The 72,089-nt window shown below is 37.4% G+C and overlaps 1 protein-coding gene across 1 annotated transcript; it reads left to right on the top strand.

Annotated features, from left to right (window-relative positions):
* The first annotated feature begins 14,137 nt into the window (after window positions 1-14,137).
* TRAF4 (TNF receptor associated factor 4) lies at window positions 14,138-58,980 on the top strand. Its single transcript, XM_053706188.1, has 7 exons — window positions 14,138-14,710; window positions 50,804-50,855; window positions 52,375-52,479; window positions 53,122-53,283; window positions 53,880-54,041; window positions 54,690-54,845; window positions 55,354-58,980. Exons 1-7 carry the CDS (start codon window positions 14,568-14,570, stop codon window positions 55,984-55,986), a joined length of 1,413 nt encoding a protein of 470 aa, XP_053562163.1. The 5' UTR covers window positions 14,138-14,567; the 3' UTR covers window positions 55,987-58,980.
* The last annotated feature ends 13,109 nt before the right edge of the window (window positions 58,981-72,089 follow it).

Here is a 72,089-nt window from a genome sequence, read left to right as displayed (position 1 = left end):
GTATGTGTGTGTGCGTGTGTATGTATGTAAGTGTGTGTATGTATGTTTGTCTGTGTGTATGTATGCATATATGTGTGTATGTATGTATGCATATGTATGTTTGTGTGTGTGTGTGTGTGTGTGTGTATGTATGTGTGCGTGAGTGTATGTATATTTTTGTGTGTATGCATATGTATGTATGCGTATGTATGTATGCATGTGTGTTTTTGTAATTGTGTATATGTGTGTGTGTGTATGTAAGTATATTTTTGTACATGTGTGTAAGTGTGTGAGTGTATATGTATGTAAGCATATGTGTGTGTATGTGTGTATATGTATGTAGGCATGTGTGAGTGTGTGTGTGCGTATGTATGTGTGTGTGTGTGTGTGTCTATGCATGCATGTATGTGTGGGTGTATGTATGTAATTGTGTGTGTATGTATGTGCATGTATGTATTTCTGTGTGTATGTATGTGTATGTATGTATTTCTGTGTGTAAGTGTGTGTGTGTATGTATGTTAATAACTGTGTGTGTATGTGCGTGTATGTATGTAAGTGTGTGTATGTATATAAATGTGTATGTAAGTGTGTGCGTATGTGTATGCATGTAAATGTGTGTATATGTACTTAAGTACCTGTGTGTATGTATGTAAGTGTGTGTATCCATGTGTGTTTGTATGTAAGTGGGTGTATGTACGTGTGTTTATGTATGCATGTGTGTATGTATGTATATGTATGTTTGTGTGTGAGTGTATGTATATTTATGTGTGTATGTAACTGTGTGTATGTATGTATGTATGTATGTGTGTGCATGTGTGTGTGTGAATGTGTGTATGTAACTGTGTGTATGTATGTATGTATGTGTGTGCATGTGTGTGTGTGAATGTATGTATGTGTCTGTATGTATGTGTGCATGTGTATGTTTATGTATGCATTTATGTGTGTGTTTTTGTAATTGTGTATATGTGTATGTAAGTATATGTGTGTGTGTGTTGCGTGCGTATGTATGCATACATGTGTGTGTGTTTTGCGTGTGTATGTGTTTACATGTCTGTGTGTCTGTTGCGTGCGTATGTATGTATGTATACATGTGTGTGTGACTGTGTTTGTAATTGTGTATGTGTGTGTATGTAAGTATATAGTTGTGCATGTATGTAAGTGTGTGTGTATGTATCTAAGCATGTGAGTGTGTGTATGTGTGTGCAGGGCCGGATTTACATCTCAGGTGCCTGTAGGCACAAAAACCTGAAGCGCCCCCCCCCACCCCCCCACCCCCCCTAGAAAAAAGTGGAAAAAATGAGGACTTTTTTTTATTATTATTTAGGACAACTAAAAATAAATATTAGATGTAAAATTACATTTTCCCTTTTATGGAGATACACAAATACACACACCAATTGCAATATTTGTTGTAATGGAAGCTACACCAAAAATCAATATTCACTTGACTCAAATGGCCATACAATTTCTATTATGTATAACAAAAACAAATCATGTTAAACTTTTAATGCAAAATATTCTAAAGAAAACCCTATTTAAAGGGACATCAAATGTGACAGTTTGCTGGGCATTTTATTATTCCACTAGTGCTTGCAGAGAAGTGTGTTAGCCTCTTGCAAAAGAGTTAAACACATAGTCAATGTCAGTTCTGAGACAGCAATACACATCTGTGCAGACCCAGATGGGCTCATAGGACATGTTTATTGACAAGCCATTAGTGTATTGCTTTTCTGGAGATGACTTTGACTATGTGCTTAACATTTTGTTGGAGTCAAACACAGTTTTGTGTAAACAATAGCAATATTAAAACTAGCAGCATGCAAGCTCATCACCATCAACAACCTGTGCAGCCAGTGGAAGAAAATATAAAATGTAGGGAAAAAAATCTTGTAAACTCTGATATTTTTGGTACAAACACACACAGATGTTACATTTATTTTGTTCTGAAATATAAATATCATATGATGTTGCTCTCAAAGGAAAACATGGAATGTTGTAGATTATATGTAATCCAGGGGTCAACAAATGTGTTTAAAATTAGAATTTAGAAATTCAATGGGAGGGGTTTAGTTTTAATCTTTGCCCCTCTCTCCTTCATGGCTCCCTCAACTGCTGTAACATATTCCCAATGAAACACTCGACTTTGTAGGCACCTGGCAGCACAATTCTTACTAAAATAAATGCCCTCATAAAAAAAAAAAAAAAAAAAAAAAAATTTTTTTTTTTTTTTTTTTTTTTTTTTTTTATTATTGACAGGCAGGCGCCCCTCACTGCAAGGCGCCTGTAGGCACATGCCTACTGTGCCTAATGGGAAATCCGGCCCTGTGTGTGTGCGCATATGTATGTAAGCATGTATGTATGTGTGTATATGTATGTAAGCATGTGTGTATGTGTGTGTACATGTATGTAAGTATGTGTGTATGTGTGTGTATGTAAGTATATGTTTGTGCATGTATGTAAGTGTCTGTGTATGTATCTAAGCATGTGAGTGTGTGTATGTGTATATGTATGTAAGTATGTGTGTATGTGTGTGTGTATATGTATGTAAGCATGTGTGTATGTGTGTGTACATGTATGTAAGCATGTGTGTATGTGTAAGTATATGTTTGTAAGTGGGTGTATGTATCTAAATATGTGAGTGTGTGTATGTGTGTGTGTATATGTATGTAAGCATGTGTGTATGTGTGTGTGTATATGTATGTAAGCATGTGTGTATGTAAGTATATGTTTGTGCATGTATGTGTGTGTATGTATCTAAGCATGTGAGTGTGTGTATGTGTGTATATGTATGTAAGCATGTGTGTATTTGTATATGTATGTAAGCATGAGTGTATGTAAGTATATGTTTGTGTGTGTATATTTATGTAAACATATGTGTGTGTATATATGTATGTAAGCATGTGTGTATGTGTACATGTATGTAAGCATGTGTGTATATGTGTGTGTGTATGTAAGTATATGTTTGTGCATGTATGTAAGTGTGTGTATGTATCTAAGCATGTGAGTGTGTGTATATGTATGTAAGCATGTGTGTATGTGTGTGTATATGTATGTAAGCGTGTGTGTGTGTGTATGTAAGTATATGTTTGTGCATGTATGTAAGTGTGTGTGTATGTATGTATGTATCTAAGCATGTGAGTGTGTGTGTATGTATGTATAGGTTTGTGCATGTATGTAAGTGTGTGTGTATGTATCTAAGCATGTGAGTGTGTGTATGTGTGTGTGTATATGTATGTAAGCATGTGTGTATATGTATGTAAACATGTGTGTGGGTGGGTGTACATGTATGTAAGCATGTGTGTGTACATGTATGTAAGCATGTGTGTACATGTATGTAAGCATGTGTGTGTACATGTATGTAAGCATGTGTGTGTGTATGTATGTGTGTGTATATGTATGTAAGCATGTGTGTGTGTGTGTTGTGTAGATAAATAAGATGCACTTGCTTTGGAGCATTACTGTTTTTATAATTTGTTTAAATAGGCGATCCAGCTCAGTATACACCAGCATACAAGTGTTGCATCCCACCAGATAAAAACTTAATAAACTGCCACTGCCAGACATTAGCATATAGGCAGCTTTAAAGGGACATTAAACACCTCTTCCTTTTGAGAAGTAAAAAAGAAAATTCTGTATCCTAAGTTTTCAAAATGCTGCAAATCAAGCAGATGTTGTGGCACCATTTTTAACTTTTATGCAAACATAAGAGGTGTTTTTAAATGTTTAAAGGGACACTGAACCCAAATTTTTTCTTACGTGATTCAGATAGGGCATGAAATTTTAAGCAACTTTCTAATTTACTCCTATTATCATTTTTCTTCGTTCTCTTGCTATCTTTATATGAAAAAGAAGGCATCTATGCTTTTTTGGGGGTTCAGCACTCTGGACAGCACTTTTTTATTGGTGGATGAATTTATCCATCAATCAGCAAGAACAACCCAGGTTGTTCACCAAAAATGGGCCGGCATCTTAACTTACATTCTTGATTTTCCAATAAAGATAATAAAAGAATGAAGAAAATTTGATAATAGGAGTAAATTAGAAAGTTGCTTAAAATGTCATGCTCTATCTGAATCACAAAAGAAAAAATTTAGGTTCAGTGTCCCTTTAAGTAGAAGTTCTTCTCTCCTGAGTAAACTAGTACCTTTTTATTGGGGACCAATACACTATAGTGTTATGTTTTCATTTGAAATACTTAGCTGGTTGATAGGGTTGCAATTTTGTAGCCTCTGATATCAGCCAATGGGTAACACAATTTTGTAATCTGCAGGATTTGTAACCTGGCTGAAATGCTGAGTGCAATTTTGTAGCCTCTGATATCAGCCAATGGGTAACACAATTTTGTAATCTGCAGGATTTGTAACCTGGCTGAAATGCTGAGTGCAATTTTTCAGCTTCTTAATTTACAAAACAAATTGCCATGTAGCCTTATGACTACTGTACAAATAACTAAACAGTAAATAAATACCAGAAATATCCAGTAGGTGTCTCCCCCTCCATCAGAAAAATATTTTGCAAATCGTGATAGGGTTTCTATGAGTTTTAACTATAAACATATTATGTACACATATAAAGTGCCCCTTAACCTTCTTCCTATTAATCTTTTATTGTGCTCTCTTCATATTAAAAAAGTATAGTAAATAGGCTCTGGGCTATGTTTTCTATTTGCTACATAATAAAAATGTTATGTTGTTTAAATTATGAAAAGGCGAATGGGCAGTCATATATAGTTTGACTTTGTAACTAATGTCAGTCCACTCAGACAGAGCATACTATGTCCAATATACTTCTATGGTCAAATTTGCTTCGTTCCCATGATATTCTGAGTTGAAGAGATACCTAGGTGGCATCTGGAGCGCCACATCATGGCAGGAAATAGTGCTGCTATCTAGGGCTTTTGCAAATGGATAACTGCTGTCACATAGTGCTTCAGAAATGGGCCAGCTTCTAAGTATATGTCCCTGCTTTTCAACAAAAGATACCAAAAAAACAAAGAAAATTTTATAATAGAACTAAATCAAAAAGTTGTCTAAAATTAAACATGAAAGAAAAATTTGGGGTTTTATATTCCTTTAACTATCTATAATAGTGCAATATAATATCCACACAGAACTTTCCACATTAACAATAACAATATTACAGAAAAGCTGATATTTAAAGGGTCAGCAAAGTCACTTCTGTTATCAAATCTGCTTTGTTCTCTTGGTATCCTTCATTGAATAGTAAATCTAGGTAGGCTCAGGAGCAGATATGCACTACTGGGAGCTAGCTGGTGATTGGTGGCTGCAGATATAACTTGTCTCATTGGCTCACCCAGTGTGTTCAGCAAGCTCCCAGTAGTGCTTTGCTGCTTCTGAGCCTACCTGGGTTTACTCTTCAACAAAGGCTATAAAAGAACAAAGCAAATTTGATCATAGAAGTAAATCTGAAAGTTGTTTATGATTGCATGAGCTATCTGAATCCTGAAAGTTTAATTTGAGCTTTACTGACGCTTTAAAATAGGTTGACTTCAAAGTGATATAAAAATGCTTACAGTGCAAGGAAGGAATACATTAGGAAGAAAGTATCTAAGAAAATAAAGTAGTTTACGTTTAAAAGCAAAAAATATTTTGTTTATGGAATGGCTATAGAGCCATGTATCCATAAATTAAAGGGGCGTGTCAATTTATACAACAGAATATGTTATTAACCACTGAAAGCCTGATCCTTTTATAGATTAATACATTAAAAAAAAATAAAGCAAATGTGTTAATCATCCAAAATAATTCTGAAATATACTTCCTTTTTTCTATTACTGGTTTGTGAACACTGAAATTAAGTTAGCATTTCTCACATATAGGTTCATTACATGATATAAAAATATAGATGTTCAGTACCTAATAATAAATATATAATGCTGAATTATAACTGTAAACTCATTGGCAGCCAAAAAGAGGCTCACCATATCTGTCCCTTGGCACATTGCTTATTTTTGGCAGATAGGGGGGTTGAAAAAGAGTTTTCTACATAAACTAGCTGCATATTTTCATGAAGATCCCACTCTATAGGGGGGTTAATATGATTACTCAAAGAGCAGTAATGATTCAGACATGATAGGGACAAGCCTACACCTGCTATTTTTACAAAGATAAAGATTAAGCTAGAAAGCTTAGCAGTCAGTCACTTTATTCATTATTAGAAGAACCATGTAAGTCTCGGTTACTTAGAGATTCAAGAAACATATGAACCATTTCAAAATACAAAGGAAACAGAGTCATTCATTTATAGATCACAGACTATACATCCTGTTGTGTTTTTGTCTTTAAAGTGAAATAGGTAAATGCTAATTTTTTTATACAGATGCATGTACTATAGCTAAATTCTACTCCAGGAGAACTTCCATCTAATAAGATCCCTCATAGAATGTGGATTTTTCTTAGTGATATAAGTAAATTCAGTGTGAAGACAAAGTAATGAGTAAGCTTTTGTGGAGGGTTCTGAGAGCAGTGCACGCATGTCCTAAGTGAGTAGCACCCCCATTATTAATGTAGTACTCCCAAATATCAAACGTGCCAACTGCCTTGAACTTGCAGTGAAGTCCCTTCTTTTTGTCATGTCCAGTACCCTACTGAGGACAAGGTGGGAGGTATATAAGGCAAATACATACAGTACAAGATCAGGTCAATCAGTACCACTATAGATACTAAGTTTTGTATTTACATCAGTTAGAGCAAAAAAAGTAAAAGATAAATAAATGATATAGCCTAGGGTGACTAACACAATTCTAAATCATTCAAAGGGATAATACCTGTCTTATGTTTCACTTAAAAGCGGCCATTTCAAATATATTATTTTTTTGCGATTTATTTTATTAAAGGGACACTGTACCCAAAAGTTTTCTTTCGTGATTCAGATTGAGCATGAAATTTTAAGCAACTTTCTAATTTACTCCTATTATCAAATTTTCTTCATTCTCTTGGAATCTTTATTTGAAATGCAAGAATGTAAGTTTAGATGCCGACCCATTTTTGGTGAACATCCTGGGTTGTCCTTGCTAATTGGTGGATAAATTCATCCACCAATAAAAAAGTGTTGTCCGGAGTTCTGAACCCAAAAAAAGCTTAGATGCCTTCTTTTTCAAATAAAGATAACAAGAGAACGAAGAAAAAAAATTTAATAATAGGAGTAAATTAGAAAGTTGCTTAAAATTGCACACTCTATCTGAATTACAAAATAAAATTTTTGGGTTCAGTGTCCCTTTAACTGCAAGCCCATGTCCTAAATAAGCCATTACTTTCTTTTGACACTTGCAGTGATGTGTGTCTGTTGTCCACTAGTGGACACGGGGGACATTGCTTGTATCTGGCAGTGAGCAGGATGCACACAACGAATATGGCAGCATTAGTTTTAAATTGAAACAGTTTATTCTTTACACATTTTTTTCAGGCAAAAAATATTTTTAATGTTGTCGATTTATATGCATGTTCGCATTTTATTACAAAGAACAATGCCCCTTTAATATAACAGGATGATTTACTACTTAATAGACATTATCATGTATGTGGTCGTGGTAGGGTTAAAAGGAGAAAATAATAGCATTTAAGCCTAGGGGGGCATCCAAGGTTAATCCTCATTTCTAATGTTAAAAGAGTATAGAAGTCATTTACAGGACAAATAATACTTAGGCTCTTTAAGTAAAGGATACCTATTCATTCAGTTGGCATTTTTGTGTTTTTTTCAAGAAAGCCACTGAATTATGTCTTGACACAGATAATTCTTATGAACCAAATTAGTCTTAACATAAAAATATATTTGAAATAACAAAAGCAAAATTTATAAACCAGATTAAATCTTGCTTTAAAAAAATATAACTTTGTGCCAGATAACTCTCAAGAATTTGTCATGTTAAATTCCGATTAGTGAATTAAAATGTAGTAACAATACAGCAAAATATAATGTCAAAATAGAAGTATCTATGTGTGCTGTGAACAAAAGGAGCATTTAGCACAATAGTTAAAGGGACAGTAAAGTCAAAATTAAACTTTTATGATTCAGAACGAGCATGCAATTTTAAATAACTTTTCAAATTATTTTATCAAATTTGTTTTGTTTTCTTAGTACATTTGTTGAAGAGTAGTTTTAGAAGCAGCAATGAACTACTGGCAGCTAGCTGAACACATATGGTGAGCCAAGGACAAGAGGCATATATGTGCAGCTACCAATCACTAGCTAGCTCCCACCTGTGCGTTTCTGCTCCTGAGCCTACCTAGGTATGATCTTCAATAAAAGATACCCAGTGAAGAAAGCAAATTTTAAAATAGAAGTAAACTGCTCTAGTTGTTTAAAATCACATGCTTTGACTTTACTGCCCCTTTAAACAAAACAGAACGTTACCACAATCTTGAAATTAAAACACACTGTTTTCATTATGTTCCTTATCAGAATGACATTTCTTACAAGTCCCAACAAGGATCACCTGACAGGCGCCTGTGTTTACTTCTGTGATTCTATTAAAATGAAAAAATACAGCAGCTGAAAAACCATTAACTTGTACATTTAACATTTACTTGAGAATGATTATTTAGTATCCCAAAACAATGTGCATGTTCCCTTCCAATAAAAAGTTGTTGCTATAATTTAATATAAGATTATAATTTAATTCAGGCTGGGACTAGACACATTCTTTATAGTAAAGTACATTTTTTTTTGTAGAAACATTTGCATAATTTTAGGATTTCTGCTCAATTAGTGCACCATATTGCAAAATGGCCCTTAATTCAATTAGATTTTTTTTTTTTAAATTTATAAACAGATGCGAGCTGAGACTCACACAGCTGAGACCTCCAATAATAACAAGCCTGTGCGGTTTCTAATTATGCAAAGATCACATAGGACTGCTTATCCCTTCAATATCAAGAGACGACTGTAAATGATTGCAAACCTTTGTGGTACCCGCCATACTGTGTCCTGAGTCAAACAAGGCCGTTATTCACCAATTAATACAGGTGTTGCATTGGTAATGAGTGAAGAGGACAACAAGATATGTCATGTATTTCAAAATAGTTTCCCATTTGTTAAGATAACAGAAAAGCCTGTATTTATTAAGCATATGGCCTTTCTCTGAGCCTGAAATAGACAGGATTATCTGTCTGCACTTTTGTGTTTTAAGCTCTTTCAACTGCTGAATTAAGTTTATTTATCATTGACAGGAAACAGCAGTTAACTACTTTTTTTCGGAAGTACAAAATGTGTAATTAGGGAGTTAATGCCCCAAGGTTTCTCTTATGTCATAATTGGTTTAGTGTTTTCTTGTGATATGGTAAATATTGTTCTTCTTAAATTACTATAATAAACGCACATCTCTGTACTAAACAACATTCCCTGCTACATAGAGTTTGCAGTTTTATTTGGGGTTGCAGCTTAAAAAAGTTTGTCACATATTAATGTTAGGATGGAGTTAGAAAATGTATCCCTTGATTCGTTTGATTATTTAAAGGGACAGTATACTGTAAAATAGTTTTTCCCTTAATGTGTTTACAATTGCTTTTTTTACCAACTGCAGAGTAAAAATGTATGAAAATTAGCTTTCTAATGTTTATTTGTGTATATTAAAGCTCTTATTTTGTGTTTTGAAGCCACAACCTAATAAAATGGGTTGAGCTTGTAGGTATAATCAGATCTCATTACTTTATCACATTGTGTACATATACCTGCTTCTTTATATTATATCTGTCCATAAAACAAACACCAGTACTTGGAGAGAACAATGGATAATCAACATTTTATTACCTTATCTCTGCTATATGCCACTGGGAGTGTAATCTCTTCTGCTGGCTGTGTTTACAAAGCTTATCTATAGCTTGGACCTGCGGCCACAAACTTTCAGAATAGGTGGGGATACCACATGCTAAATCAACTATTTCAAATGTCAATATAAGGGTAAAGGAGCTACTTGTAAACAATTGAATACACTCCAGCAGGTAAAGTGGATCACTGGGAACAAATTAAAGGGGAGATCATTTTTGAGTAAACTGTCCCTTTAAAGGGACTCTGAACCCAATTTTTTTCTTTCATTATTTAGATAGAGCATGCAATTTTAAGCAACTTTCTAATTTACTTCTATTATAATTTTTTCTTCGTTGTCATGCTATCTTTATTTGAAAAAGAAGGCATCTAAGCTAAGGAGACAGCAAATGTTTGGTTCAGAACCATGGACAGCACTTGTTTATTGGTGCTGTCCAATCAGCAAGGACAACTCAGGTTGTTCACCAAAAATGGGCCGGCATCTAAACTTGCATTCTTGCTTTTCAAATAAACATACCAAGCGAATGAAGACAATTTGATAATAGGAGTAAATTAGAAAGTTGCTTAAAATTGCATGCTCTATCTGAATCACGAAAGAAAAAATTTGGGTTCAATGTCCCTTTAATTAAAGCAACTCAATCACACCAGCTGTTTACACGGGGTCCTATGCCATCTCCAAGCTATCCCATTTTACAGATGCAAATATACAAATATTCCGAAATCCAAACCAGAGAGAGAGAGAAAAACCTTGTTGTGTAGCCCATTAACCCTTTCGTGTCAGGGCTAAAGTGCCTACATCGGAACAACTGTTCCGTTGTAGACAAATTGAAACCACGCGATCGTACACATGATCACGAGATTTCAATTATTGGATTGAGTCTGGGGGGCGTCCCTACAACCCTAGGAACGCCCTCCAGACTGCGATCAAATCCTGAAAGCACAGAAGGCTTCAGGACAGCCGTTAGCTGCGACGTTCTATTCCGTCATAACGGCTTTAAAGCCCAGTGTAATTATGACGGAATAGAACGGCATAACGGCTTTAAAAGGTTAACAAATCTGGACTAAGTCAGAAGACTTGTTTTTCCTCATAGAAAACATGTAGATAGGTTGTTTCCAATGCAACAAAGGATTCTGGGTACGACATGCAAAAGAGATTCACGTCTCACTTTTTTGCTTCAATCTGCTTTTAGGCAGATGCCCTTTAAATCATAGCATTGGATTTTAATCTCAGGAATTGATTTAGGTCTCTGTATCATACTACAAAAAAACAAAAACTTCAGGACTTACTTTTGCAATGTTCATGCGTTGTTAGTAACTCCCTTCTGATTCTTTAATAATTGTAGTCTGATCTAAGGCTGCCACCTCCGCCATGTTTTCCTGGACACATATGAGTTACACATGCTGTTGGGTGTACCTGGAGGAACATGCATTGTGCATCTGAACATTACATAATTAGTGCTGCTGGACAACACTATTCATATTCCTCCCTGCAACATGTGTAACTCATAACTGTCCAGTAAAACATGGCTGAGGTGGCAACCCTAGGCTGATCACTCCTTTTTTATTATTTTTTTTTTCTTTACCACTTTATACAATACAGGTTTAGCTTCTTCATAAAATAAAGTACCTCCTACTACATTTACTAAATGTAGTAATTATCCATTTACTGATAACAACATTGTTTTCTAAATAGGCATAAAGGGGGATTTGAAATTAACAAATGAAATAGATATGAAACAGTACTCCTTTAATAAAAAAATAAATAGCAAAGTTACCAGCACCCATGTGGGGTTGTGACATAAAGTAATGGACATTGTACAAATAACGTTTATAAAAATGAAAAGGTCAAATGCTTTTAAAATGATGAATAATTTAAGATTCGGCCTACAACAATAAATACTGTAATGCCACATAAATGTAAACATATGCAGGCCTTCTGTACCTGAGTGTCCATATAAGATTCTCTAATTTGTTTTATGTCTAATGTCCATGTCCTTGTAGTTAGTAATTGTTTAGATATAGAAGAAAATAATCAAACTGCACAAAAAAAAAAAAAAATGTAAATAGTATTTTGTGTCAAATGAGGCCTTGTCATGTTAATGATCTGGTATATGCAGGTGTGCATCTTATTTGTATATTGATGCAGGACATGTACAGACTAATTACCAAATCCCCACTCCTTAAACCAAAACTCATCAACATCATATATGTAGATGTTAATACATCATCTTCAGGGCATATATACTGTACTATATATGATTTGGAAGCTTGAGCTCTTTTATTGCCAACATATTACCTTAAATAAAAAAAAAATTCAACCAGCGTGGAGACATCCTGGGAAGTGGTAGCTTTTTTTGCACAGTTTTACACAGAATTAGGGCCTTAAAAAAAATCAGTTTGCCCAGCAGATATTAGTGAACATGATGTCTTAATCTTGAAAAGATTTTAGATTCCTCGTATTGTATGTTATTGTCTGTTTATAATTGTAGTTCACCACATGTTCAGTTTTACTTCAATGTATTATATCAGTGTAGTCCTTAGACACAAAGGAATGATACTCAGGGCAAAGGTGCCCCAGCATGTGTCAAGATTAAAATGTATTCTAAGTAAAAATTAAACATTAATGGTTCTGATGCAATTTAGGAGGGTTTTTTTCCAAAAAATTTCTGTTACCAAACCTACTTTGTTCTATTGATAGTCTTTGTTGAAAACCCTATTCAGATAGGTTCAGGAGCAGCAGTGCACTACTCATGGCTGGCTCTATAATTGGACCAGGTGGGACCACGGAACCCAGCACTTGTCAGGGGCAGCACATATGGGGAGAGCACATTCTACATAATAGGGCGCCCATCTACATGTTCTTATGTGGAATTTAAAGTGAAGGTCCATTTTGATGAATTAGTGCCCAGTTTTTAATAAACCTATTAAAAACAAGGGCACTTTAATTCATCAAAATTGACATTTCACTGTTTTCTTCAAAAATGTACCTTTTAATCCTGAATGCCGCTCCAGCGATTCCCCCGGCCTTCGGAAGCCTCTGCAGACGTCAGAAATGACGAATCAGGCTTCCTCCAATCACAGCTCCCCCCCCCCCCCGGGGGAATCTTGGCCTGATGCAACGCTGTGATTGGAGGAAGCCGGATTCGTCATTTTGGACCAGCGAAGACGGCTTGCAACGGGCGGAGGAAGTGCTGGAGCGGCTGCCAGGATTAAAAGGTAAGTTTTTGAAGAAAACAGTGAAATGTCAATTTTGATGAATTAAAGTGCCCTTGTTTTTAATAGGTTTATTAAAAACCGGGCACTAATTCATCAAAATGGACCTTCACTTTAAGTCTAAAGAAGTTTAACTCCTTAACGAAAACCGATGTACCTATAGCCAAATGCCTCCAGGAGTGAGGCAAAAAGTAATTTCGTGTCTCACCGCTGGGATAAGAACGCCCTTAATGGCATGCATAATTGCATAAGACATGGGGGCCCATTTATCAAAGGGCTTGCGGACCTGATCCGACACTGCGGATCAGGTCCGCAAGACCTCGCTAAATGCGGAGAGCAATACGCTCTCCACATTTAACATTGCACCAGCAGCTCACAAGAGCTGCTGGTGCAACGCCGCCCCCTGCTGACTCGCGGCCAATCGGCCGCCAGCAGGGAGCTGTCAATCAACCCGATCGTATTGATTTCCGGCGGTTCCTGTCCGCCTGCTCAGAGCAGGCGGACAGGGTTATGAAGCAGCGGTCTTTAGACCGCTGCTTCATAACTTGTGTTTCTGGCGAGTCTGAAGACTCGCCAGAAACACGGCCCTTCAAGCTCCATACGGAGCTTGATAAATGGGCCTGATGGTATTTTCTGGCTCTGGTCAGGGTCTGGGTGGAGTTGAGGGGGTGTAAATTTGATTATTGGACCCAGGCAGCACATAGTCTGAAGCCGACCCTGGCACTACTGGGAGCTAGCTGGTGATTAGCGGCTACACACATATGCCTCTCTATCATTGGCTCACCAGATGTGTTCACCAGTAGTGCATTGGTGCTCTGGAGCTGAATTTAGCTACATAATAAACCTCTTTCCATGGTTAAACAGATAGTTGTATGCAAATAATAGTGCAATAATAACAACACGTAGAGCTTTTGCGCTTTTGACAATATAAAATAAAGAAAAAAATATTTTAGAATATGCCTTTTTCCATAGGAGCATCTTTTTCTTTGTTTTTTTTTCCAGCGGTTTCGTTGGTGTGACGTAATTTTTACTATATTTGTTCCCCGTTTGACAGCAATTTGATAGCCAATCCCAACTGTTCTCCATGTGTTCTCTATTAGAACTCTCATTAAAATAGCAAGTAGGGCTGAGACAAAAAGCCCTATTGAAAGTAGACAATGTCAGACAAGACTTCGTTTTAAGGCACTTTTACACTAGAACAAGGCACCAGGCACAGGATTTACACGGTCTGGTAGCTTCTGCGAGCCGTACACATAAAGGAGGCGGAGTCTAGGGCCCGGTGCTGCCTCCGCCCTGGGCACACATAGGAGGGGCTGCAGCCATGTACCTTGAGCAGCTGAGCTGGAATAGACATAGACAGATCTGTGGCTGCACAGACAGCAGCAGGAAGAGCGGTGTCTGGGGGACAGGAATCAGGATTTGGACTCTGGGCTTTTGCACATAAGGTGTGATCAGTGCACGGATGTCATTGTATCGGGGTTGTTGCACAGTGACATAAGCGACCTTGGAGACCCAGTTTGCGTGAGCAGGCAGCTGCCTGTTTTCCCTGTCCCTAAGGTGCTGCTGTTGCTACTACCTGGATCGCTTTTAAGATGCCTGGCTATGATTACAAGTTCTTAGAGAAGCTCAGGCGCAAGTTTGTGTGTCCACTATGTGGCAAGGCAATGAGGGAACCTGTGCAAGTGTCTACTTGTGGCCATCGCTTTTGTGATACCTGTCTGCAAGAGTTTCTCAGGTAAGAAGAGTGAGGGCTGTCATTTGGGTTGCGTTGTAGCAAGTGATTTGTTTTTTTCTTTTGGCCAAACACTTTTATGTTACATCTAATTATTACAGTGACATGTTGTGGTGTCTTCTGTCCCCAGCTTGTGACAGTTCTGCCTTTGCAGTCAGGCTGATCCTTCTTGTGTGCTGCAGCTTGTTCCTGGTGTATCAATAAATGCTAACTAAAATGCCTATAGTATTTGCAGTTTAATCTATTTCCTGTGTATGCTTGTTCACGTATGTTTGTTTGTAAACTGTACTTGTAAACTACACCCTATCGGCTTCCAGCAATAATCATAATAGTTAAATGTATATGCAGTTATTGTATACTGTTCCATTGTTGTGGCTCTTCTAACGCATACAGTATTGTCCTTTGCCTATATATTCCTCTTCTTGACCCTTCCAATGTAGAGCACACCCCTTCCTCACCCTACACCTATTATGCACAGAGCTGCTCTTCTGGTTTAGGTATGGTGATGGCAGGTTTGAATGTCACCTGCATAACCAGGAAGACCTATCAATAGCACAGCAGGAGTTGCTTTGTGTTGCTTGTTACTGGGGCATGCAAACAAACAGCAGAATGCTTACTGGTGAAACAAACTGGGCTTATGGGGAAAGGGGAATTGGAGTGAATTCATAGGATATCTGATGGGGTCTGCCTGCCCTTCAATTTTATCCTTTGTTCAGTTCCCTGCTGCCTCATACAATTTATGTGGATTTACAGTGTCCTCAGCTCTTCTGGTGCTTGTAAAACTGCCAAAAACCTCATCTGGGTTACTTACAGACGTATTCCCCAGGCGCAGACTCAATCACATACATTTTAGTTACTGTAGGGATTTCCCAAGCTCACTGTGTGAAATGTGCATTGATTGTAAGCTCTTTTGAAATCCATATTTATGTATATGTGTATATATTTGTGTGTGTGTGTATATATATATATACTTACTCACACACTTATATCTGTTCAGAAAATTTGGCTATTTTTAGCTAAACATAATTGTACATTGGCCAAACTGTAATATTAAACAGTTTTGAGACTGAAAGCAACACACACTCCAGCACTTCAAACCTTTTGTAAAAATTCTCACTTTTTTGTTGTTGTTGTTGTTGAACCTTTATAGTGTGTACAAGCGTTATTACCCCTCAAATTATTAGAATACATCACACTAAAGATTACATGCACACGTTAACAATACAAATACACTCTCCCCTGCAATCCTGTATGTTTGTGTAATTCATTTACTGGACTGTAAGGAAGCTATTTAGTAGGTCAGCTGGGGGAAGGGTGCAATCAACCATATTGGTATGTGGAGCAACTTCATTTGTGGCCTAATTTTTGGATTTAAAAGGTGCGGAGCAGTAAAAATGGGGAATGTTATTTCCTAATCTCATCATGATGTGAGTTATAATTGAATGACTAACTGCCATCCTCTAGTCTCTAATGTATCATTGGTGATCCACCCTCTTTTATGCCCCTAGGCAAACACCTCATTAATTTTTGTAGGGAGGAGTTCTATTGATGTTTGCCCTAATATCCATTTTATCAATCAGGAATCAATGTATGTGTGTGTGTGTATATATATATTTATGACGCATCACTGTACTTGACTGCAGGTAAACTAGAAGTTTATTTGCATCAGGTGCACAGTTTAGCTTTGTGCAATCTGTACAATAAAGTTGTGTTGCTAGGATATATATATATATATATATATATATATATATATATATGAAAAAAATTGTACTACACAAGTATCACTTGTATTACACAGTAAATTGCACTTTGGGTTCTTGCATCCTTCACATTCTTACTATATGGCTAGCTGCCTATTTTAGGATAATTTACTTCTGACCTCTTTTGCAGAGAAATGGTGAATTGCCTTTTTCCTAAAAGTGTGCATTGTTTCAGTGCCGTGAACTTGAGTACAAAGCACTTCAACTTGTCTTCTTGGTGGTGGGGAACTTGCATTCTTTCCTCTGCATGGGGTTTTTATTAATAAAGGAGTATGCAGGGATTATAAATAGTCACTGCTTTTATGTATAGCACTCCCCATGTGAATGAGGTTTTTAAGGATTCAGCACCATTCAGCGACTGGCTGTTACTGTACTTACAGAAAGTTCTGCTTCTGTCACATGAAGCAATCAAGCTAGGGAAAGGCGCACACGTGTTTCTTCTGTTCAAGCCTATCTGTGTTTTTATGTTATGGGTCAGTCTGTGCCTTGCTCCTTATCCTTGCGTGGGGGTCATTGATTAAAAAAATTAAAAAGCCAATTTCTTTGTTTGAAAAATTTCCACTCTGTAAAACGCCCATAAATAGCACTGCAGAAGGTTTTTTTTATATCAAGGCTGTCCATCCTTTACCACAGAAGAGGGCCATATTGGAATTTTTATTTATTTTTTTCCTTTTAAACTGTGCATTAAAGTCAAGGCACCGCCGATGTTGAAGCCTTCCATAAGTTCATTATGTCTGGAATGCTGCTTTACTGGTATGCTTGGAGGGGGATCCAAGTGCGCCATATTTGTGTGTGAAAAGTGTAATTCACAATTTATCTTTCATGATTCAGATAGAGCATGCAACTTTCTAATTTACTCCTATTCATTTTTCTTCATATTCTTGCTATCTTTATTTGAAAAAGCAGGAATGTAAGCTTAGGAGCCGGCCAATTTTTGGTTCAGAACACTGGTAGCGATTGGTGGCTTCATTGACAGCCCCTGCCGGCGCATGATTGGCTGTAAGCGCAAAATAGAACTCATGTGCACTGGTAAATACTGGCAGCGGTTTACTAACTGCCAGACGTGAGCTAGGGCTGACAGGGACGAATATGTATGCCCCTGTCAGCCCTCACTTGATAAATCGAGCGCATAGGCCTCTGGCGGGCATAAATCTGCTGCCAGGACTTACCATTGCACGCGAGCAACAGCTGCCCGTGTACAGCCAATCTCCCTGGTCGGATGAGACCGGGGAAATTGAAATTTACGACCTAAGAGGTGGAGAAGAGGGTAGGAAGCAGTGGTCTGATGACCGCTGCTTGATAAATACTGACTGCAGGTTCTCTTGTGAGAACCTGCAGTTGTAGGAGAGGAGAAGGCTTGATAAATCGGGCCCAATGTTGTCTCCAGAGCAGCAATGTAGCAGTGGGACATAGCTGAACACATCTAGTAAACCAATGCCAAGAGGCTTATGTGTGTAACCACCAATCAGCAGCTTGCTCCCAGTAACGCATTGTGCTCTGTAGCTGATTTTAAAGGGACAGTCTACACCAGAATTTTTATTGTTTTAAAAGATAGATAATCCCTTTATTACCCATTTCCCAGTTTTGCATAACCAACACAGTTATAATAATATACTTTTATCTGTGATTATCTTGTATCTAAGCCTCTGCAAACTGCCCCTTTTTTCAGTTCTTTTGACAGACTTGCAGTCTAGCCAATCAGTGCCTGCTCCCAGATATCTTCACGTGCACGAGCAGTGTTATCTATATGAAATATGTGAACTAACACCCTCTAGTGGTGAAAAACTGTTAAAATGCAATCTGAAAGAGGTGGGCTTCAAGGTCTAAGAAATTAGCATATGAACCTCCTAGGTTAAGCTTTCAACTAAGAATACATAAAGAACAAAGCAAAATTGGTGATAAAAGTAAATTGGAAACTTGTTTAAAATTACATGCTCTATCTGAATCATGAAAGTTTATTTTTGCGTAGACTGTCCCTTTAACAAAACTTCTTTCCAGGGATTAAACATATAGTTGTATACAAGCAATAGAGCAATAATAATGTGCTATAACACATTAGAGCATTTTCATTTTGTGCTTTTATGTCCTTGTATTTTTTGGTATATTTCGTAGTGCTAGTATTCTGAGGTATTGGTGGTGTCATTTGTTGATACAGAGAGAACCTGGTTACAATATTTTCAGAGAACCACTCGGCACATTTTGTATGTCCTTGTCCCATAATACTTATATATTTTAATTGTAACTGTGGAAATGAAACCTGTGGATTATTTTGATTTAGTTGTTTGACAATAACATGCTGGATCAGTTTATGACTGTGTCCCTGTAAAATGCTGCTTCCATGTAAGGGTCTTTACCATGAGGTTATGACATCATTCTTTCACAGCCCAAAGTCTACCAAATTGAATCCAAAATGATTTCCACTTACACAATTTCCCCTCCCTGTGGAAAATTGTTAGTTAAGAATAATCCTGTTAATTAAAGAACAATTGCTGATGTCTGAGGTTTAGTTTTGAGCTAACAATCACCTTTATGAAACATTTTTGTCTTATTTTAGTTGTATTGAGTAGTATTGCATTTTTGTAGTTGCATTTTGTTTTTTTTGATACATTAGGGGAATATATTTTGTGCAATGTATTCCGCAATAATGCTGATGCATCTGAGAGGACTTTAGTACTGGAATAAACTTTAGTGAATAGGCCACTTCACAGAATAACTGACTCATTGCTATTAATTTTATGACTCGGTTACATTTATTATCTAGGATTTTAAAGTATGTGTATATATAATATATATATATATATAATACAAATCCATACCACTTATGCCCTATTATATCTAGGATTTTAAAGTATGTGTGTGTATTATTATGCTTCATTATTTACAATTATATGGTATATGTTTAAAATTGTAGATTTTTTTTTCTGGGACGCTGTAAACTCCTCCAATACTTGTAATCCAAGCTGTGTCTACCAATCTGTCCAGTAATGTTTACCGAGATGTGAGTAGATCACCGGGATTGTAATTATTTTGTGCAAAAGGATTTTTGTTTTTTAATATTGCTTTTTGCTATGGATAAGCACTTGCCAGACTTTTATATTTTGTTACCCTCCCCCTAAGTAAGGTGCATGTTTCCTTTTTGATATATTTGTATTTCTTCCAATACTGTATGTGCTATACATTATTCATATGTTGCTATAGGCCTTGAGCAGGATTTACTAAAAGAATGTGTCATTTATAGTAAGGCCTGTGTTGGTTACTGTTCTGAAAATCAAGTTTGTGTGAAAATATTATATTTGTGCACTGACGTTTTTTTGTCACTAAGCAAATAATATTTCCTATGCCATAGTTCACTTAAAATGAGAATGGAATAGACATTTATTACTTCCCTCCCCCATCTTGAGCCCTGATGAACATCCTCGCTCTCTGTTTCTGACTTCATTAAGTGCCACTTGGCTGACACACAATAGCTGCTGTGCTGTGAGTGACACTGGGAGGAGCTGTGCACACACACATGGAGGGGTCTTGTGCAGCAGCTGCAAAGCACAGCCACTACTACACGTGTGCCTGTGTACCCCCCAGCTCACTGAGTGCTCTTTAAATGCAAATGTCAATCTGATTAATGCGTTTCCGGGTAGTTTTCTGTAGATTGTGCATGAAGGTAGAAGGGGAGGGGGACCTGTGTCAGTTTGTGTGATCAGCACAATCCCACCCCTCTCTTCTGCTCACGCTCATAGTCACAAACGCACACTTGTCTACAGCCTTCCACTTAAAACAATTTATCAACAGCTCTTGAGCACCTTCCAAGGTTGCTCATAATTTCATGTTGGAGAAAAAGATCAGTCAAAACCTACAATTACTCTAAATTATTGTATGAGGTAGTAGAAATCTGGGAATTCCCCATACACACTTAGGTAGCAGTGAGCAGAAGCTATCAAAGCAATAAGGATCATTTTCTCCAGTTCATCAGTTTTTATATTTTAGCTCTTTTCAGTCACCTGTGTTTACAAATGTATTGACTTGACAGCAGTGTGTGACGTGCCATTCACAATATGATTAGTGACCACGTTATACAGTTAGCCATTACAGCTGCAAAATACAAAAGTAAGCGCAAATTGACAATATTGGTGAAGCAGCTGGTGTGGCCTCTGGTAAGGATGTTATGGCCGGAAACATAGGTAGCAGTTTTTAGATAGAGATACGATTACAGTACGTTAGTTGCTTTTTATTCTGAAGCTTCTCGAAAAGTTAGGGTTTCAATGAGAAGTAATAAAATTAATAGCGAGCACATATTTTACATATTTCTGTTCAGTATGACTGGCATTATGTGCTGCTAACTAGTACGTGCTGGATCTGAAACTGCGGTTTTATGCTTGATTGTTTATTACTATTATGGCCAGATTACTAAGAAATTAGGCTTTTTCCCATATTTAACACTGGGCACAGTGGTAACTTTTCTCTGTACTGATAAACTGAAGGTTGCTTTTCCACACTGATGATTAATATCACTGATTAAATTGCTTAACACTGTAAAGTAATTACATTTTTGCTTATTAATTTTTTGAGTCACCCCAACATCTGTTCTATTTACAGGAAGATCTCTTTATCTTAGGAAGCTTCCCTTGTGACCTTTCCATAGCATATTCCAGTGCTCGAGGGCTGCATACTTGCCAGAAAGGTTTTAATCTCCCTGTCACAGAAGAATTGGCTTCTTCAAATTCAATCGAGTTTAATTTTCATTTATACAAGTAATACTTAAAGGAACATGAAACCCATTTTTTTTTTCTTTCATGATTTAGAAAAAGCATACAATTGTAAACATTTTTTTAATCTACTTCTATTATCAGTTTTGCTTTATTCTTTTGGTATCCTTTCTTGAAGTACCCACAATGTACTACTGGGAACTAGCTGAACACATCAGTAAGCCAATCACAAGAGGCATATATGTGCAGACACCAATCAGCAGCTAGCTCTCAGCCCGAGTTTGCTTTTCAACAAAGGATACCAAGAGAATGAAACACATTATACAAACAAAGTAAAATAGAAAGTTGTTTCAAAATGTATGCTCTATCTAAATCACACAAGAAAAATTTGGGGTTTCACATCCCTTTAACCTGTCTGGTTTCACTCTCGACAACTAGAGTTGGACACTACTTGTTTAGGCATTCATTTTATATGCAGCAAATATAATAAGAGATATAAATGCAGACAATTTTACAAAGATAATTGTTATCACAATGAAAAATATTACAACATATAATTAAATCATGATGCATAGATGATATATTATATATTTTTTATTTATTTATTTTTTAACCTCAGAAGAGGTCAGCAATTTGATGCAATACTTTTAAGGACAATGTTTCTACATTGATATCCAATAACCATTTTATCACAACCTGTTTAAACCACGAGGCATAAAATTAGCATTATTGCGCAAGTCCTATCCAGCACATGGTTAGAATGTGTATATAGAGGGATCTTTCATGCACAGATACAACACACAACTTATAGTTACTTTTATTATGCTGCAACTAAATGATTTATTGGAATAGCTGTCTTTCCCTGATTTAACATTAATCCCTCGCACCACCCATACCCCCCCCCATTCTTTGGCTGTGTGCATTGAGCGTGGGGAGCAGGCCCAGTCTTGTGGGAGCCTTGTATGCGGTATTAAAATGAGGTGCTGACACAGGGCCTGCTGATACCTGTCCAACTATCAGCGAGGAACTTGACATTGATATACATCAATGCACATATCTAGTTTCACAATAAAGGGCATTGTGACTGCTTCCTTCTGAATATACCATTATAACACATTTATTTGCTTAATGTAACGGACCAAACACTCCCTTTTTGATTGTTTTTATACATTACTCTTTAGTTATGGCTTAAAGGGACAGTACACTGTAAAATTGTTTTTCCATAAATGTATTTTAAATGACTTGTTATACCAACTGCAGAGTATAAAATATTTGAGAAATTGCATTTTCAGGTTTATTTGTGTATCTGAAGTAACTGGTTTTGTGCTTTGAAACCACAGCCTATTACAATGGGTTGAGCTTCAGGTAATATCAGATCTCATTATGTTATCACTTTATGTACACAGACTTGCTTCCTTATCTTATATTTGTCTGGAACACCAAAGCTCAATACATAGAGAGAACAATGGTAAATTATCATTTTATTACTTAACTATCCTGCTCCCCACTGAGGGTGTAATCTCTTCTGCTGGCTGTGTTTACTTAGGCTTGTTAATAGCATATACGCCAGTATCAAAACTTTCAGTATAGGTTGGGAAACCACAAGCTAAATCAGCTATTTCAAATGCTGAAATAGGAGTAAAGGAGCTACTTGCAACCAATTTAATACACTCTAGCAGGTAAAAGGGATCATTGGGAATAATTTAAAGGGGAGAACGTTTTTGGGTGAACTGTCCCTTTAACACAGGTTTCTAACTAGGCACATGATAGATAACACTTAAAGGGACATTAAATATCTCTTGCTTTTGTGTGAAAGTTGTGCTTTTGTCCTACGCTCCCTAGAGAGACCAAAAAGCAAAATGTTTAACCTAGGTTTTCATAATACTGCAAATTGCCTAAACCAGCTGTTTGTTTGGTGCAAAATTTGCTTGTTTGGTGGGGTTTTTTTTGGCCTTTCAAGGGAGTATTGGACTTTTTTTTTTTTTCACAAAGGCAAAGGTGTTTAATTTCCTTTTAAACATGGACAGGCTAGATGTTTACCTTTTTCGTATATTCAATTTTATATGCTAATTTAAGATCCATTATGAATACTATTTATGTATTTGTTCATTTTATTTTTATATTAAAAATATTATATCTATAAATGATTTTAATATTGGAATTTTTTCATATTGCCTAGTCCAGTGTTTTTCAACAAGTGTGCCGTGAGAGATCCTCAGGTGTGCCACGGCAGACTGACAACAGTGTGACATATTTTTTAAACTTTGCTTGTTTTTTACTCCCAGTGCAGGGGTAGTTTGTAGGAGGCATGGCATAACAGCACAATACATACAGTATGTGTGTGTTTGTGTGTATGTGTATATATATATGCTGTATTAGGCTACAATGTGTGATTTTTTTTAACATTTTGGGATGGTGGTGTGCCACAGGATTTTTTAATGTAAAAAAGTGTGCCACGGCAAAAAAAAGGTTAAAAATCACTGGCCTAGTCTACCTGAAACCTTTTTATACAAAAATAATACTGCTATACATCTGTATATAGCTGGTATCTGGATCCCCATTCAGTCTTCCTGAACAAAGGCTGTGTGAGCTCATCACACCTAGTGTAAGCAGCCAGATGTCGGCATGGCCACACCATCTGTTGCTAGGCAGAGTGCTGTCACAGTGAGTAGCTGCAGCCTATGCAAAACAGCCAAGAAGGTGCACTGCTGACTACTAAAATACCCTGTCAGATTTGTTTAGCTTGTTTGAGTTCCTGCCCACATCTCCTCCTGGTCATATTGCAGAGGTTTATACCCTTTTGACCTATAGATTAAATCTACTCTTGTTCTGTGTCGGGCATTATTAATAGTGTGTGTATGTGTATATATATATATATATATATATATATATATATATATATATATATATATATATATATATATATATATATATATATATATACACACACTATGCAATTAAATAGCAATGTTCTTGACAAGCATGTCTTCTCTGGCAGGTATTTTTAGTTTGACTCCTTTAGACCAGTGTGTCACTAGCCCATAGTCTCCTGTGTATATCAATTTTCTTTCTTTATTTAGTTGTTTTGTAGATCCTAATGCCCAGTTTGTTTACGGAGAACAGCCTCCTGTTTCTTGTGTTTGTGGTGAGGGTTTAAATGGTAGTGGAAGGAGATTTTATTTTCTACATATTTTGATTAGTTCTGTTTTATGTATTTATTTGTTTTTACCATGAATCAGTTTTGATTTGTGTACCCAGTATTATTAAATTTTTGTGAAGCGTAACAAATTATATTACTAATAATAATGGTTAAAGTGACCATAAGCCTTAATTTTGTTATCAACTAAATGGACATTATAACCGACTATATAATCCTCATGCCTAGCACATATAGGTTTTAAAGTTGTGTTTTTTTTTTTTAATATTATTCCCCTTCACACCCTTCGCATGTCTATAAATCACTTCTGTGTAACTCCTTTTTATTCTGCATGTTTGTTTAGAGCAAAAATAGTGAGGGGGAAAAAATCAGACATGGCTTCTGCTTGGATAGGTTCGAAACCCCTGAATTAAATAGACATTCTAATGCATAGACTGTGAGCCAATCAGAAGTGGCTTTTGCACATACAGTAGTTATGTTTGGAAGCTGCAATGCTCCTGATAAGAACTTTATCTTTGTGTCAGTTTTGTATTACTCTTCCCATCTAACCCAGGACATACTTGAAAACGAGAGAAATCTCAATGTATCCTTCCTGGTAAAATATTTTATAAATAACTCAGCTAATTTTGCATCAGAGTATCCCTTTAATTAATAAAAGTAGAAACTCCAAAAAGTCACAGCTTTTTAACACACCCATGTTTGAGCGCCACCGTTTTGATACTTGGTGTAAAATGCATCAAGCTGTCCCTGTATAACTGTAATATACCCTCCATAGCACAGGAGCTGATATAGCATCTCCATAGGGAAGTGTGATGTGACCCCAGAGCAAGGCAGGAAAAAAATGTTCTGCTGACTTTATAACTTTGTAGTGGAAAGATTAAAGGGACAGTATACTTTAAAAATAGTTTTTCCCTTAATGTGTTTACAATTGCTTTTTTACCAACTGCAGAGTAATAAATGTATGAAAATGAGCTTTTTAAGGTTTATTTGTGTATATTAAAGCTCTGATTTTGTGTTTTGAAGCCACAACCTAATAAAATGGGTTGAGCTTGTAGGTATAATCAGATCTCATTACTGTATCACATTGTGTACATTTACCTGCTTCTTTATCTTCTATCTGTCCATAAAACAATCACCAGTACTTGGAGAAAACAATGGAAAATCAACATTTTATTACCGTATCTCTGCCATAACCCACTGGGAGTGTAATCTCTTCTGCTGGCTGTGTTTACAAAGCTTATCTATAGCTTGGACCTGCGGCCACAAACTTTCAGAATAGGTGGGGATACCACATGCTAAATCAACTATTTCAAATGCCAATATAAGGGTAAAGGAGCTACTGGTAAACAATTTAATACACTCCAGCAGGTAAAGTGGATCATTGGGAACAAATTAAAGGGGAGAACATTTTTGAGTAAACTGTCCCTTTAAGGTATTTGTTGGGATGTACTGTAGCCTCGCTATAATTCAGTATTTGTGGTGTTCTACTTCTTCTTAAAAGGACAGTCTAGGCCAAAATAAACTTTTATGATTCAGATAGAGCATGTATTTTTAAACAATTTTCCAATTTACTTTTATCACCAATTTTGCTTTGTTCTCTTGGTATTCTTAGTTGAAAGCTTAACCTAGGAGGTTCATATGCTAATTTCTTAGACCTTGAAGCCCACCTGTTTTCAGATTGCATTTTAACAGTTTTTCACCACTAGAGGGTGTTAGTTCACGTATTTCATATAGATTAACACTGTGCTCGTGCACGTGAAGTTATCTGGGAGCAGGCACTGATTGGCTAGATTGCAAGTCTGTCAAAAGAACTGAAAAGAGGGGCAGTTTGCAGAGGCTTAGATACAAGAAAATCACAGAGGTTAAAAGTATATTATTATAACTGTGTTGGTTATGCAAAACTGGGGAATGGGTAATAAAGGGATTATCCATCTTTTAAAACAATAAAAATTCTGGTGTAGACTGTCCCTTTAAACATTGTGCGTAAATGAGGATTATGGAAGTTAGTAATGTTTATTTAAGAATATCTGTTTAGTTCGGTGATTGTATTTGAAATTAACAAACAAAAAAAAAAATTAAGTCTGTGCTCTCGCTTCCCTGATCAGTGATTGCTGTTGGCTTGTGCACAATAACACACACATATATATATATATATATATATATATATATATATATATATATATATATATATATATATATATATATATATATATATATATATATATATATATATATATATATGTGTGTGTGTGTGTAAAAACAAAGTAGAAGGCCCCAATGACAAGCAAAAGGACTCAGCTTCTGTGATACTGGGGAGCAAAGCTCAATATAATTGTTATGAAGTTATCGTCTATTATCGACAGAAAAAATATATAAATAATGAGAGTGATGGTATTAATATACCTAAAACGTAAATGGCTGGACCACAAATCAATGTGTGAATGAATAAAAGTCTTTCAAAGAAAATAAATAAATAAATTAATAGGTACCTTTAAAAGTAAATAATATAAAAAGTATAGCACCTGCAAAAAATTCCCTGCAGCTAGAAACACAGACACCCAAAAGAGGCGGGGACAACTTTTCCAATCGGCCCCTAACAGAAAAAGTATGTAACAAAGAGAAATGGGTTGTGTTAAGCGCTGGGGAAAAAATCATAGGAGCAATACCATAAAATTTTGATTGTGAAAGCAACACTAAATAATTATAAAAGTGTATGGAAAACAATCGCATATAATGGAACTGAATATGCTGGGTAAATGTGTGGCAGTAAATATACAACATGTATAGTAAAAGGCAAAATAAAGTGTATATATATAATATGCGCAACACAAAAACAATTACAGAGATATATAAACAACGGACTTAATGTAAACGAAAGTTCATAGGACTCCAAATGAGTGTAAGAATATGTCCGTATGTAAAGCAAGGAAGTACAAAATAGAAACACGCTGCTATCCCACAGGACGACCCCTCAGTGAGAATACTTACAAAACGAACCCTCAATAATATGAGGTAATGATGCGTATTGGGTGAATCCCCAGACTGAGATGTAAGCAGTCACGCCCCCTTGGTTTTTTCTATTCCGTCTGCTCCAATTTCTGTCAATCTCTCCGTAAATACAGTAGTTTAATCAAACTTCTCCTCCCTCAAACTGTACGTGGTGCTCCAGGACATATGGGGAGTAAAAAGAGAGGCGCAAAAATAGTGTAATACAGTTTATTAAACAAAAGTCAGGTGCACGATCAGAAACACTTACAATGTGAGACCTCAATGATGTGAGGTAACATATGAACACGTAGACAACAAAGTGTCAAATTTCAGCTGAAATATGGACTGGATAGGTCAAAATGAAAAACCGCACAATGCGTTTGAAATAAAGCGTGAAGAGTCTTTTCAGTATCAACTTACTAATGTACCATTGGTACATAAACACCTTACGCGTTTCGAAGGCTAAAACAAATACGTTCCTTCTTCATCAGAGGCTGTCTCTGACGAAGAAGGAACGTATTTTTTTTTAGCCTTCGAAACGCATGACTTTTGTTTAATAAACTGTATTACACTATTTTTGCGCCTCTCTTTTTACTCCCCATATGTCCTGGAGCACCACGTACAGTTTGAGAGAGGATAAGTTTGATTAAACTACTGTATTTACGGAGAGCTTGACGGAAATTGGAGCAGACGGAATAGAAAAAACCAAGGGGGCGTGACTGCTTACATCTCAGTCTGGGGATTCACCCAATACAGAGCCTCACCACGCATCATTACCTCCTATTATTGAGGGTTCGTTTTGTAAGTATTCTCACTGAGGGGTCGTCCTGTGGGATAGCAGCGTGTTCCTATTTTGTACTTCCTTGCCTTACATACGGACATATTCTTACACTCATTTGGAGTCCTATGAACTTTCGTTTACATTAAGTCTGTTGTTTATTTATCTCTGTCATTGTTTTTGTGTTGCGCATATTATATATACTTTATTTTGCCTTTTACTATACATGGTGTATATTTACTGCCACACATTTACCCAGCATATTCAGTTCCATTATATGTGATTGTTTTCCATACACTTTTATAATTTGGTGTTGCTTTTCACAAGCAAAATTTTATGGTATTGGTCCCGTGATATTTTTTTCCCAGTGCTTAACACAACCCATTTATTATTTATTAATAAAAATATTATATATATATATATATATATATATATATATATATATATATATATATATATATATATATATAATTATGTATATGTGGCCCTCGTTTTACAACGGTTCAATTTACACCGTTTCAGAATAACAACCTTTTTTTCCAGTCATGTGACTGCTATTGAAAAGCATTGAGAAGCAGTGCATTTATTAAAATAGCCAGTAGGTGGAGCTGTCCGCTTGTGTTGAAGCGAAGCCAAGCAAGCTGAAATTAATCAGTTTAACTAGACCTGAGCTATCGATCAGATTTCAAAGGAACAAGATCTTCCTGTCTATAAATCAGTCCAGATTGGAATGCATAGAAAGAACTGTTTGCAGAAAAATTCAAGTGAAGTCTGTGTTGTGTGATTATTTTATTAGGTTTATAATGCTGTTTAGCATTTAAAGTCTTCATTTCAAAGCTTTAAAAATAATGTATTAGGTGTTACTTATGACAATTTTGAGAGGGGCCTGGAACCTAACTCCCTCACTTGCCATTGACTTACATTATAAACTGGGTTTCAATTTACAACGGTTTAATTTACAACCATTCCTTCTGGAACCTAACCCCGGCTACCTGTATGTATGTATGTATGTATGTATGTATGTGTTTTAAAGTTCAGAATAAAGCGCAATCTCACCCAATGATACATCTGCCAGGGTGCCAACAGTTGAATGCAGCTAATTGAAGGCGTCACTCACTGTTCTTTCAGAAATGTGGTTTAAATTCATGTGACGTTTCAGCGGCACACTCCCCTTCCTCAGACAGGTCTGAAGAAGAGGAGTGTGTCCCTGAAACGTCACATGGATTGAAACCACATTTCTGAAAGACCTAGTGAGTGCCTCCTCCAATGAGGTATGTATGTGTTGTACGTTCAAGTTTAGTTTTTTTTTCTTTTGAGTTGTCTTTGCTGCTGTTTGAAATTCATAAAATTAAAATTCATAATGGATTTCACAGGAGCTAATTTCAAACTGTCTTCTGATTGGTCACATCAATCAGCTAAATAAATATAATTAAGTTTCGAGTGTTTTTAAAATTCTTCTAACAAAAGTAATTGTATTTTCTTCTGAACCATTTGTGTTGTATGCCTCTATCTCTTGCTACCCATTGCTTTATTGCTGATCTATACTAAGTACAAATCAAAAAACTGACTTTAATTTCCGTTTTTAATTCCTTCAACACAGTGTGCCAGTTGTCGCAGTACAGCTGGGAATAGCAGCTCTTTATTTTATGAACTACTTTATAAAAGGAGAGGTGCCGCTGAAGAGACAGTCTGTGTTTACTATCCCCTCGAGAAGAGATGCAGGAAGTGTAAAGTGATACTCTGGATCATGTTAATTTTCAGCAGGAGATATATTAATGCTTTTAGCGTTTCTTCACAAGGGGACGGTGTGCCTCTGAACTGCAACAGAGGGTGACACCATATTGCAAAACAAAGAGGTTAAAGGTGCAGTATCACTGAAACCAAGAAGCTGATAATAGATAAGCTACATTTGGCTACTATTAAGACTTGGTCTACATGTTTAAAACTTTTACTGTGACTTTTTAACTCCTAATAAAAGGAGACATCTGGTGGGAAACTAAATCTTATCAATTTAATTTGTCCCACAAATCTACATTTTGTTTTTCTTTGTGGTTAATTTTTAAATCAAGGCCTTGAAAGCCTCTCTTCTTAAACGCTGCTCTACCAAATAAATATATTTAAAGGAAATAAAGCTAAATTAAATACACAGATGACGGTGTGCGCTATATAGATACACAATGATCCCAAAAAGCTTGCGTGATTCAAGCAGTATATATTCATAGCATTCTGGAGAGAAATCCTTGTATTAAATATTTAATAGTTATTAACCCCCCCCCCCCCAACACACACTCCCATTAGTAACCCATTCTAAGTCAGTGGTTACAAACTAATTTGTCCGCACAAGCATGAATGTACATTGACGGGTTAACTACAATGTTTCTTTATTAAAGGGACATTAAAGTATTTGATGTTTCTAAAAGAGAACATTTTAAAATGTATTACGTTTCTTTTGTAATATAGGTTTCCAGAATTGTGTGGGAATTCCTAATATCACTGTTAATTAATAAAGCTAAGGGAGTTCTACTCATCAGCCAGTAACTATCAGTGTTTCAGGCCAGTCATGTTGCACTTCCTGATCACTTTATAATAGCCCTTTTTGAATGAAAAATATTTAAAGGGTTTCTTATGCACCTCACTGACCAGGCCCAAAATGGCTGAAACAATCGTCTGAGGCTGCTATGTTCCTTGTTTATAAGAGAATTGCCTGGTATTTTGGGGCTGGACTGACCTGTATAGGCGCGATCAGACTGATATACTTCAGGATAGATCTTTTCTGTGAAAAGCATATTTGGGCAAAAAGAGGCTGCTCCCGTGGTAATATGTCATAAGACAAGCCTTAAAGGGCCATTATACACATTTTTTCTTTGCATAAATGTTTTGTAGATGATGTATTTATAAAGCCCATAAAGTTTTTTTTTTTTTTTTTTTTTTTTTTTTTTTTTTTTTTTTTTTTAAAAAATGTATAATTTTGCTTATTTTTAAATAACATTGCTCTGATTTTCAGACTCCTAACCAAGCCCCAAAGTTTTATTTGAATACCGTCAGATACCTACTCCAGCTTGCTCCTGTTTGTATAAAGGGTCTTTTCATATGCAAAAGAAGGGGGAGAGGGGAGTGTCTTATTTCCCACTTGCAGTGGGTGTTCCAGCTACCTTTTCAACGGAGCTAAACTGAGAGCTTCTAAGTACGTTTTTAAACCATTTTATACTGGATTTTTATATCAGTATCTGTGCATCTTATTCTTTATAGTAGTGTCTATTACATGCAGTTATATAAAAATGAGTGTATAATGTCCCTTTAAGCTTTTGTCTGTGACTGGTCGAGCTCTTCTACTTGTTGTTGAAGAACATACATATATATATATATATATATATATATATATATATATAGTATATATATATATGTGTGTGTGTGTGTGTGTTTAATACCCCTTAAAATGCATCACCTCAATGTTATTGCTTTTACAGTCTGCCCTAGCTTTGTGTGTGATTTTATATATATTTTTTTTAAATAGGCTGTTGGTACTACATCCAACCAGAGGACTAGTCATTATTAAGGAATCTGTCATATTTATGAGTATACAATAATAATAAAAAAATCTAATTTACATCTACTACAAAAATGACCTTTCTCACTTGGTATTCTAGGAGAAGAAGACGTAGCTTCTTTTCGTGAGATCATATCTAGGCTCAGAAACGTGTGTCTTGAAGACCCTACAGTGCCTTTTCAATAAGTAAACTGTTTCTATAACTTGCAAACTGAGTAACCAGGATTAATGTTTGTGGAACTGAGTAGTCAGGAACTGGGGGGGGGTGTCTTTGCTTTTGTGGCTCCTGTTCAGACTACAATGAGTCTGTCTTTGTTATCAATGATGCTTAAAGCTCTAATCACCTGCTCAGCACATATAGATTGTCTGAACAATCGGCTATTAACTTTATTCTGTGATAAAATTCTGTTTCATCTTGAAACATACATTATGTTCTCAAAGCAAAGTGCTGCTGGCAAATCCAACAGCAAACATCCCAGCCAAATGTGCCTGATATGAACTGTCAGTTGCTAGCAGTTATTAGTTGCAGTGTAATCTCCTCTCCTGGAAGAGAACAGACTCTGCCTATTGTTGCTGTGCCCCTAAATAACCTCAGACATAAGAATTTGTGTGCTCTGGAAAAGCAGAGGTGAACGGGAAGGAAGTTTGTGCGCTTTCTCTCAGCACCACAATACAGCTTTTTATTCAGCAGAAAGAGCTTGAATGAGCATCCCTTGTCTTGCATGGTGAGACCTATCAATTACGGCTTTAATTTTGTGCAAGTCATGCTGTTCCCTGGAAATATCTGCTAGCCACAGGGAATTCCTCTACGCTATTTTATTCCCTACCTTAGAAGCATCACACGTTAACTCCGCCTTGCTTGTTGTACAATGCATTATTTAAAGGGACATCCTTAATTCATTACATCATGTAAAGTTTCACTCAGAAGCAACAAGCATTGCAGCTCCTCAGCAGGAAATCTCATTGGGAATTTGGGAGGCATGTGTTACTTGTGCTCCTGATTGACTTACCGGCAGTTTCCTGCTTGGGAGCTGCAATGCTTAACGCTCCCAAAGCTGTACTTTAGCTATACAGGTATACCTCACTTTACAGCGCTTCACTTTACAGCGATTCGCTAATACAGCGCTTTGTGGAGCTGAAGTTGAACCTCCAAGGATTTTGAAACACTGCTGTAATCATCGTGAGATTGCGAGAAAAGTGAATGGCACCATTTTGTTATGCTTAGTTCACTCTGTTAACAGCATTACAGTGCAATCTGTATCTCAGTGCTATAGTCTAGCAAATTTTACTACAGTAATTGTCACTATTTTACAGGTACAGTATTTATTGAATACTAATTGAATACTTGCTGTGCTAGTTTTAAACTAAAGGTAGCACTATTGCATCCCTAATATATGTTAGTTCAAACATGTTTTCAAGATTTTAAACATTGAAAACAAAGCTAAAACTGCCTTGTTTCACTTTAAGGCGGTTTTCACTTTACAGCGGTGCTCCGGTCCCTAACCCGCTGTATGAGCGGGGTATACCTGTATGTTTAACCCATTGCAGGAGATAAATGATTATGAAACTCTAAGTTAAACTTTCATGGACCAGATAGAGCATGCAACTTAAAGAGATTTTTAAATTATTAAATGTACTTAGTTTGTGCATTGCAATGTCCATTTAAGGGGACACAGTCATTTTTTGATACATCTAAAAGAGTGCATTATACAACATTCTTGTGTGGCGTGTCCCAGTCCACCAATAGAGGTGTGACATTTTGTCCTTATCAGCGAGTGAGCAGCCTGACCCATTGATAACTTGTGCTGAAACGTGTTTCCTATTAGTTTCAAAATAAACAGCTTCACTTATTTTTGTCCATTTTATTTTGTTTAAATGATGATTTCAGAAACCAGATATCATTGTTTTTAGTTTCATACTAATTTAAATGCACAGTATTTTAAGATACAAGAATCTAGAGGAAAATCTATTAGCAGCATTGTATCATCCCTTGTTCTATTTTCCATCTGTTTTAAAACTCTCCTTACTATTTTTATGTCATGCACAAATATTTTCACAGTTGTTTTACTTCTGCAGATGCTCTTTACAAAATCGTACATCTGGCTCTATTGCTCCGGAAGACAGAGATGAACTGTTAGCACAGTTTTCTGGATGAGAATCCGTATCTGTTTGGGATTAGTCCGGCATTTATTGCCAGAGTATAAGATACAATTCCTTTCAGTTTGCTAGGTCCTATTAACAAAAAATAAGTGTTACAAAACTACACTGTATTAATATATTAATAAAATACCATGCAATAGCACTTACTCTAAATTTCAAATGAGCAGTGGATTTTTTTTTTCCTAACAAATTTCATAATTGTATTACATTTTCCCTACCCCCTGTATCATATGACAGCCATCAGCCAATCAGACTCAAATATGTATACACTGGTAACTCTTACACATGCTCAGTAGGAGCAAATAGAAATACAATGCACAATTTGATAATCTAAAAATACATTTTATTTTTTTTAGATTGCATGCTCTATCAGAATCATGAAAGTTTAAAGGGACACTGAACCCACATTTTTTCTAAAGTGATTCATATAGAGCATGCAACTTTCTAATTTACTCCTATTATCAAATTATTTTCATTCTCTTGGTATCTTTATTTGAAATGTAAGTTTAGAAGCCGGCCCATTTTTGGTGAACACACTGTATTGTTCTTGCTGATTGCTGGGTAAATTCACCTACTAATAAACAAGTGCTTTCCATGGTCTGAACCAAAAAAATAGCATAGATGCCTTCTTTTTCAAATAAAGAAAGCAAGAGAATGAAGAAAAATTGATAATTAGAAAGTTGTTTAAAATTGCATGCATGCTCTATCTGAATCACGAAAGAAAAAAAATTGGGTTCAGTGTCCCTTTAATTTCACTTTAGTGCCCTTCTGTAAATACTTTTATATCCCCTTACCCCACTCTCTTCATCCTCTGTCAATCTTTACATACATTTTTTTTATCTATTACACACAAAGTGGCAGTTTTTAAAAGTTAAAGGGATATGAAACCCAAAATGTTTCTTTTATGATTCAGACAGAGAATACAATTTTAAAAAGTTTCCAATTTACTTCTATTATCAAATTTGCATTGTTCTTATGTTTCTCTTTGTTGAAGAGATATCTAGATAGGTAGCGTGCACATGCCTGAAGCACTACGTGACAGGAAATAGTGCTGCTATCTAGTGCACTTGCTAATGTATAATGTTGTAAAACATAATCCTGCAGACACGAGCACTCTCCTGAACTTACCTTCCAGATTTTCAACAAAGGATAACAAGGAATCAAAGAAAATCTGATAATAGAAGTAAATTGAAAAGATTTATTTTTTTAAATTGTATGTTCTCTTTGAATCATGAAAGAATTGTTTTTTTTTTGGGTTTTATGTCTCTTTAATATTGGGTGAGGGGGGTAATTGCAAATTGGGCGACCAAGAAAAGTGGTGAATAAGTTGAGACACAGCACACTTAATATATGGAGCCCTTTGCAGCTCAACAGGGGTGCTACACCTGTATTTGTAGGTACATAGCACCCCCATAGAACCGCCCCCGATTAGCCACCCTCTGTAATAAAGGATAGCAGAGTGTCTGCTTACACTGTGTGCGCAGTACCCAATTGTTGTGTTTTGTGTGATTCAGACAGAGCACACCATTTATAAATAAAAGTTACTAATTCTGTTATGAAATTTGCTTTGTTCCCATGATATTCTGTGTTGAAGAGATACCTAGGTAGGCATCTGAGCACTACATGACAGGAAATAGTGCTGTCATCTAGTGTTCTTGCAAATGGATAACGTAATATAGGGGCTGGCTTCTAAGCATATGTCCCTGCTTTTCAACAAAGAGAACAAAGACAAAATTATAATAAAAGTAAATTAGTTGTTTAAAATTGCATGCTCTATCTGAATCATGAAAGAGAAATGTTGTGTTTTAATTTCCTTTTATTACTTGGGCAGAGGCTAATTGGTAGGGGCTATTGAAGGTGGTGCAGACACAGCACACATAACATATAGAGCCCTTTGCAGCCCATCAGGGGTGCTACACGTGCATTTGGAGGGGCATAGCACCCCTATAGACCTGACACTGCACATGCCTACTATATGTAAATGTGGCTAGAATGGCTCTGCACAGTAAGCAGTACTAGCAGGCGTACAGTGTAAGCAGAAATGCGCGACTGAACTCCAATATCGTACATTAAAGCCGGTGGTAGCTTCTTATTTCCTGTAATAGAACAAAAAAAAGCCACTTCTGTGTCCCTTTAACGTGTACTTGTGTAAGGAAGAGATCCTTGTTTAAGATTACAGCGTTGTGGGTTTGCCAGTAGTTGTACACATGAAATAAGCTGCCAAAAACATACAATCTGTTTTTTTTTATTTTCTTCCTCCATAAACAAGCTTTTGGGCTGGGATTCTACTCCACTGGTGTTGCCAGGAGAAAGATCTTGGAGTTTCCCACTGTTAACTTGATGTATGCTGGAGGTGCACAAAACCTATTTCACTACAGATGGCCCTCGTTTTACAACGGTTCAATTTACACCGTTTCAGAATAACAACCTTTTTTTCCAGTCATGTGACTGCTATTGAAAAGCATTGAGAAGCAGTGCATTGATTAAAATAGCCAGTAGGTGGAGCTGTCCGCTTGTGTTGCAGCAAAGGCAAGCAAGCTGAAATTAATCAGTTTAGCCAGACCTGAGCTATCGAGCAGATTTAAAAGGAACAAGATCTTCCTGTCTATAAATCAGTCCAGATTGGAATGCATAGAAAGAACTGTTTGCAGAAAAATTCAAGTGAAGTCAATGTTGTGTGATTATTTTATTAAGTTTATAATGCTGTTTAGCAAATATTTTTGTTCATTTAACTTAGTTTAATTATATATTCTGTGTTGTGTAATTATTTTATTAGGTTTATGATGCTGTTTAGCATTTAAAGTCTTCATTTCAAAGCTTTGAAAATAATGTTTTAGGTGTTACTTATGACAATTTTTAGAGGGGCCTGGAACCTAACTCCCTCACTTCCCATTGACTTACATTATAAACTGGGTTTCAATTTACAACAGTTTCGATTTACAACCATTCCTTCTGGAACCTAACCCCGGCGTAAACTGAGGGCTACCTGTATTTATTTTCATGTAAATATGCAGAGCAGTGAAGAAACTGTAACAATTCTAGTGATCTGTTACAGTAGTCTCTCATTTCATTCCTTTTACATTCACAAATTCTGTAGTCAGACGTGTGCAGCACATTGGGACATGGATACAAATAATATCTGACTTTTTTTTTTTTCTCTCTCTCTTGTAAATCCAGCTGAATTTGTTGTACCTGAAAAAGGAAAGCACAGAAACCATTTGTGGGTGTGAGTAAGCTTAAAAGAGGAACTTATTACACAGATTAAGTAGAGAATACTCCAGTTATGAAGTAGATCTGTGGGGTACAATATATTCGCTTAAAGGATAGAGGCATTTTTGCAAACTACTTCCATTAGCAATACTGCTTCTATTAAGTTATTAAATCCTCCTCCCTTTTTTTTTTTTTTTTTTTTGGACAATTTCAATGAACATCCAATCAGTGTGTGTGTCATATGACACTCTTGAAGTCCAGCCATTAGGAAGCCTATGTAGAGAGTGGGCGGGACTGCTCTTTCACAGCCAAGTCAAAAGAGTAACCGAAGTAGGATTATAAATCTTTTATTATTGTTTTACTTGTTTTGTCGCTGAAATTCATTAATAACATTTGCTAGAAGCATTTTTGCTAGGAATATAGAATTTGACGGTACATGCTACTGTTTCTTCTGTTATGTGTGATCAGTCCACGGGTCATCATTACTTCTGGGATATAACTCCTCCCCAACAGGAAATGCAAGAGGATTCACCCAGCAGAGCTGCATATAGCTCCTCCCCTCTACGTCAGTCCCAGTCATTCTCTTGCACCCAACGACTAGATAGGATGTGTGAGAGGACTATGGTGATTATACTTAGTTTTTATGACTTCAATCAAAAGTTTGTTATTTTAAAATAGCACCGGAGCGTGTTATTACTTCTCTGGCAGAGTTTGAGGAAGAATCTGACAGAGATTTTTTACTATGATTTTAACCGGAGTCGTTAAGATCATATTGCTGTTCTCGACCATCTGAGGGAGGTAAAGGCTTCAGATCAGGGGACAGCGGGCAGATGAATCTGCATTGAGGTATGTGGCAGTTTTTATTTTCTGAATGGAATTGATGAGAAAAGCCTGCCATACCGTTAAAATGACATGTATGTATACACTTCAGTATTCTGGGGATGGTATTTCACCGGAACTACTGTGTTAAAGGTCACTAATCCTTTTAATAACTATTCTCATGTTAAACGTTTTTGCTGGAATGTAGAATCGTTTACATTGCTGAGGTACTGTGTGAATAAATATTTGGGCATTATTTTCCACTTGGCAGTTTTTTGCTTTAATTGTGACAGTTTCGTTTCTCTTCACTGCTGTGTGGGAGAGGGAGGGGCCGTTTTTGGCGCTCTTTGCTACGCATCAAAAAATTCCAGTCAGCTACTTTTATATTTCCTGCATGATCCGGTTCATCTCTGACAGATCTCAGGGGTCTTCAAACTTCTTTGAAGGGAGGTAAATTCTCTCAGCAGAGCTGTGAGAATTCTTATAGTGACTGTGTATAAAAAACGTTGTTTTGTTTTCTTATGTACAAATTTAATTAGTGTTGTTTTTTACTAATGGGAACAAACCTTTGCTAAAAGTTGTGTTGTTTTAAAGTTTGATGCAATAACTGTTTTTCAGTTCATTATTTCAACTGTCATTTAATCGTTAGTACCTCTTTGAGGCACAGTGCGTTTTTTTGCTAAAAAAGATTATAACCAAGTTGTAAGTTTTTTTGCTAGTGTGTTAAACATGTCTGACTCAGAGGAAGATATCTGTGTCATTTGTTCCAATGCCAAGGTGGAGCCCAATAGAAATTTATGTACTAACTGTATTGATGCTACTTTAAATAAAAGTCAATCTGTACAATGTGAACAAATTTCACCAAACAGCGAGGGGAGAGTTATGCCGACTAACTCGCCTCACGCGACAGTACCTGCATCTCCCGCCCGGGAGGTGCGTGATATTTTGGCGCCTAGTACATCTGGGCGGCCATTACAGATAACATTACAAGATATGGCTACTGTTATGACTGAAGTTTTGTCTAAATTACCTGAACTAAGAGGCAAGCGTGATCACTCTGGGGTGAGAACAGAGTGCGCTGACAATGCTAGGGCCATGTCTGATACTGCGTCACAGCTCGCAGAGCATGAGGACGGAGAGCTTCATTCTGTGGGTGACGGTTCTGATCCAAACAGATTGGACTCAGATATTTCAAATTTTAAATTTAAATTGGAGAACCTCCGCGTATTACTAGGGGAGGTCTTAGCAGCTCTCAACGATTGTAACACCGTTGCAATACCAGAGAAACTGTGTAGGTTGGATAAATACTTTGCGGTACCGGCGAGTACTGACGTTTTTCCTATACCTAAGAGACTAACTGAAATTGTTACTAAGGAGTGGGATAGACCCGGTGTGCCGTTCTCACCCCCTCCAATATTTAGAAAGATGTTTCCAATAGACGCCACCACTCGGGACTTATGGCAAACGGTCCCCAAGGTGGAGGGAGCAGTTTCTACTTTAGCTAAGCGTACCACTATCCCGGTGGAGGATAGCTGTGCTTTCTCAGATCCAATGGATAAAAAATTAGAGGGTTACCTTAAGAAAATGTTTGTTCAACAAGGTTTTATATTACAACCCCTTGCATGTATCGCGCCGATTACGGCTGCGGCAGCATTTTGGATTGAGTCGCTTGAAGAGAACCTTAGTTCCTCTACGCTAGACGACATTACGGACAGGCTTAGAGTCCTTAAACTAGCTAATTCTTTCATTTCGGAGGCCGTAGTACATTTAACCAAACTTACGGCTAAGAACTCAGGATTCGCCATACAGGCACGCAGAGCACTGTGGCTAAAATCCTGGTCAGCTGATGTTACTTCTAAGTCCAAATTACTTAATATACCTTTCAAGGGGCAGTCCTTATTCGGGCCCGGTTTGAAAGAAATTATCGCTGACATTACGGGAGGTAAGGGCCACGCCCTACCTCAAGACAAGGCCAAAGCTAAGGCTAGACAGTCTAATTTTCGTCCCTTTCGGAATTTCAAAACAGGAGCAGCATCAACCTCCACTGCACCAAAACAGGAAGGAGCTGTTGCTCGTTACAGGCAAGGCTGGAAGCCTAACCAGTCCTGGAACAAAAGCAAGCAGGCCAGGAAACCTGCTGCTGCCCCAAAGACAGCATGAACCGAGAGCCCCCGATCCGGGACCGGATCTAGTAGGGGGCAGACTCTCTCTTTTCGCCCAGGCCTGGGCAAGAGATGTTCAGGATCCCTGGGCACTAGAGATCATATCTCAGGGATACCTTCTAGACTTCAAATTATCTCCCCCAAGAGGGAGATTTCATCTGTCAAGGTTGTCAACAAACCAGATAAAGAAAGAAGCGTTTCTACGCTGCGTACAAGATCTGTTAACAATGGGAGTGATCCATCCGGTTCCGTGGTCGGAACAAGGACAAGGGTTCTACTCAAACCTGTTTGTGGTTCCCAAAAAAGAGGGAATTTTCAGGCCAATCTTAGATTTAAAGACTCTAAACAAATTCCTAAGAGTTCCATCGTTCAAAATGGAAACTATTCGGACAATCTTACCCATGATCCAAGAGGGTCAGTACATGACCACAGTGGATTTAAAGGATGCTTACCTTCACATACCGATCCACAAAGATCATCACCGGTATCTAAGGTTTGCCTTCTTAGACAGGCACTACCAGTTTGTAGCTCTTCCATTCGGATTGGCTACGGCTCCAAGAATCTTCACAAAGGTTCTGGGTGCCCTTCTAGCGGTACTAAGACCGCGAGGGATTTCGGTAGCTCCGTACCTAGACGACATTCTAATACAAGCTTCAAGCTTTCAAACTGCCAAGTCTCATACAGAGTTAGTTCTGGCATTTCTAAGGTCGCATGGATGGAAAGTGAACGAAAAGAAGAGTTCTCTCTTTCCTCTCACAAGAGTTCCATTCTTGGGGACTCTTATAGATTCTGTAGAAATGAAGATTTACCTGACAGAAGACAGGTTAACAAAACTTCAAAATGCATGCCGCGTCCTTCATTCCATTCAACACCCGTCAGTAGCTCAATGCATGGAGGTGATCGGCTTAATGGTAGCGGCAATGGACATAGTACCTTTTGCACGCCTACACCTCAGACCGCTGCAATTATGCATGCTAAGTCAGTGGAATGGGGATTACTCAGATTTGTCCCCTACTCTGAATCTGAATCAAGAGACCAGAAATTCTCTTCTATGGTGGCTTCATCGGCCACACCTGTCCAGGGGGATGCCATTCAGCAGGCCAGACTGGACAATTGTAACAACAGACGCCAGCCTACTAGGTTGGGGCGCTGTCTGGAATTCTCTGAAGGCTCAGGGACTATGGAATCAGGAGGAGAGTCTCCTTCCAATAAACATTCTGGAATTGAGAGCAGTTCTCAATGCCCTTCTGGCTTGGCCCCAGTTAATAACTCGGGGGTTCATCAGGTTTCAGTCGGACAACATCACGACTGTAGCTTACATCAACCATCAGGGAGGGACAAGAAGCTCCCTAGCAATGATGGAAGTATCAAAGATAATTCGCTGGGCAGAGTCTCACTCTTGCCACCTGTCAGCAATCCACATCCCGGGAGTGGAGAACTGGGAGGCGGATTTCTTGAGTCGCCAGACTCTTCATCCGGGGGAGTGGGAACTTCATCCGGAGGTCTTTGCCCAAATACTTCGACGTTGGGGCAAACCAGAGATAGATCTCATGGCGTCTCGCCAGAACGCCAAACTTCCTCGCTACGGGTCCAGATCCAGGGATCCGGGAGCAGTTCTGATAGATGCTTTGACAGCACCTTGGAACTTCAGGATGGCTTATGTGTTTCCACCCTTCCCGCTGCTTCCTCGATTGATTGCCAAAATCAAACAGGAGAGAGCATCAGTAATTCTAATAGCACCTGCTTGGCCACGCAGGACTTGGTATGCAGATCTAGTGGACATGTCATTCTGTCCGCCTTGGTCTCTACCTCTAAGACAGGACCTTCTGATACAGGGTCCATTCAAACATCAAAATCTAACTTCTCTGAAGCTGACTGCTTGGAAATTGAACGCTTGATTTTATCAAAACGTGGTTTTTCTGAGTCGGTTATTGATACCCTGATTCAGGCTAGGAAGCCTGTTACCAGAAGGATTTACCATAAAATATGGCGGAAATACCTATACTGGTGCGAATCCAAAGGTTACTCCTGGAGTAAGGTTAGGATCGCTAGGATATTGTCTTTTCTACAAGAAGGTTTAGAAAAGGGTTTATCAGCTAGTTCATTAAAGGGACAGATTTCAGCTCTGTCCATCTTGTTTCATAGACGTCTGTCAGAAAATCCAGACGTCCAGTCCTTTTGTCAGGCTTTAGCTAGGATCAAGCCTGTGTTTAAAGCTGTTGCTCCACCATGGAGTTTAAACTTAGTTCTTAACGTTTTACAGGGTGTTCCGTTTGAACCCCTTCATTCCATTGATATAAAAATGTTATCTTGGAAAGTTCTGTTTTTAATGGCTATTTCCTCGGCTCGAAGAGTCTCTGAGTTATCAGCCTTACATTGTGATTCCCCTTATCTGATTTTTCACTCAGACAAGGTAGTTCTGCGTACTAAACCTGGGTTCTTACCTAAGGTAGTCACTAACAGGAACATCAATCAAGAGATTGTTGTCCCATCCTTGTGTCCAAATCCTTCTTCAAAGAAGGAACGTCTTTTACACAATCTGGATGTAGTTCGTGCCCTCAAGTTCTACTTGCAGGCAACTAAAGATTTTCGCCAAACTTCTTCCTTGTTTGTCGTTTACTCTGGACAGAGGAGAGGTCAAAAAGCTTCTGCTACCTCTCTATCCTTTTGGCTTCGTAGCATAATACGTTTAGCCTATGAGACTGCTGGACAGCAGCCTCCTGAAAGAATTACAGCTCACTCCACTAGAGCTGTGGCTTCCACTTGGGCCTTTAAGAATGAGGCCTCTGTTGAACAGATTTGCAAGGCTGCAACTTGGTCTTCGCTTCATACTTTTTCCAAATTTTACAAATTTGACACTTTTGCTTCTTCGGAGGCTATTTTTGGGAGAAAGGTTCTTCAGGCAGTGGTTCCTTCTGTATAATGAGCCTGCCTATCCCTCCCGTCATCCGTGTACTTTTGCTTTGGTATTGGTATCCCAGAAGTAATGATGACCCGTGGACTGATCACACATAACAGAAGAAAACATAATTTATGCTTACCTTATAAATTCCTTTCTTCTGTTGTGTGATCAGTCCACGGCCCGCCCTGTTTTAAGGCAGGTAAATATCTTTTAAATTATACTCCAGTCACCACTTCACCCTTGGTTACTCCTTTCTCGTTGATTCTTGGTCGAATGACTGGGACTGACGTAGAGGGGAGGAGCTATATGCAGCTCTGCTGGGTGAATCCTCTTGCATTTCCTGTTGGGGAGGAGTTATATCCCAGAAGTAATGATGACCCGTGGACTGATCACACAACAGAAGAAAGGAATTTATCAGGTAAGCATAAATTATGTTTTTCTTAGGATAACATTATGCATGTCTCTCAGACATTTCTAAATTATTTTATGGTTCCTGTGTTTACCACCTCCCTATTGGAGAAAAAAAAATGCTTCCTCAACTTTCTCCTGAATTTGATATCTTCTAACTTAAGATTGAGCCCCCTTGTTTTGGTATCTGTGTGGTGTTGTGGGTTTTTTGGGGGGGTTTGTGTGTGAAAAATTCTTTCGGCTTCCACTTTATTATGTCCCTTCATATATTTGACGGTTTCTATCATGTCACCTCTTTCCTTTCTCTCCTCTAAACTATAATGGAAGTAGATTGCAAAATTGCTTCCATTTCAAATTGAAATGCACCCATGAAGATTTCCATTTTGATTTTTCTATCCCTTTAATTCAGTGAAAGGTAATAGAATATAATATGTAATCGGCAATGATTACTATCAAAATAGAGCTCCTACCTATGTTTACTATTTACAGTATCCACCTATCTTTTTGAGATATGATATGCTTTTCTTTATTGAACCAAGTGTTGGGGGGGGGGGGTACCATGTGCAGAGTGTTGGAATGTAGTAGATTTCAGAAGTACTTGATCTCATTTTAACATTTACAGTTTATTCCATTGAGAAAGAAACTGATACAGGTGATTACTCAAGACAGACATGGAAGTCACTGTTGCAAGAACAAAGAAAAACAAATATAATTTACATGCTTGTATGCACAAAATGTAATTCAGGGACCATGCTACTAGATCACAACCAGTATTGGGTCAAATGTAGCCACTGAATCTTCAAACTTTTAAGAATACAAAAATACTACAGAAATGCTGCAGAAGTAATTAAAGGGACATTCTAAAGCAAAAAAAAAGAAGAAGCTATTATGGTATATAATTTTTGCATTAGTGTTCCAAATGAGTGCCCATAAGTAACAAGTTTTATAAAACAAGTCATTGAGACCTCTGTATCTATTCACGTGAGCTATGGTAAAAGATCTCTCTGTTTGCTAGAGATTGCTTTCCCATTTGTTGTGTGAATTCAGTTTTTGGGAAACAGGTGCATAATCCTGACTCATACATGATCCTGTAATGGATTTGCAGAGGACCACGGCCTGCAGAGAAAGCCGTGGCCTCTGAGTGAAAGTTAGAATTCCTGATTTGATTCTCGTAGATTTCTTGGATAAGGCAGGCAGCAGATGAAGGGCTGGTGTTACATCTGCTTTGTTGTGTTTTTTTATTTATGCCATAGCCTCCTGTTGTTGGCACTCATACTGCCCTCGCCACCATTCTACTTAAAGGACATTCTAGCGTTAGAGAATTTTTGTTTTTTTTACCACATTTCTTTATTTTACTATGTGATTAAATATGTTGTCAGAGTTGTGCTCCTGTGCCAATCTGAGGCTGGTTAGCCAGACATAAGTATGCATACATGCAGCATTGCATATGCTTGAATAACTGGCTCCTATTAATTTTTCTTTGTTCTCATGCTATCTTGATTTGAAAAATGCAGTATTGTAAGCTTTAGAGCCGGGCCATTTTTTGTTCAGCACCTGGGTAGCACTTGCTGATTTGTGGCTAAATGTAGCAAACCAATCAGCAAGCGCTACCAAGGTGCTGAACTAAAAATGGGCCGGCTCCTAACCTTTCATTACTGCTTTTTCAAATCAAGATAGCAAGAGAACAAAGAAAAATGATAATAGGAGTAAATTAGAAAGTTGCTTAAAATTGCATGCTCTATCTGAATCATGAAAAAAAAATTTGGGATTAGTATCCCTTTAATGTTAGAATTGAATCCGTTAATCCAATTCCACATTGTATTGCTGCAAATCTCTGTTGCTATTATCTGTTCTATAGACCAAATAAACACTTCCAGTTTTTATTTATTGAGAAAGTCATCTCATTACTGAACCGATTTCCTAGAGATACACACAGGAATTATGTTTCATGTAACTAATGTGGAGCTATTTGCCTTGCCCTTCTTAGCATCGTCTTTGCACTTTGTACCAGCTAACTTTGGAATCATTTCCACATCTTGTCATGTTTGATATCTATACTATGTCAGGTTGGGTTTTAGTAAGAAGTTTCTACAGTCATTTAAAGAGCTGACATAGACTTTGCTCCTTGCAGCTATCATTGTGGGATGTGACAGAAATTCTTCTAATATAAATAACAGTTTGGCCTTGTGAAGGCACCAGTTCTGCTTTTTCTCACTGAACAGTGGGTGCAAGGTGTGAAAGATGTCATTGTCAGGGTTAGCTGATGCCAGCCTTGTTGCTGCTTCTGAAATTCTCATTTTATGAGCAGGATGAGAGGACGATCAATTGAAAATGGACTGTGTAGCTGTTTGAGAGAAAGGAGTGTTTGTTTTAAAGGTACAGTAACTGTAATGTCCTTGTATTTAGTATTTCAGATGGTTGTGCTGTTGCGTGAATGTTTACTTTCTCTGCAAGGGATGAAGTTAAATATTAGCTTAGCGGGGGCATCTGGCAAAGGATTGAGACACTGGACTGACGACTCAGCAGGCTCCAGGCTGCTGCTTTTACCCGCCATATGCTGTGTTGCAAAAGAAGTAATAAACCTTAAACTTTTCTAGAGGCCTTTTTTAAATGCTATGCACACTTGAAATATTTCAGAGATGTTATGGGGAAAAAAAGATCCCATAACTTGTCAAACCCAACATTATCACAGCTTTTTAATTTCAGTCTGACTTGTTTGGTGTAGCAGTACACATAAGGCACACTTTTTAGCCTTGGTCCAAAATGATTTGTTAGAAAACAATAGACGTAACGCACTGAGCATACTGTGTTCATTAGCAGCTGCAAAAGGAAAGAATGTGTTTGCAGTGTCACAGACCTATAAGTCTCTATTTAGAGATTTTGGAAGAAAATAAGATCTGTATTTTTTCAAAATTGAAATATCCTCCTGAGGCTTGTTCATAACATATGTAACTATGATGAGAAAAAGAAAACAAGGGAACGTGTTGTAATAGAAGATGAATAGGCTGCATGTACAGGATTTGCATTCACAGTGGAGACAATGTTATAGGCTGGATAGGGAGTTACAAGAGGACAAAGAGTCCACCAAGCACAAAGGTGAGTTTAGCAGCCAGCTGGCAAGATGAGTTTGTAGAAACATCTGCATATCTGCCCAGATGTGCACAATAATGGGATGGATACAGAATTTAGAGATGAACACAAATTTTGCTACAGTTTAACTACTGTAGTCCTAATACAAATGGTTGTAAAAGCTTTTCTGGGATCCCCTTTGTACAGAAACACTAGCCCTGCAAGGCTTTGGCATTGTCTTTTTTAGCAATTAAAAGACGCTAATTGCAGCTGTGCACCACACTTCTAAAATTCCTGGCAGTGAAGGGGTTAATCAGTTAGCTTGTAAGATTAAAGGGACATGAAACACAAAAAAATGTCTTTCATGAGTCAGACAGAGAATATGATTTTTAACAACTTTCCAATTTACTTCTATTATCTAATTTTCTTCGTTCTCTTGGTATCCTTTGTTGAAAATGCAGCAATGCACTATTGGGAACTTTCTAAACACATCAGGTGAGCCAGTAACATAAGGCATATATTTGCAGTCACCAATCAGCAGTTCCTGAGCCTACCTACGTATTTTCAACAATGTATACCAAGAAAACAAAACAAATTGGCTTATAGACGTGAATTGGAAAGTTGCTTAAAATTATGATTTTTCTGTATCGTGAATGAAAAAAATGTGAGTTTCATGTCTCTTTAATTTTTGTTGTAGTGTAGGGATTACAGCCCCCCCTGATCCATACCTGAACTTTCCCAAACAGGCTCTTTTCCCTCCTCCCCCCCATTTAAGGTACTGGCAGACAGTCTAGTTTGGTTTACAGAGATTAATCCCTCCAAACAATTTTTACTTTTTCTGTAGTGTAGGGACCCCCCCTCTCCGTTTCAAAGTATTTGCCATAGTGTAGGATCCACACCCCTCCCTCACACCAGTACCAACTGAAAATGGTTACAGAGACTGACATTGACAGTGTCACTTAATGTAACGATCAGCGATCTGGCTTCATATGGTAAGGGAGCATGATCAGTGCTCTTTTATCATTCAAAGGCAGATGCCTTCTTCCCCCTGGTTGCGGCTCTCGCTTTCTAAGCTGACATCCGGGACTGCAGCATGTGCTGGATGATTGTACCACGTCAACACAGTACACTGGGAAAAGTACTGTGTGACGTAGTACCTACCTCCATATGGCACAAGGGGTTAATTATATATTGTACATAAAATAATACGGCTACTTTGCAATATACTTTTGCCCCTTTGCCTTCAAATTAACTATGTAAATTTTGTACACACACACACACAGTCTTGTGGCATGGATTTGTAATTTCCCCTTTCTGGTGATTGTCTGTTTTATCCAAAATTAATTCTGAGCTGATCCTATCTTTCAGATGATGGGCTTAGGGGGTTAGCCGACATAGCTGCTTTCATTAATTAGTCAGTTTTTACTGTGCCTGTCCAATCCAGATTTCTTTTGGTGTAAAACGATTGCTTTGGGCTTAATATGAAGTAGTTATAAAGCATCAGAATTCCTTTTTTTAAATATTTCAGACCATAAAAATACCTATAAAATATAAATGGTTTAAAAATACTTACTAAAAATAGTACCTATTATTAAGGTTAAAGCTGTGGGCAGTTTCAAAGATGTTTCAAGTCCACTAAACCTCAGTCGCCCTAAAATATAATTTTTATCCTTTTTAAAGATGTTGGAAAGAGATCAGAGCTGCATATTGACCCCTTCTGTGGCCCAGCAAATTGAAAGGATTTTAACTATTTGTTTTTTAATGTCAGGCAGGATCAGAGAGATGGCCACATAGTGCGGGTTACTGGGTAATGTCAGGCAGGATCAGAGAGATGTGCACATAGCGCAGGTTACTGGGTAATGTCAGGCAGGATCAGAGAGATGTGCACATAGCGCAGGTTACTGGGTAATGTTAGGCAGGATCAGGGAGACGTGCACATAGTGCGGGTTACTGGGTAATCTTGGGCAGGATCAGAGAGACGGGCACATAGCGCGGGTTACTGGGTAATGTTAGGCAGGACCGTCTTTAACACAGGGCAAAAGGGGCAGCTGCCCAGGGCCCAGTTTCTGTTGAGGGGCCCAAGAGTCCTAAAAAAAAAAAAAAAAAAATTTTTTTTTTTTTTATGGTTCATACCAGACTGCTGATTTGACATGGGGAACACACACATTCAGTCCTAATACTGTGACAGTCAAAAGTACTCTGTGTGTGTGTGTGTGTGTGTGTATGTATATATTCGGCATCCAGCCATTCCCACTGCCTCATAAAAGGTCCTACTGGGGTTACCACTGTTACCAGGTAACTGCTCTGGTGGTAGGGATTGTTTCTGGGTAGGGCTGACTATAGGTGCATGCAGCAGAAAGCTGGAGCGGCAAGCACGTGAGGATTTGAGCATCTGTGCAGCTGCATACACTGCTCTCTTCAGTCTTGAGGCTGTGTGACTCATCTCACAATGTATCCATGCAGCCTTGGACAGACAGCATCCAGTCTGCTGGTCCCCTTAGCCCTGCTCTTTCTGCTGTGGCCCTAAGATCAACTAACTGAAGTTTGTTAGGGGAACAGTGCTTTGTAGAAAGGTGTCAGTGGGAAGAATAAGTGAGTGCACACACACCCCTCCCCATGCAGCATTGTCTAGTGCAAGGTGAGAGGGAACTTGTTCCTAGCAAAGACGTGACATGTGCTGCTGTGGCTGATGTATAGTGTCATGCTGATACTTCTCACATTAATGTAAGGTTTATTTTTATAGTTTTAGTTTTCTCTCTGTCTCAGATTTTACAGCTTCCCATAGTAGTTCTGCTGTTCCAGTCAGTAAACTTATACTGCACCTCCATGCTTCCTCCTCAGTCTTTACCTTGCTTTGCTCCTGTTGGCTGCCCTAAATCTCTTTAACCAGCTAACCTCACACCAGAATCACATTCAAAGAATATTAAATTAATCCACAGTGGAGGAATTTATATATTTATTTACTTATTAGTACTGCTTAGGTCCAGTTTCACATATTGCAATTTATTTCATATTTTTAAATGATTAGCTCAGCAGTGGATAATCCACTGCTGGGCTAATAATTAAAAAAAAAAAAAAATTGATTTAGTTGTTTTTTGGGATGTTGGTGTGGAGAGCAAAATTGCATGGGGGGGCCCAAGAAAATTTTCGCCCAGGGTCCAGTCAATATTAAAGACGGCCCTGATGTTAGGCAGGATCAGAGAGACGTGCACATAGCGCGGGTTACTGGGTAATGTTAGGCAGGATCAGAGAGACGTGCACATAGTGCGGGTTACTGGGTAATGTTGGGCAGGATCAGAGAGACGGGCACATAGCGTGGGTTACTGGGTAATGTTGGGCAGGATCAGAGAGACGTGCACATAGTGCGGGTTACTGGGTAATGTTAGGCAGGATCAGAGAGACGTGCACATAGCACGGGTTACTGGGTAATGTTAGGCAGGATCAGAGAGACGTGCACATAGTGCGGGTTACTGGGTAATGTTAGGCAGGATCAGAGAGACGTGCACATAGTGCGGGTTACTGGGTAATGTTGGGCAGGATCAGAGAGACGGGCACATAGCGTGGGTTACTGGGTAATGTTGGGCAGGATCAGAGAGACGTGCACATAGTGCGGGTTACTGGGTAATGTTAGGCAGGATCAGAGAGACGTGCACATAGCACGGGTTACTGGGTAATGTTAGGCAGGATCAGAGAGACGTGCACATAGTGCAGGTTACTGGGTAATGTTGGGCAGGATCAGAGAGACGGGCACATAGCGTGGGTTACTGGGTAATGTTGGGCAGGATTAGAGAGACGTGCACATAGTGCGGGTTACTGGGTAATGTCAGGATTGTAGGGACAAGCCAACTGCAAACTACCCAAATGCAAATTACATTCAATGTGCTATTGTTAGAGGCTCATGGCACAGATGGATAACAAAGCAGCTGTACGAGGGCTGCAACAATCACTGTTTCTTTCAAATAAATAAAAACCATGTGTGAAATTTGTTGGTATTTATTTAACTTCCAAACACTTAAGCCCCCCGAGTGCAGATTCTTTATCAAATGTGTGTGTGTATTGTAGAAGGTGCAGTAGCACTCCAGCTGCATATGGCTTGAACAGCAATCCTTGCCCTGGGTGCACTTAAAATATAAGTAAGAACAGCGTAGCAGGAAGTCAGTCACAGGGTCTTTCTTTAGTTAAACACAAATAGTATATATACAAATAGTGTGTATATGTGTGTGTATATATATATATATATATATATATATATATATATATTTATTTAAGAGGCTTTACGTCGTTTGGAAAATACTCAGCGTTTCATATAATAAAGGTTGTGAAACACTGATTTGAAATATGCTGAAATATTTGCGGTATGAGTTGTATTTTTGCATTGAAATTGTGACTCATTTTCCTGGACACACCCTTTATTCTTGTTCTCTTTTCTCTTGCAGTGAAGGTGTCTTCAAATGTCCCGAAGACCAACTTCCGCTTGACTACGCAAAGGTGAGAAATGGCCATATGTTTATCTACCCCTTATTCCGCTTTCCCAATATACTCTAAATGTAATCGCAATGAAATGTTTCAATTAAGAGAACAAACATTGTTATATGCATTAGTTATTTTTTTTCCTGCTGTAAAATACATGAAATGTATTTCCTTCATAGGGGTCTCGACTGGCTACTGCATAATGAAACAGGGCCTGTAAAATGCTACACTGTGATTGGTTAGATCAGTGGACAGCCTCATTTTACATCTGTCCCTAATTGGTCACTGAAAACTAAAACGGTTACTCTGCCAGGGTCTGTAAATTACGCTTGGTTTGCAAATACCTGTACAGTGAACGAACAATATGACATGGTTAAATTATTTGATAATCTGTATTTTCATTTTCTTTAAAGAGACCTGAAACCCAAACCATTTTTTCTTTTTTAATTCAAATAGAGCATACAATTTTTTGGGGGAAAAATGCTCCTATTTACTTCTTTTTTTAAGATAAAAGTGTATGCTCTGTTTAAATCTAGGGAAAAAATGGTTTTATGTCCCTTTGTATTTTCTGATGTACAATAAATATTTACAAATTGACTTTTTAATGTTGTCATTTTACCTCCTTTGTTTATTTTGACCTAGAATAGATATTCTGTGTATATTAGACACATTGTGTCTAGCATGGAAATAATTAGTGTATAGAATGGTTTTCCTATGCTTCCTCCTTGCAGACCATTCATTTGTCCTTCTGAAATAGTGCTTGGTAGCGCCTGCCAAGGAATCTCTGCCAAAAGAAAAACTGCTCCAGAACCACTATGTGCTAAGCCCAGGATACATTCTAGCCCAAAACAAAGCTCTTCTGTTCGGGGTTCCTCTTTTAAATGCAGCTCCAATAGGAGAGGGGGGAAAAAAACTATCTATGTTCTGTGCTTGAGCCAAGTTCTGCAGAGGAGAGAGATAAAGCTAAAGTCACTGAGTATTTAGATGCTAAAGTGAAAAGGATTCTTGTAGTATACAGGCTGTGCTGGTGTTTACTGGGCCTCTCTCTGAATGGCCAGTCCGTCTGCCCCATTAATGAGGCGCAAAACCATTTGTACATTCTTCCACTATACTGGTATTTCATTTCCTCTCACATGCGATCCACAAGGCCTTGTCATCCATACACAGGGGCTGGATACTGTGGCACATTAAGACTGGCTCTGTGTATAGATTCCTTTGTGTGTATGACAATCCGTGACAGACAGGCCCTTGAGTGAGGCACAGCTGAGCTGACAGCTGCCCTAGATTTTCTGCTATATTTTTTTGTTGACAGTGTGTTTCTTTAAAAAAACAAAACTAAAACTATATATATATATTCCCCAGCTTCCCATTTAAAATGGTTCAAAATCATATATTGTCTTTGAATCCGCTGTTTCTTTTATCATAAGAATCCTGTCTTCTTCTTTTTTTTTTTTTTATGACCATTAATATGTGAACACACTTTTAATTATCTTTCTTTTCTTCTTTTTTTTTTTTTTTTTTTTTAATCTTGGCCCAGATTTATCCAGACCGGGAGCTGGAGACTCAGGTCTTGAGCTTGACCATACGGTGCATACACAGTGAGGAAGGGTGTCGCTGGAGTGGTCCGGTAAAACAACTTCAGGTGAGTTTGATTTGGAATCTAATGCCAGGTAACTGGTGCCACAGCTATCTATTATTTTAGGTGGTTGACATTTTTGTTTATTTGTCTCTACTGGTTTTCGGTGCACACTAGAAGTTAATCTGTTTCAAAGTATTTGGTAGTAGTTTAGAGGATCCATTTTAAAAGGATGTTTCAAATTGACATTCAAATTAAAAAAAAAAAGTTCTGTTTTGTATAAAATCAGTTAGTAAAATTCTTGTTCATTTATTTGACGTGGGGGGTTATTCAAATTCTGAAACTTGTGCATACTCTATCCCTAGGGATGAATTATTCACTGGATGACTTCCATAGCTCCAGTTTTAGACACACCTCAAAAAAAAAATAGTCTACTGAAGCACCTTCAGTAAAACTCTAATACAAGACAATACATATTGTCACATCTTTCTCTTGGGTGATCGTATTCCTTTACAGTATGAAGCAAGTGTCATTTGTTTTCTACATTTGTTACTGTGTGTAGAGAATCGCAATCGCTTTTTAAAAGTGTGTAAGGGGAAGAAAAAAAAGAGCTGTGTCTCTTTAATGAGAAGAGCTCCAAATTAGATTTTTTTTTTACTCAATTTGACTAATTGCTAATCAAACCTATTACATTCACTTTCTATGCAGACTCATCTGAGCCTTTGTGCCTTTAATGTCATTCCTTGCCCTAACCGCTGTAGCACTAAACTGAGCCGCCGGGATCTGCCGGAACACATGCAGCATGACTGCCCAAAGCGTAAAGTCCGCTGTGAATTCTGTGGCAGCGACTTCACTGGAGAGGCGTACGAGGTGAGCTATAAATATGGAATATGCTGCTTTATATAAATGTGGAATATTTTGTTATTATTATTGAATTATTTTGTGTGTGTATAATAGAGATAATTTAGTGTAAAAATGTAATGTAGTCAAGTTTTTAAACCCTAAAAATAACCAGATGTATGGATACATTACAACAAGGTAAAAACAACTGTCATGACCACAAATGTAAAGGAAAACACTCTTTATTTATATAGCAGTTTATTTTTTTTTACTAACTGTCTTTGCTGTATAAATATACAGATCCTAAAATGCAAAATAACTTACAGGAGTAATGTGCCAACTCTGCCCACACAAAAGGATGTGGGGAAAATGGCAGTTATAATCTGTTGCTTCCCAGGTACTAAACCGCAAAGGTATATGGGTAAATCAGCTGGCATGCTACTCTGCTGTAAGACTTTTTTTTAATTTTTTATTTTATTATTCCTAAATCCATAATAAGGGAGTAATTTATATTAAAAAAAATCTTTATATAGAGCAGTTTTATTTGTTCCTTTCACTCACAGTAGATTTAAATCCTTTTGTCTGTTCCATAGCTATGTACTACTTGTATTTTATGTATCTTGTAGGATCACCAAGGCTGTTGCCCTCAGGAAAGTGTGTACTGTGAGAATAAGTGCGGCGCTCGCATGATGAGGCGAGTTCTGTCCCAGCATTCCTTGGCAGAATGTCCCAAGCGCACGCAGCCTTGCCCTTACTGCAATAAAGAATTTGTGTTTGACACTATTCAGGTGAGAAGCTAACTATGGAGTGTGCATGAAAAGGGGGAGATAATGAAGCATATCTGTGTGTTTTTATTAAAGGCTGTGACACACTGCAAGCGGAGCGGCGTGTAGATGCGACTGTGTACGTTCAGTGTGTCCTGCCTTTTCATCTCTGACCTCTCTTCCGCATCAGATCGCGTAGCTGAGCACTAAGAGATGAAATATTTGAACTTGACGCGGTGCGAAGCAGCTGCTTCGCCGTGTGTCTCAGCCTTTAAGCTGTAGTTAGTGTTGTTTTGGAATTAGAAAGGGGTGATGTTTTTTCATATATTGATGTAGTTACTAATAATAATGGTCTTTATTGACAAAGTCTATTACCGATTAGCCATGTTGTCAAACCCTAGCCCTTGGATTTATAAATAATGGTGTGTGCAGAGAAGTTTTGAGCCAAAGCATAATAAATATATACCTCAGTTTGTTGGCAGATGGCTTTCCTATAATGGTGATAGGCACCAGAGACTTTTGTGTATTAATAAACAGGAGGAATAAACTGTGTGATGTAATACAAAAGTCTAAACTGCCTTTGGATTTCTGTTTGTATACATCAGCTGAAAGAATTGTAGTTGGTAATGTTTGTCATGTGGTTTTAGCTAATGCTTCCTTCTCATCCCACAGAGTCACCAGTTCCAGTGCCCACGTTACCCAGTTTCGTGCCCTAATCAGTGTGGGATCGCCAACATTGCTAGAGAGGACTTGAGTGGACATCTTAAAGACAGCTGCAGCTCCGCTCTGGTGCTTTGTCCTTTCAAAGAATCGGGCTGTAAACATAGGGTAAGAATTTGGATATGTTAAATTATTTAAAAGGACAATCAGTGCAACATTTAATCGCCCATATAATAATATAATTAAGGAAAAATAAAACTGTATTGGAATATATATATATATATATCTCTTAACCTACTTTTATTGTAAAATCCTTCTGAAAACTGTGCTTATTCCACTTCCTCTAGAGAGGATAGACTGCTTCCATCATATTTAAAGGGACAGTCTACTCCAGAATTGTTATTGTTTAAAAAGACAGATAATTACCTTGTATCTAAGCCTCTGCAGACTGCCTCCTTATTTCAGTCCTTTTGACAGACTTGCATTTTAGCCTTAATTGGCTACAGCAGAGGAGTCCAGGAACATGAATTCCATCAGGGATTTTAAGGGTTTATCCCTTTTACTGCTCTTGATTAACAAATCCCTATAACCCCCACTAACAAAATGATCGTGTTTTTTGTCTGTTACATTGCCATTTACCCCTCTTTCATTTTAATATAACTGTGTTTACTTTTAGTGCCCAAAGATAAGTATGGCTCGTCATCTAGAAGAGAACATGAGGGCCCATTTGAGTATGATGTCTTCTCTGGTAAACCGTCAGAAGCAGGAAATCCTGGAGCTGCGAAAACAAGTTGAGGAACTGTCTGTGGGCAGCGAGGGGGTGCTTATCTGGAAGATCAGTGATTACTCCCGAAAAGTACAGGAGGCCAAGATCAGAGGCAACTACGAGTCATTTAGCCCAGCCTTCTATACTCACAGATACGGCTACAAGCTTCAGGTTTCAGTATTTTTGAATGGAAATGGTAGCGGGGAGAACAACTACCTATCTGTTTACATTAGGGTCCTTCCAGGAGAGTATGACAGCCTACTGGAATGGCCTTTTTCATACCGGGTCACCTTTTCCTTGCTTGACCAAAGTGATCCATCTCTTTCTAAACCCCAGCATATCACAGAGACATTTAACCCTGACCCCAACTGGAAGAACTTCCAGAAACCCAGTAGTTCCCGAAATTCTCTGGATGAGAGTACCCTTGGCTTTGGTTATCCAAAATTTATCTCCCATGAGGACATAAGGAAACGTAACTATGTGCGGGATAACTGCATATTTATCCGTGCATCTGTGGACATCCCACAGAAAATCATTGCATAACTGGAGGAAGTGGGCACTGGATAGAACAATTTCAGCTCTTGCTGAACAGGAGGTGGTTAGTTGTTTTGTTTTGCCCTGTACATTGACCAAGTAAACTGTGAACTTTTGACTTTCATGGCAAATTGATCATACCCTGCTGAGGTACATTTTGTGGATGAGAGACCCAAAGAAAACTTTAAAGGTGGCCAAAACCAAAAAACTTACACCTTTTTTGTCCACTTCTCTGCAACCTTGTAAGGCAGTGGTACCAATGTGACAAATCCCTAGCCAGCCTTTCTTATATCTAAATTTTTGTCCTGAAGGAATGGGGGCCAGATCTTTACTATGCTGGCCTTCCCTGTTTGTCCGAACTTTCATTTCATGAACAACTTTAGCATAGAAACAATCTGCATACAGTGGCAGAGCAAATTGCTGTCCACAATCCTGGCACTCAATGAACCACAATAATAAATACAGCACTGGAATTCTGGCTTTCAATTAATGTTCTAGAATAATACTAAACTGTAATGATCGTAGACTTCTTAAGGTCAAAAGCTTTTCCCTTTGTGATTGGTAGATGATGTACCACCCAAAAGGTGCTAATATAAAGCCAAAGTGTCTAAGCAGATCTATTTGAATTGTAATGCGTTCAACCAATATATAGAACGTACAGGTGGGTCTACCTCAGGGTTACCGTTGTATGGTGCTGGGGTATTGTAACCACTAAATAAGACACTATTCTGCTTTGTGGTTTAAGGGAACATCCTATGTAATTGTTATGACATGCAAATCCTTTGGCACTGCAAAATGCAAATATTATGTGTTTATTAAAAAAGATTTAACTATATTTCCCCTTAAGGAAAACAGGACCAGGTCCTGTGGACCTTACCAGCACTGAGGGGGAATACATGCGTTTGTATTGTGTGCAGCATTTTACAGTTGCAAACATTTTCTATATCTTTACAATTTGTACTCTTTTTACTCATTTTGTAACTGATACAGTTTGATAACTAATTGTGCTGCAGAGACCTGGGGCTTGATTTAGTTAATTTCTTTGTTTCTGATCAATGTTACCAGAATGTTGTGTGAAGTGCTCTGTTTTGTGACCCTTGCCATGACAAAGAAAGTAACCAATACCATTATGCATTTTGTTAACATTGTGTAGTGTAGCAACAGTATTTAGCGCCTGTGTGCTGTGGTAGCAAATAAGATTGCTCATGTTGCCAGGGATGCATTGTAAGCCACAGGTGACCGTTTAAAATAAGCAGTACTATAATTCATTGACTCTCTACTTCCTGAACTACATTTAGCCACAAGTGCTACCCAGGTGCTGAACCAAAAATGGGCCAGCTACTAAGCTTTACATTACTGCTTTTCAAATAAAGATAGCAAGAGAACAAAGAAAAATTGATAATAGGAGTAAATTAGAAAGTGGCTTAAAATTGCATGCTCTATCTGAATCATGAAATCTGGGTTTAGTATCCCTTTTTAATAAGTTCTTTTTGGTTTAGTTTCTTGATCGATCCAAGCCATAACTTAAAGGGACAGTCTAGTCCAAAATAAACGTTCATGATTCAGATAAAGCATGTAATTTTAAACAATTTTCCAACTTACTTTTATCACCAATTTTGCTTTGTTCTCTTTGTATTCTTAGTTGAAAGCTAAACCTAGGAGGTTCATATGCTAATTTCTAAGCCTTTGAAGGCCGCCTCTTCTCTCAGGGCATTTTGACAGTTTTCACCACTAGAGGGTGTTAGTTCATGTGTGTCATATAGATAACACTGTGCTCACACACGTGGAGTTCCTAGGAGCCAGCACTGATTGGCTAAAATGCATGTCTGTCAAAAGAACTGAAATAAGGGGGCAGTTTGCAGAGGCTTAGATACAAGATAATCGCAGAGGTAAAAAGTGTATTTATATAACTGTGTTGGTTATGCATAACTAGGGAATGGGTAATAAAGGGATTATCTGATTTTTAAAACGGTCTCCTCGAATATTGAATTGACATGGTTTATTCATTGTCAAATACAGGATTGTAACTTTTCATAGTAAGAAGGTAACAATGGACTAGTAACTTTGTACCCTGAATGGTAAACTAACTTTACCCAACAACCTTTTTTATTTTTAAGTGGATACACCTGGTTCTGTTGGTGTATTACTATAATGACATTTATATATTAGTGAGTGGGCCAAAGTGTTCTTTCCAATGAGATTTGTTAATTTTTCTAGTTCTACAAAAGAAACCCAAATAAACCTAAATCTAGTGCTTCCTTTAATAATAAAAAAATCTTATAAATACTTTTTTGAAATATTTATTGAGATGAAACATTTATAAAACATATGTGGAGATAAATCTAAAAAGGAAGACAGCTGATAATCAGTAAAAGATTAATCTTTACCCCCTCATTATTTATTCCCTGGTGCTAATGACTTATTTATATCTATATATGTTATACATATACACTTTCAAAATCTACAATAATCCCTGTTAAGAATAGCAAGTAACTAGTTTATTGACCCCCTTTAGATTGTTATGAATTGTAGTCCGTTTTGGTTCTAGAATGCCTTTTGTACCTTTTTAGGACCTCAGGATATCAGTATCTGTGAACTGGTGGTTTTCTCAGTGACTTTTCAGTTGTGAAATACAGTTGCTCTCCTGTTTTCAAGACTGGTGTCCTTCCTTGCAGTTGGTGATAAGATCTACTGACTGGAATTGTCTTACAATACAACTCCCCATTCACATTACCAGAGCACTTCATAAAATGATGATTGCTTGTTCACTAGCAAGAAATCCTAAAACCTGGTGGGACTCCAGGTTAGTGTGGCAAAGAACATGCAATAAAACTGACGATTGTTACATTGGTGTTATATAGGGTGTCTGAATCTGTTATCTGTTTAATTATTTATTGTCTAGTTCTCTGTTAAATGAAGAATTAATGTATGGAAAGGGAGGGGGTGGCCGATTTTGTCTTTATACTTTTGTATAATAAATCGTCTCCTTATTGGATTTCTAAACTTTGTGTGTGTGTGTGTGTTTTTTTCCTTTTAATCATGTCACTGAAAACCATTGGTATTTAAAAAGCTGAAATAGGATATGATGTATATATGTACTACTCCAAATTATTCAATAATTGTATATATAAAATTTCTGTCTACTTTTGTTCCTAAATATTATTCCTGAATCCTTTTTATTAGCCTTTTGAGTTTTTCTCATTGTCAGCCAAACTTTACAATTGCAGGTGAGGATAAGAACCAAAAGCTCCATAGAGTCTGCCCATATTTCCCCCTCAAGCATATGCTTAGGCTAGTCCTATGTATATGTCAGGCACTGTTCAAATCCCGTACAGCCTTTGTCCTTACCACCTCTATTGAAATGTATTATTGGCATTAACCACCATTTCTCTAAATACATGTTTCCTACTAGCCTCCAATTTGAGACTACTTGAAAAAAGAAACAAGTTAATGTAGTATGCAACCTTTCACCTACAGTACCACCACACTACCCTGTCTTTACACAATCCCTTCATTCTCCCTTTATTATCCCTTTATAAATGTATTTTATTTTAACAAGACTGTATTTTCATTTTGATTCAAGAATTAAGCGATTAGAAAAAATTCCTGCCAGTGTTAACGTTTTCTCCATACTTCTAGGTGTTGCTGCTTCACCACCGTCACTCACATAGTGCCTAGGGAAAGGGAATTAAAGGGATAGGAAAGTAAAAATTAGAGCATGTTCTTTTTAAGGCACCTTTAAATTCAATTCTATTTTCAAATGTGCTTGATTCTCTTGGTATCCTTTGTTGAAAAATATGCACATATCCTACACTAGCGGGATCTAGCTGCTGATTGGTGCTGCACACATTTGTCTCTTGTGATTGGCTAACTAGATGTGTTCAGCTAGCTGCCAGTAGTGCAATGCTGTTTCTTCAGCAAAGAATAACAAGATAATGAAGCAAAATTGATAATAGAAGTAAATTGGAAAGCTGTTTAAAATTGTATGTTCTATCCAAACCATGAAAGAAAATTTGGTGTTTTTCTGTCCCTTTAAGCTCCACTCTGTCTTGATTGTGTAGCCTTAATTGTTTCCTTATACATACAGATGCTGGAAGTCTCATGAATACAATTTAACTCTGAAAATAGAGCAATTTTCAGACTTCTAACTTTTCGGGTGTACCCATGCTACATATCTGTCCCTAATTGGCTTTAACTGATAACAACTGCAAAACGATTCACTTTATAGTAATTTTGATAGTGTCTAGCCTTGTTGTCTGCACACTAAAGCCCAGATTGGCTTATCTAAATAAGACAAATGGTAGGTGGGGTTTAGCTTTTGAAAAATAATTGAAGTAAAAAGAATGTTTGTTTTAAAAACAGTAAGTGGCTGATATGTTATTCTGTAGTAACACAACAGAAATGTCTTGTAATTACAAGGTGTTTACTGTCTCTCTAATAAGGTTTAATTGGCAGAAGAATGAAAAAAATAATACATTTTTAAATATCATCAGGAAAATAAAGAAGGAACAATTACAATGACTTTTAGTAATTACAGAAAACAAAAAATATTAAATTAATCCTTTCAAGAATCAGATAACTGAGAAAACATTGTAACTTTGAACACTGTGTACTCATCTGGCAGCTATGTTTTAACAGTGAATTATTAACCTTTTTCCCTACACAGCTGTCAATATTTAGACACTTTGTGTCCTTTTGCCCTAAGTAACTTTTGCTGTACTATTATTAAAGGGACACTAAACACATGTCATGCCCCTCCCTCTAATTATTGATGCTGCTATTATGGAACCAAGTTTACACTGCAGGTATCCATAGGAGTTGCTGCACATGTGCAAACAGGTCAACACTGGAATGCAGTTAAAGTTAGATTTTAACATGGCTGCACCCATGACCAGAAGGAGGCGGAGCATAACCTCAATACTATGCTTATGTTTACTTTCCCTTTTAACAGTTCTTGTTTTATAATGTTACTAATGCATTTATCAGTACACCCTAACAACTGATTTTACACAAAAGCAAGAGATGTTTAACATCCCTTTAATGGTATACTGGATTTATAAGTAATGTGTATGCCAAAATGTTGTGACTTCACAGAAAATAGCAGCACAAGAAATATTAAAGTGATAGAAAGGTAAAATATTAAATGTGCATGGGTCCATTTCAATTTGAATTATAAGCATGTTTGCAATATACTTCCTTTAGGGAAATTTCTTCTAGTAATAGTTATTAGTTTTTCTGCAGCATACGCACATATCCTGTGAGGGCCTGTGCACTAGTATCCAAACAAAACACCTTCTCAGAGTCAGCAGTAGCTTGTACAACACAAATTACATTTTCAAAAGCAATACACACCATTGCCAGCTCTCTAAGAATGTGTGGTGATTGAATACTTGTGCAGGGCCTTTACAAGATGTGTGTATGCTGCAGAAAAACAGTAATTTTTGCTAATGGAAGTATATTGTAAAATTGCTTATTTCAAATTGAAATGCACCCATACACTTTTCAATATTGACCCTTCTATTCCTTTAATTATGCTCCAATTCATTTTTTAATACTTTTTATTGAGGAAATATGGATATACAATAAGAGAATAACAAGTAATCACAGGCACTAGAATCACAGAAGCTCTATAAGAAATAACATCTATATAATCTCTGCAAATGTCTAGGTGCAAGAGACTATTGATGCATTCACAAAAGTTGTCAGATTCTAACAAATGTTACTTAATGCACGCGTAAATTAAATAAACAGATTATCTTAATTGAAATTCAAATGATAATACCTATATGGCACGAGAAGAGAATAAAAGTTACAGACCATATTCTAAATGAGAATCTATCAATGTTTATCATATTTTCTTTATAACTACTAAGATGAACATAAAAATAAAAAAATATCTAAGCCCAGTGTTTAAGGAATAACATCTTGCATTTATGGTTACACTTCTGGTCATATACAAAGATAAGACTGTGAACGCAAGCAGAGAACAGGGTCCTGTGCATCAGCAGCTGCGGGTCAACATTTTTCTATATCACCTTTGTCAGGGAATATATCTTGCTGGAGTGATAGAGGAGATGTATATAAAATTAACTGTATAAAAACAGTAGTTTGCCATATTCCTGTATGAAGCACGATTCCAGCGCTTATATGGTGTTCAATTATCCAGCCTCTATTTTAAACAGAATTAACATGGGCTTTAACACCAAAGGAGCAAATTGGCATATATAACAGAACATTAATTCTTACTATACATTGGATAGTATGGCAGAGAAAGGAGAAAAAAAATGAACAATAGCACTTGGGATGTACTTTTAATATGTGTAATAAACAATTTGAAACAGGGGGAAAAAAGTGTGAACAGTCTATCAAAATACTAACAGTAGTTAAAACCCCATAATATCAAATAATTCACAGAGTCCACAGTTGTAGCTGCCAACACTAAACAAGGATATAAGCTGTTAGATAGCGTTATCAGAGAAGCTGTCCTGCATGGATACACTGGTATGCACAACAGCACTTGTGATTTAAAAAAAAAAAAAGCACACACCAAAAAATAATGTGGCTCTAAGTACAGAGCTTCAACTTCCACAAGGTACCAGCTACAATGGGTATTGAGAATAATCACGCCCTTAAAAATAATCACATTGTGTTGCTTTGCAGCCTGAAATAAAGACACACAGTTTTGGTTTATCCAGTTGTTATTACTCAGTGCAACTTATAAGATCCAAGTGAAAGATATAACACCAACATGTCAGGCAAAAATAAAGACAATTCAAAAACAATCACTGAGTTAGAAAACGAATCACCCCCCCTTGTGTCAGTATTTTGTTGAACCACCTTTTGCTTTAATTGCAGCCTTTAGTCTGTTGGGATATGTCTCTACTAACTTTGCAGATCTAGACTGTGCAATATTTGCTGACTTTTTTTTGCAGAATTTCTCCAGTTCCGTTACATTTGATGGTGATCATTTGTGGACTGCAGTCTTCAAGTCATGCCACCGATATTCAATGGGGTTTAAGTCTGGGCTCTGACTAGGCAATGCAAGGACATTCACCTTTTTCTCCTTCAACCACTGTTTGGTCATTTTTGCTGTGTGCTTTGTGTCATTGTCATGTTAGAAGGTAAGTCTTCGTCCCATTGGCTGAGCACAGAATATTTTCCTCAAGAATTTGACAGTATTTTGCCCCATCCATTATTCCTTTTATCCTGACAAGTGCTCCAGTGCCTGCTGCAGAGAAACACCCCCATAACAGGATATTACCACCTCCATGCTTTGCTGTAGTTATGGCGTTATTTGGATGGTGAGATTTATTGGATTTTCTCCAGATATATCATTTGGTGTTGAGGCCAAATAATTCAATTTTAGTCTCATCTGACCATAACACCTTTTTCCATGTGGCCTCAGAATCTCTTAGGTGTGTTTATTGCAAAGATCAGTCGTGACTGCGTGTGGCCTTTCTCGAGGAGTGTTTTTTTTCTTTCAACCCTCCCATACAAGCCACATTTGTGGATAATTTGTGATATTGTTGTCATGTTAATTGCTCTAATTAACGTTTCACTGCTGAGCTGCTCACAAAACTTGCCTTAGAGGGAACACTGCATGCATACAATGACCACTCTTTGTCATAAATTGCTGTGGGCCTCTTGGTAGCCTCTCTGACCAGTTTTCTCTTGGCTCTTTCATCCAGTTTGGAGCGACGTCCTGATCCAGAGAGGGTCTGTGTTGTACCAAATACCTTTCACTTCTTAATAATAGACTTCACTATGCTTCTAGGCATTGATAAAGCCTTTGATATTTTCTTGTATCCATCTCCTGACTTGTGCCTGTCCACAACATTATCCCGGAGATCTTTTGACAGTGCCTTGCCACCCATAGTTGATTGCTTCAATTGCACTACCAGGGACCGAGATGCTCCAGGAAAGCTCTTTTCATGCTGTGCTAATCAATATGCCCACAGCTGATCACAGTTGAAGGTCAAATGGCTTTGTGCGTGCCGTTAAGAAGGTGATTAGCTACACCTGATTGAGTTTACAAATAATTTTAGGAGGTGGTGATCCTTTTTCCAACTCAGTGATTCTGTTTTTTAATTGTCTTTATTTTTGCCTGACATGTTGGTGTTCTATCTTTCATATCTTTTCATAATTACAACTGGATAAAGCAACAACTGTGTCTGTCTTTATTTCAGGCTGCAAAGCAACAACATGGGATTATTTTCAAGGGGGGGGGGGTGAATCTTTTCTATACCCACTGTACTTGTGGGGGTTACAGAGTTAGGATTTATCCAACTCCCAGACAAATTAGGAAGGATTGATAGTCCTGTAAGCATAATTAAGAGAGCTACTCCCCACTCTTGCCAGTCCTTGTAGATAGTGAAGGGCAGGCCGATGATTGATCCGGTAGGCATTATGCAAATTAACCTTGAGTGAAGCCATGATTCTCTAATCTGTATGATAGAATGTTAAAGATCATGTGTGGTGAAAAAAGATCTCCGGGATAATGTTGTGGACAGGCACAAGTCAGGAAGATGTTGTGGGTGGAAATAAAGGATATGAGGTCCCCTAGATAGGATTAAGGGGTAGATTTATCAAAGCTTCAACTAATAATATGCTGGAATCCCGCATCAAATTTGACGCAAGATTGATCCGCCGAAATTAACAAAGCGCCAAGATAGTCAAATGTTGAAATGTGTGAAGTAATATACGCTCCCGCAAAATCAATCTGACGCAGATCGATGCTTGCATCATTCCAGATGTTTCGAATTCACATTCAACTCTATTTGACCCTCTTCCCAATTTATCAAACATTCAACAGGTACGCTTGCGTCAATTCTGACTCAGTGTACCTATCGTTCAAATCGCCACCCTTGAGGCCGCGAATGCCATAGAAATCAATGGGAGTATGAAAACACAGAAAGGTTATGTTCCATGCTGCAAGACAATGAAGCATATTAGATAATAAAACTAAATTAGAAACTTTATTAAAATTGTATACTTTTTGTAAATCAAACAATATTATTTCTCCAAATTTTGTGCACTAGTAGATATAGGGATAAAAATTAAATAAATACATGACTACTTATTGATTATGTTACATCTTTGTCTCTCATTACAAAGCAAGGGGACAATATTATTGCTCCAAATTTGGTGCAAAGTATTGCTTCAATCTTGTTGCACTAGTAGATATAGAGATAAAAATGAAATAAATACATAACATAATATAGCTAACTTCCTTCTTTTTTTTAATAAATCTATTTGCACCATGTTTAAGGCATTTAATACCCACTCTCCACTTCGCACTAAATTTGACGCAACACTTTTCGCACTAAATTTGACGCAATACTCCTTAACAACCCACACACTAGTGAATTTTTCAACCACTTTTGATTGGAATATGCATAATCACATGGTTTATGACATCAGCCAATCTGATTTAAATATACATTTTACACTTCCAGCAGTATTTAAAGTGTCAGTAAACTTTAAAAATAATGTTATATAATTCTGCACATAGTGCAGAATTATATAACATTATATTAGCCAAACATTTATAAAACATAATATACCCTATTAATTTTTTTAAAAAACTCTGTTTTACAGACCCATTCTCTGTACTCTGCTGAGCGGGTCTGTTATATTTACTCAGTGCATCGGGCCAGCTGTATAGTCACAGCCAGGCCCGACCGCGCCATAGCACTAAGTGCAGCTCGCTTCTGCTGTCTGACAGAGCAGGAGCGAGCTGCACTTAGTCTTATGGTGCGGTCGGGCCGGGCTGTGACTTTACAGCTGGCCCCGAAGCGCTGAGTAAATATAACAGACCAGCTCAGCAGAGTACAGAGAGCGGGTCTGTAAAACAGCGTTTTTTAAAAAAATTAATAGGGTATATTATGTTTTATAAATGTTTGGCTAATATAATGTTATATAATTCTGCACTATGTGCAGAATTATATAACATTATTTTTAAGGTTTACTGTCCCTTTAAGCTCATTATAGAATTTGGTCATTTATCTCACTACAAATTGAATATCAATAAAACAGAAGCTCTACACTTAAACATTCCTCCTCAAGAACTCCTACAGAAAACATATTGCTTTCAATGGAACCCCCACTCAATCAAAATCCTGGTTACTTACTTAAGTCCTGAGCCGGAACTCGTAATAGCTAAGAATTATGCAGAGAGAGACTCACAGAGTTCCGGAATCTTCTTCTTACCTGGGGATTTAAAGAAATCTCATGGACAGGGAGGATAGCAGCTATAAAAATGTCCTTCATACCTAAACTCACTTACTTGTTCCGATGCATTCCATACAATATCCCTAGACCTATATTTAACAAATTACAGAGTCTCATAACAAACTATATATGGAAAGGCAACAGACCACGCACCTCTAATACCACACTACAGAGACCAAGCTCACACGGGGTCTAGCACTACCTAATATCATTACATATTACATGGCGGCTAGGCTGTCACATATACTCAGTTGGTCATGCATAACTAACTCTCCTTGTTGGATCGATATAGAACTGGATGCCTTACCGCCCGGACTCACTCTATCTGACTTACCATGGATTCCAGCACATTACAGAGGACGGTTAGTAGACTTACCATCAATAATATTAGACGCTTTAAAATTTTGGGACTCCATTAGACATAATCCCGATATCGCACCCCATCCTTCTCCTGCCCTTACTCTAAGCGGAGCTCTCTACTGCCTTCCAGACTCTCACTTGAAGAGCTGGCGAAACTTCCCACCCTCTATAGTTACACACTTTTATGACCAAGGTAACTGGATCTCACATCAGCAGTTTTGTGTGAAATTCGAGATCCCTGTCTCCCTCCACTTTGAAACTTTTCGCCTTAGCTCCTGGTTGAAATCATGGGGATTCCCAAAACAAGGTCTCAGGGCATTAACCATATGGGAAACAAAGTGGCTTCAGGGAAACAATATCACCCATACCTTATCTTTTCATTATAATCTTATACTTAAGCATACCACTCTTCCTAAAATTTCCCAACACAAAGCCTGGGAAAAAGAGATACGTTTCACAACTGATACTAATACTTGGCATTCGTGAATTCTTACCACTAAAAAGCTTCTTCACTGCGCTACTCTTTGGGAGTTACAATATAAAATAATAGTACATTGGCACTTGGTACCCTCCATCCTACACAGAATTTACGGTTCCCTTTCACCCAAATGTTGGTGAAACTGCGGACGAATAGGAATTTCACTCCACATCTGGTGGTCCTGTCCTAAGATACGCCCCCTTTGGAGATGGCTCTCCCGAACCCTCACTATACTGCATATAGACATTCTACTCAAACCTGAGATAGTCTTACTTCACATCAATTTTCCAGATATTACAAAAGCCCTCGCGATATACCTCCTTATGGCCACAAAACTGGAGATAGCCAGACAATGGAAAAATGAAAACCCTCCCACTATATCACAGGTCTTGCCTATCATGCACCATATTGAACAGATGAAACTGTACTCCTATCGAACTCTAGACAAATCTGCCTTTTATTATGAAATCTGGAGCCCCTGGATAGAAACCTTCTCAGAATAGATTGAAACTACGTATCCTGTCTCCTCCACTTCCTCCTTTTTTTTTCTCCTTCCCTCATCTCTCCCTCTCACCTCAACATGTCCGTCCTCTTCCCCTTCCTATGTAGCCAGTTATAGAAACACCTAGACATTAGGAGTCTGAAGTACTGCCATTTGATCCCTATAGATAATTTATATTCCCACTGCCTCACCTTCTTCTAGTTATCTCTCTTTCGAGTCAGCTGCACATGATGTTTCCGCTATTAATGTGAATGGATACAAAAATAATTGAGATATTGGGTCACAATATGTAGACCAACGAGGAATGTGATTTTCATTACTTACTATGTCCTAATACCATGTTGGTTGATTTATGTCTTTATAACTTTTTGTTGTATATTTGATCCGAATTCTCAATAAAAACGTTTTTAAAAAATAAAAAAAAAATACATTTTAAACTATCACTAACTAATTAAATTCCTCGATACTTGTGTCATTGATGATCACTCATCAGAACTTTAAGTGCCATTTGTTCCATTGTGTATTATACTTTGAAAGTATGTATATGTGAAATTAGGACACACAGTAATATTTTAGACAATAATTTTAAAATTTGAATGATGTTTGATTCAATATAATCTTAAAGCTGATAGCTCAAAAGAATAGTTTACCTAACATTAAACTGTCATGATTCAGATACAGCAGAAATTAAAATCACCTCTTTACTATTTTTCAGTGTTTTTATTCCTTCTCTTGAATTTCATTTTCATGAAGAAATGTCATCTTATATGCCAGCCCATTTTATAACACCTGTGTAGGGCTGGTGTTTAAAACTAGGAGGGGTTACACAGGCGCAGAGAGGAAATTGGACAAGCTCTTAAAATATCAATTGATTGCAAATAAATACATATGATACCCTGATTACATGTTATATTCGCAATTATTCCTGCTCAGAATAATAATAAATTTACACTATGTACATATAGTGGTATAAATAAACACAGAGATATGAAAGACAACATTGCTTAGAACAAAAAAGGAATTTAGGGAAATGTAAATATGTTTGCAAAATATTTCTGACATAATACATACATATATATATATATATATATATATATATATATATATATATATATATATATATATATATATATATATATATATATAGTATGTGCAAAGATATATGTACAAATTCAAGCATTAATAATCATTAAATTTTAAAAAACAAAAAAACATGAGATAGGCATATCATGATTTCTAGAAAAACAAATACATTAATTTATGTGGAAATATCATATTTCAGTTTTTGTATAACAAATACATAGAAAAATATTAAGAGATAGTATTGTTTGTTCAGGTATAAATCTATCTATTTCTTGAACATTAATAGATAAAAAATAAAAGATTAGCTTTAGAGAAATGTGCTTGTTCACGGACAGTAATTAAATGGTATAAATAAAGTTGCAAAAAATATAATATCCATGACATTGATGACTCTTATTTATCAACAGTCCGATGCTCATCGCTCCGTACTTGACGCGTGTGTTTTTTACAGACTGTTTAATAAATAAGGCGTTGTAGGTAGATTTGCGGCAGCGATGTCTGGCGAGCGTATTGACTCCAGCAAATGTGTAGATATTGACACAATGATAAATATGCCCCTATATATGGAGAAGAAAAGCTGCTAATATTAAAGCTGTGATTAAATCATCAAAATCAATATTCCTTAGTACATTATTGCATAAAACAAGGTAGAATAAGCACTTTTACTCTGAAAGAAGACCACATGCTACAGTGAGGATTTTGCTGCTACCATAAGTGAAAATTGTAATTAAAACATCAAAATCAATATTCCTCTGTATAGTGTTGTATTATGCAAATGAGAATAATATTTTCTGGCACGTTAAAGTGATTACTTTAATTTATTAAAGTTTACAAAGATGTTTAATTTTTAGTAAACATAATGCCGATCCTCCGCCTCAGCTCCTGCTATAGTTAGCAGAACGATGACAAATCTGGCTTCCCCCAATCATTGTTTTCCCCCTTTGGGAAAACGCAATGATTGGAGGAAGCCAGATTCGTCATCTATATGCTAATGAAAGCAGCAGATGCGGGTGGAAGATCGGCGTTATGTCAGACATCCCAACTCTCCCTGAAGTTCAGGGAGTCTCCCTGATTGTAATAGCGGCTCCCTGATGCCAGCAAATGGAATGCAATCTCCCTGAAACTCCAAGTACCATGATCCAATGTGGCCCAAATCAGTAAAAGTGTTTTTTTAAGGAATTCTTTTAGTTTCTGGGACGATATAGAACCCTCAAAGCATGCGTCAGTAACCAAAAAGCCCCCACTGATTTTAATAAAATAACAACACAAATACTACCTTATTTACTGCATGTAATTAAATTTCGTATTCTAAAATATTTAAGCATTCAACAAGCGTACGATCACTGGAAAATAGGTTTGTTGTATGTGGTTGTGCAATGAAGCTACATTTTTTTAATGTGACTTTAGTGGGAAGCCATTTTAATGATAAGTCTCTATCTTATTTAAGGTTTCAAGGTGTCCAATATATAACTGGGAGGTCGGTGGGGTGGCGGCGCAGTAGCGGGTGAAGCCACCTCCCTGAAATGAGTTTTTGCAGGTTAAGATGTCTGTTATGTTTACCATAACGCAAAGGTATTTTAAAAAAAAAAAAAAACATCTTTGTAAACTTTTATGAATTAAAGTGCCCCTGTTTTTAAGAGTATTATTTGATGCTGGCCTTCAATTCATTAAAGTTTACATTCACTTTAAGTCATGTTGTAAATTTTAAAAAGTTTACCTGAGATGTTGATGTGCTGGGATTTTCAGCCATTTCTCAAAATGTAATTGAAGAAAAAGAGCAGCTACTTCCCAGGCAAAGTGAATGCTATGACATCACAAGTCCTTTAGCAAAATGGGAACCAGATTTATTTTTGACAAGTGTTTTGACACATACTGGAAGTGTAATTCCAAAAAAAAAAAGAATTGTACTTCCAAAAGAAAAAATTGTATTGCATTTCCAAAAAACAAAAGTGTAATTACAAAAAAGAAGATAGTACTTCCAAAATACAAAATTGTAATTGTTTTCTAAAAAAAAAAAAAAAAATGTATTTGAAAATTTAGATTTGTATTAGTTTGTCACAATGTATGTTCTATGATAAAGAATCACACATGCTTGCCTTTTTGACAGCAATCTTAATCCATATTGGTGAAGCTGGAGAAGTTATCACGCTGATGACACTTGTATCTCGACTCCCAGTCATATCCGAGGCAAGGGATCAGAACCTCTAGTCTAGAGTATTAAACGCTGGTAAGAGTTGAGCTGTGATAGTAGCAACTATAGGATGTATTGAATTGTCAGTCTTTATAGCCGTTCTTCATTAATTAAAAGTCCAAAGTAAACACGTGCACAACTATGTACAGCGTGGGAGCCAAGAACTCGCCACAGTGACAAACTGCGATGGTAAATTTAAAATGCTTCTCGGTGGCCAAGGGTTGGATTGCCTTGATCCTAGAGAGTTCTCGGGCACTGATGTTGACAAGGCATATTTGGATGGTGAGGTATAAAGCCACTATTCACTTTAGAAGTAGAAAATTGCAGAGCTTCATAAATTAGTGGCCATCTTAGAACCCCGCCCACCAGAAGTATCGGCCCAATTCATTTCAAAACTGGAAGTTAGTGGGACACAACTGAAATATGAAACATGTTAAAGTTGTCAGAGGGAAACATTTATAAACCATATGTACTTAAAGGGACATTAACCACTTAGCGGTCTTTCACATACCCACTGCCGGAATAGCGCAGGTGTTCCCGAAGTTAGCAAGACCCCGCTATAGAACATGCCTCTGGAAGTAAGGCATGAAGTACTAGTGCAGCTCTGCTGATAGAGGAGAAGCTGCACTAGTAAACCCCTAATGACTATACGACATACTGGGTACGTCAGTCATTATGGGGTTAAAGTTTTAAAAAGAAAAACATGCTCTCATTCATTAGGAGCAAGTAATTTTAAAAGTAGCAACCCTGCAGTGCTATGTGTTTAACCACCACAAAGATGTTAAAGTACCATTAACCCCTTCCTGCCGTTAGGACGTTCCATGCCGTCCTAACTGCGCTGGGCTTTAGAACCTTTAGGAGGGCATGGAACGTCCTAGCGGTTCTGCTGTACTGGAGCATCTACGGCTTCCTAACTGAGATTGTGGACTGGAGGCCATGCCTAGCTTCATAGCCACTCCCCCCAGACCTGATCCCATCATTGAAATCACGCGCATTTACGATTGCGTGATTTCAAACTTTTACTTATTTGTTTATATCGGAATGTAACAAATAAGTACCAGCGTTAAGGGGTTAAGATGCTGCAGAGAACCACTAGCCCAAGCAAGTAAGTCTGTGAGCTAATCAGCAGAGGCAGTCACGCAGTTATCAGCTGTATCAGAAGTTCTCTGCAGTTCCTGAGCAGTACGTCAGCTATGTGCTTAAACCATTTGTAAGGGTTAAACACATAGCATTGTGGGGTAGCTAGGACTAACATTTAAATACAAACA

The sequence above is a fragment of the Bombina bombina genome, chromosome 3, assembly GCF_027579735.1.
Source record: "Bombina bombina isolate aBomBom1 chromosome 3, aBomBom1.pri, whole genome shotgun sequence".
Lineage (NCBI taxonomy): Eukaryota > Metazoa > Chordata > Amphibia > Anura > Bombinatoridae > Bombina > Bombina bombina.
Note: the sequence above shows the minus strand (reverse complement) of the source record. Positions and strands in the feature narration are given on the sequence as shown.

What these genes read in the sequence shown, in the direction of transcription:
- TRAF4 (XM_053706188.1), top strand. Translation starts at nt 14,568, where the DNA reads ATGCCTGGCTATGATTACAAGTTCTTAGAGAAGCTCAGGCGCAAGTTT. An exon ending in TTCCGCTTGACTACGCAAAG is followed by an intron (nt 50,856 to 52,374) that starts GTGAGAAATGGC and finishes ATCTTGGCCCAG; the next exon opens with ATTTATCCAGACCGGGAGCT. An exon ending in GTCCGGTAAAACAACTTCAG is followed by an intron (nt 52,480 to 53,121) that starts GTGAGTTTGATT and finishes CTTTCTATGCAG; the next exon opens with ACTCATCTGAGCCTTTGTGC.